General features: G+C 35.2%; 4 protein-coding genes across 4 annotated transcripts; 2 read left to right on the top strand and 2 right to left on the bottom strand.

The window, feature by feature from the left end:
- Positions 1-1051: 1051 nt before the first annotated feature.
- Positions 1052-7165, top strand: LOC100167291. Its single transcript, XM_001950167.5, has 3 exons — positions 1052-1702; positions 4075-4736; positions 5201-7165. The coding sequence occupies exons 1-3, from the start codon at positions 1582-1584 to the stop codon at positions 5342-5344; spliced, it is 927 nt and encodes a 308-aa protein (XP_001950202.1). The 5' UTR covers positions 1052-1581; the 3' UTR covers positions 5345-7165.
- An 18844-nt stretch (positions 7166-26009) lies between these two features.
- LOC100169350 lies at positions 26010-31709 on the bottom strand. The gene is made up of 3 exons (XM_001952110.4): positions 31395-31709; positions 27011-27245; positions 26010-26573 (listed from the first exon to the last, which is right to left on the bottom strand). Exons 1-3 carry the CDS (start codon positions 31603-31605, stop codon positions 26432-26434), a joined length of 588 nt encoding a protein of 195 aa, XP_001952145.1. The 5' UTR covers positions 31606-31709; the 3' UTR covers positions 26010-26431.
- Positions 31710-40063: 8354 nt separating this feature from the next.
- On the top strand, positions 40064-48185 carry LOC100165262 (protein pygopus). The gene is made up of 3 exons (XM_001950201.4): positions 40064-40874; positions 41643-42194; positions 46752-48185. The coding sequence occupies exons 1-3, from the start codon at positions 40768-40770 to the stop codon at positions 47626-47628; spliced, it is 1536 nt and encodes a 511-aa protein (XP_001950236.1). The 5' UTR covers positions 40064-40767; the 3' UTR covers positions 47629-48185.
- LOC100163191 lies at positions 48175-55878 on the bottom strand. The gene is made up of 3 exons (XM_001950236.5): positions 55265-55878; positions 54249-54387; positions 48175-49142 (listed from the first exon to the last, which is right to left on the bottom strand). The coding sequence occupies exons 1-3, from the start codon at positions 55548-55550 to the stop codon at positions 48971-48973; spliced, it is 597 nt and encodes a 198-aa protein (XP_001950271.1). The 5' UTR covers positions 55551-55878; the 3' UTR covers positions 48175-48970.
- Positions 55879-61097: the final 5219 nt, after the last annotated feature.

The raw sequence follows: 61097 nt of genomic DNA, 5'->3' as shown, positions 1-61097 counted from the left end.
AACAGAACACAGATAATGTTTTTTCCATCAAGTTTCATAATAGATAGATTCACTCTAATTTTTAAGCTAACGACATAAAACGTGAATTTCTGATCGTAAATTTTGTATGTTACGCGTATGTAAGACGGAGACAACACAATATGCGGTTGTCACATGCGGACATCCTCTTAAATATTATTTGGTTTATTTAGATATTATAATAACATAAATAAATATAATAACTGTACATATTTAATTTTCTTTTAGTGCATTCAATTCAGCAGCAGCATTTATGTATAAGCTTATATTGTCATAATTTTGTAGTTCCTAATAAAATACAATTACACACATGTGAAAAAACGTAGGTATACATTTTTGATAAACAAAAAAAAATTGTTATTTGGTCAAGTGGTACATGATATTCTCAAACAGTGTGGCTGGAACTCGATATAAAAAGAACGAGAACCGCTGCCCTATGAAACGTACCTTTATACATTATAGTTATCTATCTAAACCGAATATACTTATAATAATTTGTATACAATATGATGCGAAATAACCAAAACCAATTTAAGTACTGAGTATACCGCATTACCGTCGGCTGGAAAGATACAAATAATATGACGACATATAGGTTACCGATTGTTGGCACGCGTTTTCTCTTTTACCATGATACTTACACCTATTATACAAACTCACGCGTTTAGAATGATTTGATAGTTAACATTATAACACTAAAAAAATAGATGACGAAGGATGCATCATAATAATAATAATATTATATTGTACGTTATTATATTATTTCACTAGAAGGAAAATGACGTCGCCGCCGCCACAGGTACGACGACCGTTCTGTGGGTCGGTGTGGTGGCGGGGTGCAGGGTCTTTCGGGGCGGGGGCGGCCCTCTCACCACCGCCGCCGCCCAACCAGACGGCGATTGGCCCGAAAAAAGCGCGGGATCTCAGTCCCGCCGAAAAACGCGCGCCGTCGCCGTACGGGTCGTCGCACGCACGGCTTGGTGGCGGCGGCGGCGGCCGATCAGTATCGCTACCTACACCGCCGCCGCCGCATGTGCAGCGCCAGCGAGCACGACAGATAATTATTACTATTATCGCCGCCGCCGCCGCCGTAGTCCGGACAATCGCCGCCGCACGCGCGCGCCTACTTGCCGGCCGGTACCCGTCGTGCCCCGTCGACAGCCGTCGCCCGGACGCGCGCACGCGCATACACCGCCGCCGCCGCAAAACGGACCCGAGCGAAAGGGTCTGTCCGACCGGCGAACGCTCTTCAGTCGTTGGACTACGCGCAACTCTTCCGGGTGTCGAGTGAATCGGAACCGCTCTCCGAGCACTCTTCTTCGCCGCCGCCACCGCCGCGGACTTAACTGATTTTTTTGACTCTTGCGTTCACATGACTATTTTTCGCACAGTGCGTTTTCCGCGATTTGTTTTGTTTATACTTAAATTATTTTGCGTTCGTATTTTGATTTTGTGAAAAACTTTTCCGAAACGATAAGAATATTAAAAAAAAAAAAAAAAATCACTCGTAAGATTGCGATTTGTCGCCAGAAAAAAAAGAAGAAAAAACGAAAAACTTCAACCATGGCTGTACCGTTCAGAATGGAACCCGATCCTGAAGTTATGAGGCGTCATTATTTGCGAATCCAAGATCTGCTCATACAACTGATGGTACAGCTCAGGCAATTGCCCTCTGTAATGATCGGTGAGTGTTTATATTATAATATTTATCATATAGTACCAGTAGTGTCCTTTACCCTAGGTATAGTTGTAAATTGTACGTGTTCATATTTTTATATGTCTCAAAGTATAAATTATATAAGTTGTGCAAGTTTTTAAAAAAAAAAAATTAAAATGCCGCGAAAAAAAAAATTATCGTATTATAAAAATTTTTTTTTGTTATAAATAATTGTGCTAATTTCGTAAAAAAATTTACCGCAACGTGTTTCGTGATGAAAAACTTTATTGCACAAAAAAATATCCACGTGTTAATAAAATAAAAAGTTACGCAAACCGTCGCGGCTGTCACATGATTTTACGAAATGAGGAAAAATAATATATTTGAGATTTGACAATAATAATATAATAATAGGATAGCGGTACGTTGTTCCGCGCGGTATTCTGGTACAGTGGTACATAATTTTTATTCGAAAACGCCGTATAAAATTAAATAATAATATAATATAATATTTCTATATAACATAATAATATTAGCTATGTAAATACGTATATTATAATATTAATATATGTATGCGTATATTAACGGTATAAAACAATATTGTACAAGTCCTTTTAAAAAAAAATTCATAATAATAAATTGCAAATTAAATAGAAATTAATAAAATAATAATGATAATATAAAAAAATATCATCTTATATTATTTTGTCGGCCGGTCAGAAACACGGGGTGACGTACGACTTGTGCGGACCTGTCGCGTAGCCGTCGCATGTACCACGGTAACATATATAAGGTCACCCACCCGACGTCTCTGCCTACAACAGGTACGCGTCCGATACTCCGATAAACCACGATACAACCAACTCTACGGTATCCACTCGCTTATACCGGAGTAATATCTCGTACGAATATAATAGAGTCTACTACGATAATAATATATAGATACAGCGCGTGTGAACGACCCAATAATACCTATATAATATACCTACGTATAATATAATAATATACAAGTCTTATATTATTTTTTTTTTCGCATTATATAAATATTTTTTTTTCCACGCATGGATCGTACCGACTTGTACATTAATATAATATTATAATACTATGTAGTGACCAGTTTTTCACGAGAGAGGCGAAAAATACGCCGTCAAATAACTTAAAGCGACAATATATTTTGTTTTTCCGCCAACTTAATATTATATTATTTTAAATAAATACGCGCGCGATACCGTACCGGTCATTGGTTAAAAAAAAAAAACTTACAATATATTATTACAAGATTTTTATATTTATATAAGATATTATTACCTATATTGTCGGTTTTATCGAAACGTTTTTCGCTAATCGGATAAAAAATAAATTTGACATGTATTTGGGTATTGGTTATAGACTGTAATAAATTATTTATTTTTACGTCAAACTGTTAGCGCGCGATTTTCGTGTGAATAAGTATAACATTATAAAATAATTAATAACAATTACAATATTATTGTTTGTATAATACTTGCACACACATACATATTATTTTATTTGCTATACGATTGCGCGACACCTTAAAACCGAACCGTTGTTCTTTTGTCTGCGTGCGCGTGCCCGTACAATACATCTGTGCACGTATTATCTAATTGATTTGAATTGGGAAATGTAAAAAAAAAAAATCGAAAAACCTCTTTCGATATTCAACTAGATACCTGTGTACGGTGCACGCGACTATTTTATTATGGGTTGGTATATTAGGTACGTAGGTATACCTATAGGTTATAACCTATAGCTTCGATCGTTGTGATTTTTTTCCTAATAGGTAAAAATAGTAAAATATTATACGAGATAGATACCTATATACCGTGTGTGGCGTCTATTATATTCTTTGCGAAATTCGGAGGCCCCTATTGTTTGCTCGCGCGACAAAAGACACGATAATTTGCCAACAAGTGCCTCCAAGGCCGAAACCGCGCCGCTCGCCCACGCGCCGCTTATCACGCTCGGTCCTTTATTGTTTTTTTTTCCCCAAAGTCTTACGATTTATTATTGTTATAATTATTGCCGCCACCGTTGTCGTCGTGGCATTTTTACCTATTGAACATAAGATATATAAATTAAATTATTGGCTTGTGATTGCGGACATGAGTCCATTGCATTTTGATTGTACATATTAAGTTATACAAAATATTACAATATTATCGAATTATACGGATTATTTTATTTATTGATGTGCAAACAACGCGAAATTTTGCTTTTAAAAATTGTGTGACGAACGGTAATTTGAATTTATTCGTTAAAATATATAATATTATTATGACCATCACGCACGTTATGTTCTAAAAATTTATTTGGATATTATGTCAATGTAATTTTTGTCTTTAATATTTATTATTATTTTTTTTTTGTGTCTCTCGTAGGTAATTCGGCAAGACCTTCTGTCATAAACTACCATGATCTGAGCCCACAGCCGGATCCGTTGGAAGAGCGCCGCCGTCCTTGGATACAGCAACGACAAAGTTCGGAGCACCGCCGACGTATGCGCGAGGAACAGCAACGGAGCGAGGAACAGCCACCGTTGCTGCCCGACTTGGTCGCGTCGTGCTCGCAGTCGGCTGGTCCATCGCATTCGGCTGGTCCATCGCATTCGGTTGGTCCATCGCATTCGGCTGGTCCATCGCATTTGGCTGGTCCATCACATTCGGCTGGTCCATCGCATTCGGCTGGTCCATCGCATTCGGCTGGTCCATCGCATTTGGCTGGTCCATCGCATTCGGCTGGTCCATCGCAGTCGGCTGGTCCATTGCAGTCGGCTGGTCCATCGCAGTCGGCTAGTCCACCGCAGTCGGATAGTTCCCTGCAGTCGGATAGTCCACCGCAGTCGGATAATCCACCGCCGCAGCAGCAATTGCAGGCGCAGCAACAAACCGCGGTCGAAGGCGAGGACAAGATTGCCGGGGCCGTCAAGCTGCAGGTGGCCGTGTGCCCGACCTGCTATTATGGCAAAGAGCGCAAGCTGAAGGTGATCGCAATCGCCAAGCTGGACGAGAACGGCAATCCGATCCGCTGGACCAACCGCGACGTGAGTACCATATCTACCGAAATATACCACAATATTATCTAACCCGCTGCGAAGTTGGCCGTATCAATTTTTTTTCGTCGATATATTATAATAATAGATAGTACGATGAATTTTTTTTACTCGCGGCCGTCGAAAATAATATTAATTTATAAAATCGACTTATTATATTTTATAATATATAATTTAACCTATCTGTTATATTACATTTTAATTTATTGATATTAAACCGTCGGAGGAGGCGTGAGAAAAAGAAATATCGCTTTATCTATTCATGCGCGCACGCGCTTCCGTTGATTTAAATACCAAACAACCATTGAAAAACAAAACATTTGCCGTCTACATGTATATATATTTAAATCACGCATCAGATACATATTATAGGTGTATATTTTGTTTTTCAATCACAGCTATATTATTATACGACCGGTTAATCTATAACAGTTTGCGATTCTATGTGTTTGCAGGACGAAGAACCGGTGGTTTTCGAGAATAAGAGTTCAAAAGTAAAACGGCGAATCATGTCGCTGCTTCAGCCATCGCACATCGAATCGTCCGTACTCACAGCCATGTTCGTAATCATCGGCTGGAAAATGTTCATCAAACAATAATGTAATTTTGTTTTAAGAATTAGAGAGAGAGAGAGATAGAGAAAAAAAACAATTTTTTTCCACGCCTATATAAAAAGACTCCAAAACATGGTTCCAGTCACGGTTTTTAGTGACTAAAACAAATTTTAATTTTAATGCTAATCAAATCGACCGTTGATCTCAATTTACAAAAATGTGAGATGATCGTAACCGTAGCCAAATGTAGTATTAATTTATACTATATTATAATAATATAACCTATATCTTTACTTTAGTTCATTATGATTATTATTATTATTATTATTATTATTATTATTTGATATTGTCATCGACTTGAACGCGCGTGTTGGCTTACTCTGCAGCGGCTGCTGCTTTCGGGCGTACCAGCTTCTTGTCGGTTATTATTATTAAATATTTTTTTTTTAACATCAACATTATCTTATTATAAGTATATATCTATTTTTTTTATTTTTTTTTTTTTTTTGTAATTAATTTCTATTTCTATCCTTCATCTGTTGTATTTTTATGTCGTTTCACATGGAATTCTGCGGTTTCAGTCCCAGACCAGTTCACGTTTTGATCTCGTTTTTTTAAAACTATAGCTTCAGAACGGCATTACCACCGCGGCGGGGTCTTCCCTGCCGCGGCGGTTTTGAATTAGTACGAAATGCTATATTGTATTAATTTTTTTTTATATTTTTGCTCACTGTAAATATGCGTTTATATCTTTTTATTTATATACCCACACACTCGCGCCGCGTCATTATTATTAATAATTTATGTTTTTGAATTCCGTCCGTTCACCGTCGTGGACGCCGTAAATTTGGTTATCATCATCAAACAGCTAAAGAAAAAAAATTGAATTCTCTGTGGACGTTTTTTCTCTTGTTTCTATTCGTTCTACTAATATAATTATGGTATAGGTCATAATATGAGGTGGTATAGTATACCAGCTGGTATATTATATTATATTTTGGCGAACGTCGAGATCCAGTTCTGACATAATAATATATTATGTATACATCACTATACAAAAACGACGACTATATAATATTAAAATATAATTCATACACTTTGACACTTTGTGCGTCGAGGAATCATAAAAAAAAATATCGATATTATGATCGCTTTGTAAATAAATTAATCTTAATATATTAGAATACGCTTGTTGCGCGCGCATCAGGTTATTATAACTACCTATATATAATATAATATTTATAGCATGTATTTATTTATTTTTTGGGTTTTCTTATTTTTTACATTTTTTATTATTTTGAAAAGCATTTCTGTGGTGTTAAATAAAACTTGGACGCCGTCGGGGCCTTTCATATGCTTCGAGCTTAAACCATTCTTTGCGAATTTCCTCCCGGCGACGATCCTCGTTTCGCCCATCAAAGCAATTTCTGTGATAATGCCATTATTTTTTTTTTATCTATTGAATTATATATTTATCTAATAAATCTATGGCATTTCTTGTGTTTTCTACGGTTCCTTATAACGAATCGTAATATATATAACATATTATGTAATTTGTAAATTATTGTAGGTATTGATAAGGTTTTGTTTTTTAAAAATTATTATTATTATTAGTAGGCTGATCTCTTTTTGTAGTATTTAAGTAGATAGTGTTCTTAGCGATTAGTTTAATTTTAGTATTAATTATTAGATAATATTATTACACTTTAGATTTAATGATGTTGATGTTAAATATTGTTAAAATGGTCATCTCTCTCTTCGATTCACAAAATAAAAACAAAAATAATTATTATGATAATATGTACCTACTTGGCGCGCAAGAGTGTTTAAATCATAATGATTAAAAAAAAAAAAAAATTGTAAAAACTTAAAACCTAAGTATATAAGGTAAATTATTGGAAGACTATTGATGATAAGCGTTTTGTGATCCAAAATTTTTATTACTGTAGAAATTAGATTTTTTAAATATTTATTTTATCATAATTATTATAACATAATAATATTATATTATATGTAAATACACAAACATTTTTATTCAAACATTTGGAGATATTTATTTTAAATTTAAAAGAAAAAAAAACAGAAAGTCGTTGAACAATCGTTGCAAAATTATATGTGTGTATGTCAATTCATTATACGTTATATATTATAATTTGTTTTCGTATTTACAATAATACAATAATATACTTAATTTTAAAAAAACAAAACAAAACAAGAACACTGCCCAAATAGATACTTATGATGCCATGTCTTCAGTATAGTATTAATATTATTGTAAGTATATACGCAAACGCGTTTTACCTTTATGATGCCAACTCCATATTGTTATAATAATATTATACCTATTAATATACCTAATAATAATTGTATTATATATTATATTATACTCCTCTCCCCGCGGTCTCTGATACCTACCTATATTTTATCCCCACCTTGTATTATTGTATATTATTAACACATTTTAATCCCTTAACGATGTATAGTTTTAGAGCTATTTTTTTTTTTTTAAATATTATATATTACTATCAATCGTACTTTATATACCTATATGACATAATTTACTTCGCGGCATATAAATGTGCACCAAATGTGCACTCCGCGTCTCGCTCCCGCCGTCTTTCATTTGTATCATAATATAGGTACTATAATATACCATGCTCCGGCCCACGAGAGAAGTAATCCGTTTCCCGCATGCTGACTGGCGGAATTCTCCCACTTAGTGCCTTTCACTGTATGTCAAATACGTGGAGATGCGCGGATTCGGATGCGATTTGGTCGGGACACGGGTTACTTCTCTCGTGGGCCGACCAAAATAAAATTATAATATGATAAATGCTGTTCGTTAAGCATAAATAAAAGAGTATACATTAGTCTTATAATAATAAGAATATTACTGTGTACACATATAAAAATATGTAACTATCGTTGTTCGAACGGATCCTATATTATAACATGTACCCATTATATGTATGCATTGTATTATTATTATTATTGAAGAAAAATAAACAAAAATCGTATACTATAAAATATCATATTATTATTATTGTTATTTCGCCGGAAACGGTTTATCGTTTGGTTTTCGCCGTCCTGATGGTCGAGTTCCTTGTAGTCTACGAATACTAAATTGGTACATAACGGTGGGTACCTGATAATATATTATATATGTATGCGCCGAACAGTTTAGGCGTATAGCGAAGAAACCGTCATAATATCACGACTCGTGATTTCTTCTCAGGTTTTGTTTGGAAAAAAAAAGCGCTGGAGACGGCACTGAAAAAAAATCGACTTTGATTGGACTGTGGTGAGCGTAAATGACGTGGTAAATATAAAAATTAACCGAGTTGAAAACGAATGATATGGCTACTATTATACCGCTGTTCTATGCAGTGATATATTATTATACTTGGGTACATGCAGCCACGAGTATCTGTCTATTATATAATTTTAAAATATTATTTTCTATACTCGTAGTGCACGTTATTACACTTCATAATTTATCAATACGCGTGAAGAAACTCGTAAATCACAAGCCTACAATAATATTTGTGCAAGGCCGCAAAAAGTCGCAATGATTTGCCGTGTTTGAGAACGAACCGCAACAACAGTGTCAAAAGGCGCCATCTATCGGTTCACGTCGTCGATTTTCGGTAGGAAGTGAAAATGACGTCGTCGTATAGGTACTCACTTACGGAGTCTTAATACGAAAAATAATATGCAGTGAGAGTTGTCTGGATAAGTATATATAACCGTACGGATTATAATATAATGTTGGTTGTCTCATGACGATAGTCTGTACTCTGTAGTAAGTACAAGAATACAATTTAAATTGCCATCGAGTAAGGTATGGGTCAGAATAAAAATTAAAAAACTTACCATTTACTTAAACCGATAAGAAATTAACATAAAATCGTGACGTTCCGATACATTTGTGCCAAGCCACGTGCTAATGGCACGGTTCGTATGTCACTTAGGTTAAACGTTATGGCTTGCAGGCTAGCTGTTATAGCTAGTAAATAAATCAAAACGTCGACGTTCATCAATCAGAGATAGGTATAAAATTGGTACCATACGGAATAAATGATTTAGAGTCGTGTCAAAAAATGTTTCAATATTTCAGCACACTTAAACTAAAAATTTGAATTCATTAATCATAAAATATTTTTTAAACATTTATTAAGATCTAATTTATTTAAAAAAAATTTACTTAAAAAAAAATAACAATTTGGAATAATTATAATTGAAAATAAAAGAAGCGTTGTAGATAAGTAAAATAAGTCATTCAGCAGTAGTGACACTTTTTGGAACAACATCGTTTTTTCTGTTTGTATGGATATGCATTCATTTTTTATTATGTTTTGCCGATGAAATTTAAGTTCTCCGCATTTACAACAGTGGCGGTTAAGACGCCTGGGAGAAATTCCGTGGACAATATTGTTGATTACAGATTTTTAACATGTGCTGGATTTCGATGGAAACTACTGCAGAGGCGGTTAAGACATTTTTGGTTGGATAAGGAAGCATAATATTCGGAAGTAAAGTTTATGTCTGAATGAAATATGAGATTTGAAACGTAAGTAGGGCGATGATCACGTTATATTATTCGAATTGGTGACGGATTGAAAAGTTTGGATTTCATGAATGTATTTGATGTCATAGCGGCACACCAAACGGGTATCCTCCAAGACGAGATCGGCATGAATTGAGGTTTGAACGGAATTAGTTTGTACTTGGTGCATACCTTACAATTTGTATTTGGTAAAAATAATAGATGTCCTTTCTTTTGGATAAGTTGTTTGTTTTTTAACGTAATATTGCTGTCTACATCTCATTTAAAATTTAAATAACTTTAGATAACATATAATTATTATTAATTGTTATCTACTACTCTCGACACTGAATATATAACGGGTAATTACACAGATAAAAATATTTAATTTAATGACGTCAAGATAGTGTATACTCTTGGGCATACTCGAATTGCTTCCAGATTCAAAAAATATCGTTCTTTTCATTTACCTTCCATTTTTGGTAAGTAGTTGACCCTCTTGTACTGAAATCGCTCCCGATGGTTAAATTAATCGGTTTGTACTTATAATTTGGTTGAATCTCTGCCATTAGTTTTTTATACAAAAATTAAAACATTTATGAAAGCACACAACATGGGTTAATCCAAAAGCATATAAGTTCACATTTACATTAAAGGAATAATTAATAAATTAAATAATAAGACAATATAAATGTGTGACGGTATAATCATCCAACAGGTCTGGCTATAATAATACGCAATTCATGTTTATAAATTATAGTGGATGTAAAGGTTGCAGTCACAATATATACCACTGTAAAATATAATCAGTAGGTATAAGAAAGTAATATTATTTAACGATTTTAATGAAAACTGTGGTTATGTATTTTTGATATTTTTTTTGAAAGTGGAGAGAAAAACTTCCGAGCAATCTTGCATTTAATTTTCAAGTTATTTTTATCAAATCAACATTGTTACATCATAATCGAATAAAAACTATTATTTCGAAAATTATTTCTTATATATCTATTAAATGCTAAAACGAATATTTGGTGAAAACGTCAAGTTTCAACGGTAATTTTAAAGAGTGAACTCTCGGTCATCCTCTCGTACTTATATGATTATCCGGGGTCTTCCGCAGAACTGTATGTTCTTACTACGGGACTAAAAATACTGTTTATTTACAATACCTATAAAAGTATTTGTCAAAAAATAAATGCAAAATATGTTGTATAATACCGTGTGTCCACAAAAACGGGGTACACATAAAATCTAAGTTGTTGCGCGCATGCGCAAAATGCAAGAATTAAACAATTATTGTAAGTTATAGAAATTAATTAATTTATGATCCGACAGACGTTAGTCTACATATACTGCAAACAGAATTTAAATAATATAGAGCAGGCCGCTGAATAATATATTAAGTAACTATAAGTTATAGAGTGGACCCTGTTTTTGCAGACACACATGGTTTATTATATATATTTTATTTATTTATGTATGTATCAACGCCTTAAGTGTATAAGACGTACAGTACAGATTATGGTATAGGATAATGCATTAAGAATGCAAGGTAAAATATAACAAAGCAACAAAGTTTTTATTCTTTTTAGGAATAAGTTAAGATAAATATTAACTAATACAATTTTTGTATTGTAAATGACAAATATTATCGTTTAATGATTTCTTGAATAAAAAGAAGGAACTGCTCAACGATAATTATATACGAATGTTTGAATAAAAATTCGTGCGTTTATTTAATTTTATTTGAACACAATTTAATACCTATTACATAATACCTTTTTTAAAAATAATATATTAATACAATTTTTGTTTTCGAAATTTGTATTTTACGGTTTCACCGCTGAATTCACATATTTGGCGGTTGCCATGCCACCCTAATCCGTGCGAACAATCGAGATTTTACCGTATGATCCCGGTTAGACACAATATATAATTTTCACAGTTAATCGTTTTCTTTCAATTCGTTACCACGAGAACAAACAAGTCGTGTATTTAAATACTACAGAAAATAGCTAAAACACTTGTACGTCTGATGGCGTCGTCGATATAGAATGCGTTGAAACTAAATAAACTCTCCGAAAGCTGAACCCTCCGAAGCCAACTGTAGTAGGAGGTGTAAGTGCCGCTGGAGAGTTAGATTAGGGGCCCACATCTCTTTTTCACATTTCTTGTTCAGTAAATTTTCGAAAAAAAATTGCTACTTAATCTGTTTTACGCGAAACTATTGGATTTTAATCAACAGGTAATAAACGTCCATGGTTCGATCCCCGCAGCCGATGACAACATTTTTGCAATATTTTTCAAATTTATTTTTATTCTTTGTCTACCGCGATAAACGTTGTATACTATATTACTGTTACGTGGTATATGGTAACTATTAAAACGGTGTATATCTCTGCAGATGCCTACGAGCTACGGTGTATCAGTGACAGACGTATTACAGTAGGTACCAAACAGGGTATTATGCTTGGAAGGATTTTGATGTCAATAATATTGGACAGTTACACTGACAATATGTTTAACTGATATTGAAATAAAATGTAAATAATATAAATATATATTTTACTTTACCGGTGACCTACAGGCGTATATAGCAATACGATAAACGAAACTATATAGTTCGTCATCAGTGTTGGATATAGGAAGTATAAGTACCGGTGTAACAGGCAAATCTTACCCCCAAGATATTCTTACGGGGGGAAAAAACTCTAGTAAGTCTGTTAGTTACTAGTCGTGTAGGTATGTCTGATTTTATTTGTACTTAATAGGTATAGAAGACATAGTTCTAAGATTAAATTGTGGGACATAAAATATTATTCAGTATTGATTTTTTATAAGTATATTTTGTCTTAAAAAAAAATCCATACACATTACACATACTTATTAAGGATAGTTACTTAAAAAAATTGTTTGGTGATTGATAAGCCCCGGTAAGCCACCCTCAGCCAGCGATCACGAATAATTACTTATCGTATACTTAAACAGTTATTATGGTGTGAGAGGGAGGGGGTATAGGTCGAATTTGATCGTTTTCACTATATAGTTGTCCAAGAAGAGTATTCAGGTTAATTGGTCACTTACAACTCATAAACAACTAATTATATAATATGTACTATACTGTACTATTAAAGTTTAGATAAGCGGAGTGGAGTGATGGTTCAGTGGTGACCCGAAAAATTGTGGAGCACTACTCGGCTTACATAAACTTTAAATACTTCTTACAACTATAATTAACTAGGTACTGTACTCTATCGATTTTGTACACATCACAATCTTAATAAAATTGTTCTGATTATGAATATGAAATTAATAGCGTGTTATATAGTTGTATTAAACTCAAGGAGTGATTACGATAAAAATAATAGCGTAAAATCCATATTTTTATTCTTTTGCCGTCGTTATGCGTAATGTATTAAAATTCTATAAAAAAAAACATTTTCAAAGACCCTTGTACTTTTCGGGATAACAAATTCTTAGGTTGGTATAGGTAGTGTTAACAAAAATCATAGGGCATTATTATACATAAGGATTACTGATGTATAATATTCGCATATTATATAATATAATCACTTGCCTAGTTCTATAAGTACGCAACTACAAACGTATCGAAACACATGTAATTTTTTTATCTATAACTGCTTTTTAAAGTTTGGACGTGCCGTGTGAAGTGTTTTCCACCCTCGTGCGGTCATTAGCACCCCATGGAACTCACGTAGTTTCCACTATACACACATATATATATATAATATACATTCACGATACGTTGCTGATATAAACTTTAGCTTATTGATGAAATACTTTTTTTTGTAGGTCAGTGCAGTCTAACCGTGGCACCACCCAATTGAAATTTCGAGCTTTCAAACCTGTAGAGCTTTCGTTCGTGCTCCATTTGTGACGGTTTGTGCTGAAAATCACTTCGTTTGTACTCAATAATTTCTTGGAATTTACTCTAAGCGGTGCTGGGGACATGGACCTTTATTTTGTTCAATACTCTATGATGTTTACCATAGCCTAGGACCTAGTAGATATATATTATATATGTATACACCATGGACATTTTTATAAGCTTAACCGATTTCAAGTTTTTCGATTCTCATATGAAATTAAAAACACCCTTCACCGTCTTCAAAATTAATAAATCAAAATTACAAATAATAATAAACAGTTTGATAAAAACATTGGTACAGATGAACGATTTATTGGAGGAACTATGTAGTGCACACATTTAGAGAAATTCTTGTTTTCCAGCTGTCATTAAATCTGCTCTTAGTTCATCTGATGATTTGTTATTGTTTTTTTTTTTTAAATTTTGATTATACGTCGACGCAATAGTTTAAACTTTTCGCCGTATAAAAATATACTCCCGTCTTCAAAGTCAAATCGATTCGAGGAGGAAAAGGGTGAGTGGTGGAGGAGAAGGTGACTGAAGGAGGGGAACACTTAACGTAAACCTTGGGTTCCTCTCGCCTGACACCGCGATGAACACACGTCATAGTACAAGACCAGACGGCTAAATATTTATTATTATTTTTTACTCCAAACCGTTTTTCAATATATATGTATTTACCTAATAATAATAATATTATAATAACAATAATTATTAATATTTTCGTCGCAATTATAAACCAACAAGTATATAGGTATGTGCCTAAATATATATATAAAATATAATCATCGTCATAATAATATACGAATCGTGTTCTACGAACCGATAAGCCATGTACAGTATTATGTATGTACATACGAGTACTCGCGGTCCTTAAACGGTTTTAAAATTGTTTTTCGGTTGTGTTATAACCAAAATTATGCAAATTTAATAATAATCGTTCGTCGCAGGTATTATAATATTATTATGTACCTACACCGGAAGCGGTGTAATCGTCTCGGGTGCCGATGATGGTCGTCTGCAATTTTCCAAAGCTATATATACGTAAACGTCTATAGGTAACCTATGTAACCACCCATCTATACCTACCGACTGTTATAATCGTCTGCTGCACGCTTGACGTAATACGCGTCTGTGTACACGTACATCGTATTATAATAATTATGATGTATTGACACAACAAGATACCTACCTCTGTACAGTGTTTATGATATTTTTTATTATTATATATGGGTACACGAAAACGTTTTGGCAATTATTTCGAATTTGGAGGTACTTACCTGTTTGGTTGTAATACAATATAGGTATATGATTTGCCCTTGAATGTTGTAATTACCTATAATATTTTAATAACCGACGGCGCCTAAAATGTATGTTCATAATATTGTATAATATTATGTACAAACGGACTTGTAGGTACCTACAGTATAATAAGTCAGAAAAGTCGCAGATATAATTATTTCTAGAGATGTAAGCTCGGTAAATTTACCAATTATTTTTTTACAGGTAAATAGTTTTTTACCAAAAAAATTACCATGTGGCACCTCAAATTAAACGTCTTAATAATGAGGCAAATATTCATCAGTCAAAACACTGTCGGAACAGTTGATATTATAAAATGCAAAACGTTCAAACTATTTAAATTCCAACAAAAGTACTTTTGAATTTCAGAATTTTTAAAAATTCTGTACGTGTAGTTGACATTTTTGAACTTTCTAAATTACCATTTATTAGTAGGTATTATTATTTCTATACAATTAAAACATAAAATAAATTTAGTAGGTATTTTAATTTAAGAAAAAGCCACCAACTAGGTTAAGTTTTTTACATGATCTTCACAATGAGGCTAATAATATTATACAATATAATACATGGAAACTTATCTAAAACAAACCCTTCTAGGTCACTAAAATTTTGTCTGATTTTCGGAGGTATCCACTACTTAGAGGTGTCCGTTAGGGAATGTTTCACTGTTTAATATACCAGGTAGCAATAAATAACGAGGTAAATAAATATATAATATGCGTTAAACAAAATAATATATTTTATTAGGTACTATAAAATGTAAAGAAGAACTAATATTTTTGAATTTTAGATAAAAACGAATTGATTTTAAAGTGCATGGTAGAACTAAAGAATAATTATTACGAATCTATTATTAGGAATTGTCATACATTTTTTGTCATTATGCAATCGATATAATATTACACTATTGCAGATGAGTTGGTATAATATGTGATCGGTTATGGCAGGCAGAGACATGGTTAGGGCGGGGATTATCCCCTGAATCATTTTTTTTTTTTTAATTGTTTGTAAAAATAATAAATATCTTAAAAATAGTCATTTAAAAAATTTGAGACAGTAATTATCACATAGACTAATTTACTATTATAATGAATATGATATTATATTGATAATAGTCTAATATTGATAACGTTTGTTTATCAAGTTGTCTTCTTTGCATATGGCGTCGTTTCAGCTTATTTTGTGGTGGTGTATTCGAAGACGGCTATCTAGTATTAGTATATATCTGTGGGAAATTCATATAACGGTTTGAGTGTATGCTTCTAAGTTCCAAAAATCAATTACCTATCGAATTAAATTAGTCGTAATTAAAGGTGGAAATGAGCGTGTTCAATTATAATCACCCTACATACATAATACATATTATATAGGTACACAGGTGTACGATAATGATGGTCACGGAACGTCTCTTTATAAACATGTTAAGTCGTTTGTATGTAAAGCATATCATGTCCGACACGACTTGGCAACGATTAAATAATTCCGTTTATTTCCTTCTCGCCGGATCTCACGTTTTGGCACGTTTCGTCATTATAGGTTTTTTTTTACGGTTCCCAAACACTAGCATAAACAATGAACGGTAACGTAATTACGCCCTCAACTATTATCTGCAACATAATATTAGCGGGCGACATATGAATTGCGTTTTAAAAACCGAATATTTATAATTAGTCACGCGGATATCATTATACACCAAATTATATTATAACAGAAACGGTGTAGACCTATGCGAAATAATAATATAGAAACCACTAACCAGTCGTTACTGGACAATTGAGAATTGTTTAAAATTCGCATGAAACGTTCTCTGGCTTAAAACGTGTAAAATTTCGATTTTTTTGTATTTTTATTTTACCAAAAATTAGTGCTTAATTAGGTATTTAGATAGTGTGAATTTTTCGCGACCGAAATGGACATTTATTTTTTGCGCCGTAATTTAACCTTTCTTACAATTTCCCCACTCTCCATTCCTCATCATTATAGGTGTAATAAATCGAACGTTTAATAATTAATAGCTAGGATATCATTAGCTACAAAATAATATTATAATAACAGGAACGGTGTAGTAAATCTATGTGAAATAATAAGACCGGTCGTTACTGCACAATTGAGATTTTTTTTAAATTCTCATGAAGTGTTCCCCGGCCTTCAATTTATTAAGGCGTGTAAAATATTGAATTTGTTTAGCGTTTTTATGTTATCAATAATTAGTGCGAATAAATCGTCTGCAAACAGAACGTTGAAAAAGACAATTGAACTGAAACTACACCTTAAAATATTTTATAACAATTCACACAATAATAATTATCGTGTCTTCTATAATATCCACCGGCATAATATATTTCAGTATAATGTATAAATAAGAATGTGTATTTTATTTTAATAACACCCCCCCCCCCCCCACACACACACACCACACACACACATTCGTACCGTGGTTTGTAGAGTTCTACGCCACGTCACGTATAAAATGTTGTGAAAGAGAGTGAAGTCAAATGTAGTTGAATCGTTCGAAAAGAAAACTTTGAAATAGAAAATTTGACTACAAACAATATATTATGGTTTAAACTAAAGATCAATGATTATTGTGTATGCTATCTGCTGCATGTATATTTGTAAGCTAATGTGTATTTTTATTTATTTATTTTTTTATTTGGCCACAACTGCTAAGGTTATTGGCGTTTCAGAAAGAGGCAAATTACATTTTATAATTTATAAAAAAAATGTTAAGCACGATACATGAAAGGTTTATAATATGTTAATTTAATTATATGTGAATATGTGATATAATTCATGTGTTGTATATGTCATATTTTCTGGATCAGGTTCGTCTCTTGAGGAGTTGAAGAAGAATCGATACCGTCTCTGTGTTGGGTGCTATAGTATTTCACATAGTTGTAGGGGAGAATCAATCTATCCCTCCAGTCTTTTGTCAAGAGACATTTGGTTAACAGGTGTTTAACTATAGTTGTGGTGTTGCATTTGGTGCATTTTCGTTGTTCCTTTCTGTTCATTAGATGTTCGTGAGTGTATAAGGTGTGACCATATTTTTATTATTATTATTATTATTATTATTATGTATTGTTTATTCATTTATTTGTCAATAACAACAAAATGCATAGGTTTATATTACAAAATACAACCAATGACACCTCCCCAATACGCCGTGGCTTATTTTAATATAATAATAACCCCCCTTCCCACAGTTATACTTGTACCAGTGTATCCTTTGCAGTTCGCAAAGACAGAGATCTGGGGAAAAACTAGGTGGAAGTATAACTGGTTTTATAGAGAGAAACACGAAATAAATTTGAGTTTTTTGTTATACAGTGTTGTACATATTATATACAATAACTTGCATCATGATATTATATATTTCATATAATAGTAATAATAATAAACCTACCCCCACAGACTTGGTGCCAGAGTTACTTCTATAATGATACACCACCGCGGCGACGTGTACAAATGAAGCGGAAAACTTACTATTGTACAAAGTCTCTGTCGACGTGCTCGCGCGTACAAACGATAATGTGTAAGTATGTAAGTCGTAAATCATCGGCGGCGCTGTGTACCCGCGACAGTCGCGCACAGTTCGTTTCGTATAATAATAATAATAATGTTATGTATATGTTTGATATTATATTATTTAAGTATAACGAAAACGGCTTTAAAAATAAACTCCGACAAACGGATTTCGCGCCACTCGTTCACAGCAGTATAATATGTATACGGGGCGATTCACCAAGCATATACTCATCCCCTATTTTCCCTCAATAGTGCTGTTGCGGTTAGTTGTTAAGCCATAAGGATAATAGGTCCATGCCGGTGGATTCAGAAGACAAAGTTACGGAGGTTAAGGTGAGAGGAAAATTGCAATGTAGTAATTAATAATTTCTAAAAGTGGTTCAAGTACAATGATAAACACTATAGATCCCATACCAGATATATTTGATAATTTTATAAGATGATTTTTAATGATAATTATTGTTGGTATAAACAATTTAATAATTTATTGAGAAACTACTCATTCAAATTTTAAATTAGTAGGTAGGTATCATAATTAAAAAAAAAAAATATCCACTGAATAATTTACAGTAAAAAAGGAGGGTTTAAAAACAGAAAACCCCTAACCACCAGAGGAAACTGCGAGTATAATTGGAGCGTATATATTTAAAAATTCCAAAAATCAGAATTCAATGATTTCACTATTAAAATATGGAAAAATGGTGGCGCGCGTGCTTCGCGAATCATTCTGTATAATATAATACAATGTCTCGGGCTCGATGCCGAGAGCATTATAATATTATTATTATCTCCGACGGAGTCGATATGAAAAATGAAGTTTTCGGTTTCTCAACTCTTCTTTCTGTCGCGTTCGTCAAAAGCCCATTATATTATTATTTTATACTTTTATACATTTTATCGCGTCGTCATTGTTGTGAGCATCAGCGCAAACGTTTGCGTCGACGCCTGCTCTTTATTCTCACCCGAACTTTCAGCCACCCATCAAACGGTGTTTGAGACGCGCGTCCACCCCCGAGATCAAAAAAACCACCCCACAGATCTCGATGATATAATATATTATACGCCACGGTTATCACGCACATAGGTCGTCGTCGGTTCGACTCGTAAAAATATAAATGCATTTAGTTTGTTTAAATAATATGGTTTATCGTTAATTAATATTAATTTTAAAATTGCACAACTGTGCAATATTACGCTTCCATCAAACTTACAACGCAATTAAGCACTTACTAATACTTACTTGTAAAGCGATTTTTTTATACATAAGGACAATTTGTGTGCGTATATTCTGCAGTAGTAGACTAATTTGACTTTTCTGTTAACTAAACATTTTAATTTTAGTTTATATATAACATAATATATAAGTATATATATATATGTATGTATGTATTCTAAATTGCATTATATTACTTATGTTTTCCTAATATTTTTTAATATTTCATGTATGGAATTCACTCAAAAGTCAACAGTCCCATTTCAAGCCAATGCTTAGGTACAGGTGTACTGGGAATGTGTAACCATGTATATTATGTAATTTTAAACATTTTTGTATTTATAATTGTTTATGTTTAGTCGTTTAATAAATAAACAATACAATATTATATTATTTATATTAATTTATAAACGCGATTGTCCATGACATAGAAATGCACCATGTAGTTAGATGCGAAGAAGGAAAAAAACTCCCGACAAATCACAAATAAATAGCAGAGCGAATTAAAACAGGTACTTACTATTATACAGTTTTGCGTTACGGAAAAGAAAATTTTAAATTTTATTCTCCTCGTCGTGCAATTTAACAACGTTTATTTTTAGATCTTTGACATGATAAGTACATATCGTTTTGTTTGTATTTTTTTTATCGCTGAACTTTGTTTTTTTAGTTTACGATATTATATTTTGTTTTTCTGTCGCATAAAAATAAAACTCATATTTCGCAGAATTTTTTAATCTATTTTTAAATACGTTTAATACGTTACGTTTTTCGGTTGATGATATCATATGCACATTTTTTTCTTGTTTTTATTATTCGTCACTATAATAATATAGTCACAACAAATATTTTTTACGGGCACCTTTTCACCTTCCATCATTGACTAAAAATGTACCTAGTGAATTATTTATTTTCCGTTTTTCCGGTTTTGGGCACCCTCATCAGTCTAATTATAACGCTCGTCAGTCGATCGTTTTTTGTCATAAAATATTATTTCGTCTATTTTTTTATCCCTCTCCGACGACTAATGTTTTGCGCGTTTACCTACTATGTCCACATAGTATCGTATAAAAAGTAAACGAGTAAACAAGTGTGAAGTCACGCCAGTCCATCGAAGGTTTAAAAACATATTCTTGATCACTGCGTACAAATTCGTACAGATAGCATATAGATACTAATATTGATGGAAAAGTAAAATTTCAATAATTTGAAAATTGGGAGGGGGCTGGTATGACGTATGCCATATTTAACAGTGTATACTACAATAATAAATACGCATCTCAGAAAAAGGTTTTCCGATAGCAAAGTTTCTATTATTGATTTTTTAATTTAACTAAAATGCATAGTATTAATATGACAAACGAACATTTTACTTTGCATAATATATGAAACTTACCGTAGTCGTTCATTATTCCTATAATCTAGTTTTGAAATTTACTCGAAATTCTTCCATCATAAAATCTAAAAATAAGTAAAATATGTATTGAAATGGCATAACAGGTCTTCGTAGCTCTTGAGGTGGATAAAAATTTAACGTTTTCAAAATATTTTTTTTTTGTCAATATCTATAGATCGCCGTTTACACGAATTGTTAAGCGCAGTTTGGAAGGTTACAAGACGCTTCTTCTCCTTTATACTCTTAGTTACATTAACAGGCAAACGGCGCTTGAAAACGATTTTCACCTCTTTCCTATTTAAAACTTATATATTGGAATTTTTTTTTTGTAAAAATGTAACTTACCGGTGCCGTAAACTTTCTAGCATATTTTAGAAATGTTCACGGAAACCCTTCAACCGAAAATTTCAAAACCAAGTAAAATATGTATTGAAATTGCCAGCAACAATAAGGGCTCGCCAAGACGTTCTATATACCTACTTATAATATGTAAATAAGAACAAAAAATAATATTTATTATAGGTACATAATAATATATATTATTCTCATTGTAAATACATCGAAACAGTGCTTGTTCGTTCACATTGACGTACTTTTGACGATCAGTTGTTACGCAACAATAATTATCGTGAAGTAGATATGAATAATGTGTGCACTGCACTAAAAAAACATTCGCCAAACACGCCTCCAATCAATGTGTGTAGAGTTACGCGGGCGTCGAAATGGTATAACAATTTACGGTCGGTTCTCTCTGCCAAGTCGACGGGGTCGCATGCGCGTGTCGCAATATATTAAAATTAAAATAAATAATAATAATAATAATGTGTAAACGCGTATTTTACACACCGCATTTAAGACTCAATATTCGGGGCGTTTAGTGTCCGTTGTATAGTGGAAATCGTCAAGTAGTTTAAACGAGTTTTTAATTCGTAAAAGGGTTTTCGGTACAATATAATATTATATTTTATACTATTATGCGTGTACACGATAGTAATAATAATAATAATAATGTATAATGATGAACAATGATCGCGTAATGATATTATACACATGACCGCCGCCGTACGGTATTGTAACATGTTTCGTACAAGCGTAATAATATTTTAATTATTGCACTAAGACTAAGTGCAAACAAAATTAAAAACGAATTGGAAACGTTCAAGCACGCGTGTGTATAATGTTCAGTAATACGATCGCAAAGTTATTTTATCTCACGCATAAACCATATTGTATAAGATAATATTGTGTGGTCGTCGGCTTAAAAACCAATTTGTTTCAATGATTATAATATTATGATATATACTTACGTTAAAATATGGCATGTCAAAGTCTGATGTATATTAAACTGCGTCTGATTGAGTTGTTCCGACACGATAGTCTGCGGTCCTTCCTCCTTAGTCCTAAAAATCGTCGTTTTAGGGCGATTTTATATAGGCCTGTAGTACTATAGAGCTCCATATACATTGTTATAGTATATCTATTAAAGGCGGCCCGGCTCTCTCAACTCGAACGCCAGATTCCCAAATCTCATGGTAAAACGTGCGAGGTCCTTGGGTCACGCTTTAGGTCTGAAGAGACTGCAGCGTACTGTACATCGTCAAAACTTAAGTCGCGTAATCGTTTTGCACGAGCCCGCGTATATTATAATATAATGTTATAGCGGCGCGTGTGCGGGTTCCTATATATACATGCGAAGAGGAGGAAGAGCCAAGTGAGGAGAGAGAAAAAAAGAAAAAAGTTACAACGACGACGCTTGACTGCAGCAGTAGAGCTTGTCCCCCCCCCCTCGAGGGTTGGAGACGCGCGAAAGCTAATTGCTAAATATTCGAAATATCGTCGGGAGACCTATACGCACGCACACTTTCGTAACGCGTTCGTCAACCGAAATTAACTGTCAAGAGGTTATATTATATTATTATACGTACGTACGTGTGCTCCCCCACCAGTGTGTGTGTGTGTGTGTGTGTGTGTGTGTGTGTGCTCACTGCTCATTGTCAAACGAGCGGGTAAACGCATTAATCATCGGTCGACGGCGGAGAGAAAATTATCCACCGGCGATGGCGGTGGGGTTGTGCGGTTTGTGTGGAGGTGCAGGTCTCTGGCGGCGGCGGCGGATCGTACGCGGTGTATTTTTTGGACAGACAAAGACTTAATTAATTTCCCATCCCCCGCCCCTCCGTATGCGATTGTACTCGTCCCTGCTGCACGTCTTACGTCAGTGTGCTCGCAAGTTTATATACTTGCCGCACCGCTCGCTTCCGGTTTTCCGGTTTACCTATGCACACAACCGCAGACACCGCGATTAATCATTCGCGCGAATATAACGGCTTTCCTCCTGCAGCCGTTCCGCATAACATTTCTCCTATCTCCGAGCACCGCGGCGACAATTCCTTAATGGGATTTGCCGAGTATATCCCGCTGGCGGCACGAAAAGGTCATGCGAATTACATTATAAATATAATTATATAATTAGAAGAACAGTGGTGCGACGACGGGTCCCGCGGCGGCGAGGTTCGTTTTTTGATTTTAAAATAGTATGCAGTGCGCCTATATAATATGATGATAAAGCTACGACGGTATAAATTAATAAGATAAATACTCGAGAAATCGCTTTTAGAAGCGGTTTAAAAATTCGACTGTTATGTATAGGTTACCTATAGCATACCCGCGGCGTTGTCCGGGGATACAACTTTTCCACTTTCATTTTTTTCGACGGAAAGTGCATTGTTTTTTGGGTGCCCCCGGACAGTATTCATTCCAAGTACATAATTCGTTTCACGCAACAGTTATACTTCAAAGGTGATCCTTTTATTTTTAGTGCATTTAAATTCAGACATTATCCTCATCTTTGATAGTGCTCATAATATCTAATAAATAAATAATAATATCGTTTAGATGAATAATTATTTTAAGAAATCGTATTTCCTAGCGCTCGCAGTGATTCGGATGTCTCGATAATAAACTAATCTTTCTACTCATATCGTAGGTACCTACTCGATACAATGTGATATTATCATTTTATTATATATTTTATGATATAGTGAACCGTTTTTACCAGTTGACCATAATTTTATTTATGAATCGTAAGGATGCTGCATCGTGCGGTCGTCGAGTGATCTCGAATATCATATACCAGCACCGGTCATAAAACGTTCAGTTGAGAGGTCGGCTCGGAACTGTTCCGACGTGTCGGGTCATAACCGTATGATGTATAGGTCTATATATAATATGTGTAATAACGTATATTGTGTCATTATTATGCTCGCTCGTACGACGTTTTTTGGGCGGTTTTGATTATTATATTATTATTGTTTTCTTACAGTTTTTTTTTCACTGTTAATCGTTAGTAACGTCTTTTAAGTATATTATTCTAATATATATATATATAATTGATTTATTTTGACGAATGGAGTCTTTGATCTCATAATGTATACATATAGTATGTACAATAATAATAAAACGTATATTTTGTATTGTTTCTATAATGTTATAGCATATAAATCCCGCGGCCCCCGCCACTCTGCAGTGCCAGTCGGACGTCGGCGCCATACACTGTCTTTGGTATCATAATATTATAAATAACAATAATAGCATTATCGATACAGTGTATAGCAATATGATAATGATGATTAACGATAATACGATATGATATTATTATATTATTGTTATGATTTTTTTGTTCGAGTTTGTTCCGGTAAACCATGGCGTCACACGAAGAGAGCAGCAAAGAGCATCACACGTGTGGCGTCGATATTTTTTTTATATTTTATATAGATAACAAAAGCGAATTTGTAAAATATGGTTTTAAGAAAAAAAAATCGGTTGTTGGTCTTTTAGTAAAGTAGACGGACCCAAAAACATATAATCATGGTGACAAAATTTTTGTCCATACATTGGTACGAATATTAGGTGTACACAATTGTACAGTATAATATGCACTGAACTATTACCTATATACAGCACTATATTATTATCATTGTGAAAAATTATACTTGAGTAAATAAAAATTTGTTTCTATTTGTGTAATTTTTTTATATTTTTAAGTGAATATAAATGGTGGTGTGGGGAAAATGCCTTCGTGGGTTACTTTTCTTATGTAATATCATGTGGCGGCTACAGCCCCCCTTAACATTTTAGCCCTAGTTGCGTCCTCTAGTCCCACAGGGATAAACCGAATAAATCACAATAGTCTGCAAGCTGGTAAGTAAATAAGTATAATATATAGTTATACAGTATCAGACGGAAATCTCCTTACAACGAGAAATTACAACAGGTCCGTATAACCTATATATTATTATTATTATATCTAATATCTCGTCTATTTTAGAATCTCCGTAGTTAACGGAATAACATAATTTTTATCGAAAAATTCAGTTTGTACCTGGTGATTCCGTTACAAGAAATTTTACTGTGGCCTGTGGGCAAGTGTACCTAAGTTTTCTTGTATAGTAAACGACTTGGCAAACTTCAGCGTTATCGTAATATAAATACGCATAGCTCATTCAAAACGACACTTTCGATCGGCTCATATCTTATTTGTATCTTATACACACGTCGAAATTGTTCATTCGAAGCAGCGTACGGAAAAAAATAACAGGTCAGTTATTTTTCGAGTTTTTATGTATCTGACGTCGTCAGTTGCCTATCTATTTCGATTGTGAAGATAATATAATGCGTATATTATATAATATTGCAATACGTGTCGCAATTTTTGTCAATCTTTTGTCTTGTTCGTATTTGCAATGTACCTAAATAATTAATTACATTGAATTCTACAATTTTGAGCTCCAATGAAGCTCAATCCATAAAGTACATATAGATACATTTATAATAATTATCAATTATAATATTATATTTGTAAACACCAAACATCATAATTATGTCGGTTCACATTTCATTAAAAAATATATATATATTTAATTAATATTCTATCTACATAAATCTATAAAACATTTTGATTATTTACACATTAGGACAATGGTGTTATAGTACGATATTATATAATAATATTACATTTCAGATTTGGTTGTAAAAAAATTAAGAGAACATTTAAAACGATGACATTACACGACGATAGTAATAGGTAATGACAATAGCAATGATACGACGGCATCGTGATGAGCATGCACTTAGTCTCATAATATTATTATTACATTATTATTATTATATTTTTTTAAGACTATTATTTATAATTACAAATTATTTTGTTCAATAAATATAGTTTTTGAAATATTTAACACATATTATGTGCAGTGTCAGTGGTATATGTGTTTGGCGTCACACCGTTTGATTTTCCTTACGATCCTCGAACAGAACTCGGGCGAACCCAGCACATCGCCCAGGAACACGCTCAACATGTAATACTTCTTTTTGGCCTGTCCGGTTTCCATGTATCCGCTGCGAAAACATAATAATTTAAGAACGAGAAGTAGCTTAAAAAATATTATTTTAGATACATTTCCCGATGACAATTAGTGAGCGGTCAGATTGAAAACTCTACAGATATACAACATAATATTATATTATAGCTCAGTCTATCGTAAGGGGAAGAGGTCAACCGGGGAAGAGGCGAGAAGAACGTTGTCGTGGAGTCTTAAAAAGGCATATATTATATAGGCTGAGCTTAAACCCTATAATATCAAAAGCTCATCCATTATCAATTTTAGGGCGTCTTGCTGCATATTATATACATATATCCACCTATATACCTACAAACATGTCCATCTAGGAATCATTTTGTTTTTACGATATTTTAATCGTTTAATTCATAGGGGTGATTTATGGGTTTTTTGTTATTGTGGGGCTGGGAGGATCAAAAAACCAAAATCAATTACCTGATGATCTTTTCCCAGTCCATTCGGTCCACCCTGGCCTTACCACTGCGGCGATCTTTTTTGGCAAGCGTGGCCGCCTCGGCGTACGCAGAGCACACCTTCTCGTAGACGCAAGCGTCAGGACCCATTTCCTTCAGTATCATCTCCTGAGCCTTGAGCACGTCCAAGGACGACAAAGTCCCAGCGGCTGATGTCGCAGCTTCCAAGTCCCTCTTAGCCTTTCTCCTGTAGGTGCCTGTGGCCGTGCGAAACAAAATACTTATATGAGGACGGTACAATAAAATTGGCAAATCGGTACAATATGACTGTATATTATAAATGTGTAGATGTAAGTTAGCCTACACAGTGTATAGATCCCGACAACTTAGTCGTCGATACTTAAGCATAACGTGGGGCCTGCCATGTTTCATTTGAATTGTTGAAATATCATTGTATTTCAATGGCTTAAATTCGACACGAAGTCTTTATATTTTATAAAAATTTAAATAATGACGTATGCTTTTGTTTTTTTTTCTTTAATTATTGATATTATATTATATATTATCACAAACAGATTACACGACGGCAGGTGGGTAAGCCGGAGGGTAAACAATAAGAATCGTCCCTCATGCCCACGACAATAACGAGCAGAAATAACAACGGTTAAACTGTTTCCATCATATATTATACATATCAGGTAAGGTGAATTTTGTATTTAAAATACAATTTATTAAACACGGTTTCTGAAAAGCCGTTGAAATTTTGAATGCATAATATAACTATACGCAGTGCGATCTGCCGCACGAGTACTTTCACCCCATTTTATCCTTTAATAGGTATTAGAATGCATTTATTCATAATATTCTGATTTTTGAAACTTTTATGTACCTTTTCCTACTTAACACTATGATTTATTACATGTTTCTAAAATAACAATAATTCACTCTAATATTAAAATATGCGTCAAGACCAAATTGGTTTTTCCGAATGCAAAGTTGGTACTTATATGTTGCAGTACACATATGCACAAATCATCTTAATAATGTACAGACAAGCGTGTTTTTCCTGAGAACCACTTAATGCTCAGATTTGAAAAAAAGAAGTCTGCAGAGTGGACACCGTCATAGGACATTCTTTAAATTCCATAAATAAATGCAAGTGATTTAAATAATACGGTCTTTATACTGATATATTGCAAAAATCTGAAGTTGAGTAAACTCATTATTAAAGGGAAGGGGGACGGTGATGATTCTCGCGGTGAATCTTTGATGTACAGGTCATATTTTATTCGACCCTTTCTCTGACGGCCTTAGCAGTATTTAAAACGCGTTCCGCTTAATTATTTGATCACTGCAGGTTAATAATTACAGAACTCGGGTCTTTTGGAATCAAAAGAGGAAAACCAAAACGTAATCATATTATATACCATAGGTACCTATTATGATTTCAGTGTAAAATTGACATGTGCCGTCGATACGGTAACGTGACAATGAACGAGACTCGCTGCTGTATCACGAATATTATAATACAACAATACACCTATATAATGGTGGACCGCGCAGAGACGCCATGTGCCCATGTCGTTACTTATTTTTATTTTTAAACGATTTTTTTTTTTATCACACACTCGTTTACGATTTTAGTTTTTTACGCAACGTCATTGTCGCGTGTACACGGGTGGACACACGCGTGCGTCATGTCAAATAACGGCCGAGTTGTGGTAATAAATATATATGTACATACGCGATACGAAACAGTTTGCGTAACTTTTCGACGACGACGACGTGCAGCGCATTATTATATTTTTTTTATCATTAAAATAGTATGCGATCCGAGCACTCGGTCCATCAGTGATGTGACTCGTCTTCTACTCTCGCGAACGTACACATACACACACACACACACACACACACACACGTAAGTTGACGACACCTAATTAAACGTTAAAGCTCGTGCGTACCAATTGAGTCCATTCACAGGTGCACACATAATATTATTATGTAAATAAATTATCTAATGATTGCCGGTAGATTGTTATCCGAAAAATAGGACAATTGTCACCCGGTGGAATGACGTTTTAAATTTAAATAATACACTTGAAGGGATTCTAAACAAACGGTTTTTCGTGCTAAAAGCGAACCATTTTCATCACAGCCTAGGTATATACGCTGTATACTGATCGATCTATGATTACGTGACGTGGACTATGAAATAAGTTTGGGTTCTTTTTTATGTCTAATATTAAATTCAGTTGTTTAGATCCTACCAACAAGTTCTAAACAAATTTGGAAATTCACTCGTCAACCTTTTACTTTAAAAATGTAAAAATGTTGCATATATTTTTGCAGTTTATTCGACAAACAATATCGTGAGTTACAAATTGTCTGATAAATCAATATAACAACCATTAATTGTTCGGTTTTAATATCCAAGACTTGAAAACAATAAAAAAAAAACAAAGATTTTTTTATATTGGTCTTATACACACTGGAATTAAAAGAACATCACATGATTATCGTAAAAAATTATCGGTAGGAATTATTGGCCTCATACAGGTGGCAATTGTTTACTATCTTTATAAGCCATTGTGTGACAATTAACTTGGAGTCAATCTCATATAATATTAAACATTTTACTGTATTAGAAGAAAAAAATTTGTTTTCCGTTATAGAGCGTTGTGCGCAGTCGTCAGGTCGTGTTCGGTTAAACCGACGCTGTATTGTACCGTACAAGCATAAGTGCATAACATTATACCTTTATGATTTATTACCGTAGTAGTTCTCGGTGCAAATGGATTCTTACGGTATTAAAATAACATAATCGTAATGCATTCCATACCCGAGTATCGCGAAAACCCTACGAAATCGCGTCGTTTGGTGACTTACACTCGCGTATGTGTCAAAATATGAGTTAAAATACAATAAGCGCCTGTAATAGGTGTACGACCTGCAATGCGCACCTATATATTATTGTCTATATTTTATTATATTATTATTCATAATTGACCAACGTCGTTTTAAACTCTCTATACATTAACCGTATGCGATTAGCGTACACTTGTGTAGCGTGTACTGTGTACACAAAAACAACCTCGGCAACAACAACTATAGTTGTATAGTATAACGACGATCCGTACAAGACCATTAGCGATTGTGTAATAAATTCGCGTATTTGGATTAGGTCATCGCATCGTCGCAGTAGCCGAAAGCGTACGGTTCGCGAGTGATCGAATCGATCCGGCCTGCAAAATAAATACCTGAAAACAAGACGAAAATAACCCAACGGTCATCGGGTTGAGTGTAAGTTTATGTAATAATAAGTATATGTAATAATAAGGTTATGACTGTGAGGGTGATATTATAATGACGTCGTGTTGGGTGAGTAATGAGTATTCCTAAATATTCTACGTCGGAGCAGCGTGGCTTATAGTTAGAGGTATTATGAGGGGTCGAGAGGGTTGTGGCCCAACCCGAAATTTTAGGAAAAATCCAAAAAATGCTTTCTAGATGTTATTATACATAAGACGTAAACGTGTATTAAAATTGTAATTTTTACACAAAGTTTTATGCAAAAGTCTAAAATGTTATATAATAATATTTAGGTACTCGCGCACGGCATCAGTGCGCATTGGTACCAGTAACTTTTATGAAGCCATATAATACCCTAGATAAGCCTCTGTCCAAACTAAAATCCTGGCCACGCCACTGAAACGGTGAAAACTACGACGACGACGAAATGAAATCGTCCGCAAAATATATTATTAGAAAATTGTTATACGAAGAACAAAATACCCCGGACGTCCCTGCACGTGCCACTTGGTGAAGTATTTCGTATAATATAAAGTTAACGTTGCAATAACGGTTAATTCCGGTCTGACTCGAGAATTATTATGTAATGTAGGTGCATACATTACATATTATTATTATTATCGTCTTCCTGCACTATCGACTTACGCATATTATTATTATTATTATTACGAACTGCGATGTTACGTGTTGGCATACAAGTGGTCTTCTTTCCGCGTTACGACTTCATCAACAGGCTGCCCATGTAATAACGCATATGTACGTCCTAATGTAATAATATCGCTACACGCAATATAATATTATTATGTTATACATTGTATAACGCCGCGCGAAATACCAGTTTGGACTGCCGCCTCGGTTACGCGTGAAAGTGTGCGGACCGCCGGGCGATTAGAAAATTGGCGGGCGGGAAGACGTCAAAATTGTTGACAACATTTTCGGGGCTCGCGGCTCACGGGCGCAGTGGGTCAAATCACAATACATACATATTATATTATTATATCGCGAAGACGATAATTTATGATAAAAAATTGTCGACGGCCTTCCGGAGACGAGCCGCGCGAGCTCCGGCGGGATATAGCTTGTTTAGGTGTACTCACTCGGGCTCAGGGCGTAGGCGAGTTTCTTGACGAAATTGGACATCTTGACGGCGACGATGATGACGGGGAAACCGATGAGCTGGACGGGCAACTCGAAGGGGCTCTCCTGGGCCCGGACCTCGGACCCGTTCAAGTCCAGGACGCCGAGCACGAGCAGGGTTTGGACGGCCAGCAGACCGGCGAGGGCGGCGGACGGCACGAGCTGTTTCATGGCGGAGATTCACGGTGCACTAAAGCCAGCTGTGTACGAAACGACGAGAATAACCCGTGGGAGACCGCGACGGCGTGCGGCAAGAGTGAAAGTGAACGCGATTGGCGGCGGCTTTTCGGACGAAAAACGAAAGTGCCCATTATTACCGCGTTGTTGTGTTACAGCAGTGTGCGCTCGTGTATCATGGTGTAGGTACCAGTCGTACCGCGGTAGTGGTCGTCGGCGTCTCGTCGCGGATTGCGCAACAGAGCGAACCTTGAAAAAAAACCGGACGGCGGTCGCGGCGGCGCCGGAAGTGGAAGCCCCTACCGCCGGGGCGTGTCTATACATATTATATAATAATATGATAACGCTGCAGCAATACATTGTTGCGGTGTACGTGACCAGCTCCACACAACTTGTTACGAGTCCTCCGCGTAAGAGTCGTCCGGAAGTAAAGTGTCTAGATCGCAAGTCGTATACCTATCTGTGGTCTCCTACGGTATCCGTCAGGCGGGGGGGGGGGGGGGGTTGGGTTGGACACGAGATTCTTCGCATATTATTATTGTTGTCGTCCGAGCGCAGCGATCGTAACGAAACATTTCTGACCGACTCACGACTGCTGCAGTCGTGCGATACAGAGTGATTCACCAATGTCTCGTCCATATTATTTCCTTCGATAAAGAATTTATTCTGATTACGGTTTTCTGATGATCTTTAATGGATAATCTGCTGCGTATATAAGATCTGTATTTTAAAATATTTTGAGTCCTAGCTGGTGCTATTTGAGTGGGTGTGTCTTGTGGTAATACCAACTTATTCGTCTCAAATTAAAATCACAATTTTTTTCTATAAACTATTAATTTAGATGATTTTTTATTGACAATAATTATGGTACATTTAAATACAAACTGGTGGTTTTTGCATTTTTTCGGTTTTTAATTAGAATACTATAGCTTATAAAGGTGAGTGATAATGGGTTTGAGCTATATGATACGTTTTAAAATTTTAGTTATTTTAACTAAACTACTTCTTTCTTACTATAAGTACTACTTTAGATTCGACATTACAAATCTATAGTTTATATTTTTGTAAAACAATTTATTAATCTAAGACCCAAGTATATACATTTTACTAAGTTATAACTAAAAAACAACTCGTTTGGATTTTGATATCGATGCCTATATATTACAACGTAATAAATAAATAAGCCAATCGCTTAATCGTTTTCAGTGAAATCGGTTAATTCAAGTTTTCATAAAATAATCTATCGTATCGCCACAGGACAAAATCTAAACAAAAATTGAACGAAAGTCCTCCTCGATAGTGCACTTTGAAAATTTCAAAAATTAGAATTCGAATAAATTCATTGTCAAAGAAATAAAATTATCGGGTTTTAAGTGTGATTGGTGGAATCAATCTGTGCAACATCGGATCGCGGTCACATTCCGGACAGCAATCTTTATAGTATAAATTCTCTATATATAGACGGCGAGCGCTATGCCTATATAATATTATAGTGTTGCGTGTGACGATTTCGAAACGACACTCGCAACCTCAACGGTGCGTCGATTATATGTGTTTTTTAGCAGAAAATTCGGCTACGAGAAATTCTCGCCGACTAGCGGGATTCCGCAATACCTACAACGTGCTACAACGTTCTACATAGGTAATAATAATATACACTTAATGAGTTATTAAACCTTATAATACGTGCTAAAGATAATGATAGTATTAATGATGGTTTTACATAAAACATAAAACAGATGCAATATATCAAGTAAATTGATTGCCTATTATAATTTTTAAATTATCATCGTCCCAATTTTATTATTTACTCATATTGAAATAAATTATCCTTCGTAAATTAGGTTTATTACCTAATTCAGAAACTACTTGTTACTTTCGACTTACATACCTAGGTATATATACGAATCTACATTTAAAAAAAGGGTTGTGTCGACACAGAATGTATCTACAACGCATATAATTATCAAAGCTAAGTAATTGAAAATATGGTCTTCAGGACATATTACACTTAAACCACTCTATATATGAGTAATAGTCGGTGGAATTGTGAGGATACGCTACCAAACGGGTCAATGTAGTGTATTTTTTCATTTCAGAGCTGGACGCCTGTACATTTTAAATGGGGGAAAACACGTAGATTTTTATAATTTTCTTATTGTTTTTCGCTGGAGGTAAAAATAATATAGGTAAAGTAAAACGCAGTAAAACGTAAAAACAAAAACAAGTTATTCAAAATAAGAGAAATAATATTTTGTGTATAATTTGTTTATTTATTGATGACTAGAAAACAAAAGTTTAACCGATCTCGAGCGTTTGGTGAGCTGTTTTTCTAAATTGTTCAGAATAGCTAATCGGTCTTAAAATATCAGATAGCCTATAGCTTGCAGACATCAAATTAATCTACTTACTTCACCGACATACGAACATTTGCGTGTGAAAGAATCTTTAGTACAGTAATCCCTCGTTATCTGCGTTTTTTTTATCCGCGGTTGGGTTCACGATAACAAATTATTAATGCGATTGTGATTACGTTTTACCGTTATTACACGAACACTGTAGAAATTTATTTTTCACAATTGTTCATAATTGTTGTTATATCGCTATAGGTATAACACATATACATTATACATACATATATGTACTTATGGGTCTATGATAACTACTGGTATCGTTATCCACGGTTTCGTTATCCGCGCAGGTTTGCTGGAACGTAACCTTCGCGGATAACGAGGGATTACTGTGCATGGAAGCTATAAAATGTTTTACAATATTACTATATACCACCAGCACAATATTATGTGGAATGAAAGAATCAAAAAAATAGTGATGAAACGAAGAGTGTTTAGGCATTATAGGTCGAGTACCTACGGTTCGCGCTCCTCGCCTCGTCCAATATGGCTGCTGGCGCATACATACATATTGTTCTTTTGACAGATCGCAATTTTAGTGTATATATTATTATTATTATACCACCACGAGGTTTCATAATCGAATGCCAACCGGCACTCATTAATAATTGAATAATGAATAATAATCGTCAGTTTATTACCGCACTCGTGTTATATAATATTATACAGACCACACTTATCATATTATCAGTTATCATTTTTCACAGTGTGAGCCACAGTTAGAGTCAGAGTTTTACGTTTTTTTTTGTTTTTAATGTATACGTTATCTAAAACATTGTTTTAGAAACCAAAGGGGGAGGGGTAAAGCAGGTAACCACTGTGCTATTGTAGGTATACAGCAGTATAAGTTGAGTGGTACATCGTCATTGAGTAATGAGTAGGTCACTGGTGTAATTGTATGTGTTAAATTTGAATTCAACGATAAATCATTCTGTACGCGATTCTGTATGGAGACGGCCTGCTGCTCATATATTACTAAGTGGGTACATAATACACATTATATTTTCATGTTGCTATATTAATTATTTTATTAATTTTATTAATATTACTATTAATATGGTATAAGCTATAAATAGGTATAATAGCTTAAAATTAATCTGAATATTATAAAAATGTCTTTTGCAGTAAAATATAATAATATACGTACCTAAACGTTTCAAGTCCCCGTGAATATTTTTGAATTACACAGATTTCTAGATTCTATTTGACCCCAAGAGGGTTATTCGTTTTGGAAATACAACAACAAAAGAAAGTCGATTTTATCGTTTTTTCGTTTTATATGAAGGTAATTAGTTTTCGTTTCCCAAATTATTAAGAAAAGTACCAAGAGCGTCCAAAAGGGGAGGGGGGGAGGGTGAAAGTAGGAGTAGTTGCACCCCCTTGAATTTTTCTGAGTTGATTATCATAATTATTATTGATGATTTTAATGTTCTAAAAAAACTTTAAAATGCCCTAACAATTCTACACAGTGCTCTACATTATTTTTATTTTTAATATTTTTAATATTAAATAAATTTGGTATAAATTATAATACACATTTAAACTTTTAAATGATTGTATTAAAGTTTTACAGTCAGAACTTTATCATTTGGACTACTTATTTAATCTGAAAATTGACTATTTTTATAAAATTTAAATTTAGAAAAAACTTCAAAATGCTCCGAAAATCTTTAATGAAAAAAATGACCTTAAAATTTTAAACCGTCAAAAAATTCAATGCAGGCATGTTATAAAACGAGTATTGCGTAGCTAGATTTGGAAAATAATGCAAAGTGCATCGTAATCCCAACCTCAATCATTACCGTTGTAATATAAAATATCGCAAAATAAACTTTTTTTAAATTAAAAATGAAAACATTTTTTTTTTTTTACAGAGTGATTTTTATTACACTCAAATATGAACGTCAGAACTAAGAACGTTGTTTTTATAGATTATGAGATGTAGTGGTGGGACCAAGTGCCATACTGCAGTGTGAACAAAGTTTTTACTTTTTTGATAACAATAAAATTAAATATTCATAACATGTCGCAATTAATGTTATACTTTATAACTAATAAGATAGCGAGACAAAAAATGTAAAAAGGAAAACATTTTGCCCTCCCCTTGACAAATTCCTACGGACGCCCTTGAAAAGTATTGCGATGTTTTTAATTTCGGTACTCAAAGTATCAACCAATCACTTTATTATCAGTAAAAATATTGAAGTTGAAAACACAGACATATACCTACAGACACATCATAATTATTGTAAACGTAAAACTAATACAATCATCGCTCCGCTCAGAATCTGGTATACCTACTATGTTTGGTTGTATGAGCAATATTATAAAATTAATTACATTAAACGTATCATATTTCAGTACGGTACAAGTTAAAAAGTTTGAGATACTTATATTACTTATATATTTGATTAACTTCAACCCCTTTCTATCTGGAAAACTATTACGGTATTCGTGACTTTTGTGTGTTTCACCCTGAGTTGTACGCCACAGGTGTTGCAGGCGGAGAGATCCTCACTTAAGTATATTATAGGTGTGCGAGTGTTGTGCGTCCAACTTCGAGTTTGTTAATTTTTGTCTTCAGCAGAGAAGTCATTGTAGGGGGATGATTGACCTGTTGACTAAGTTTAGTCTCGTGCTTTACGATTATATCACACGCAAAAACAATTTGTCGAGATACACTCCGTACACGCACTAATCGCAAGGAGTCGTCATCATGGCCTAAAATTGGGTTACCTCGAGCGCGTTTTCGCAACTCGTCTCGACATCAGTCCGGCCGAACGTCACTGGCGCAGACGCGTTGCCGCCGTGGGTAGTACAACACATAATGGATATAACAATATTTTACTTACGCCTTTTGGAGACTTCAACGCGAGCACAACCCACTCGCCGCCCGACGATAACATATATATACAGGGTGGCTCATATATGCAAGCATGCCCACCCGCATTTTATTCTTTAGAAAAGCTGCAGTTATTCAAAACATCATTTTTGGAATTATTAAATATACTTAAGAGGACGTTACACAGATATATTAATTGTCGTCTCCTCACGGGAGTGCGTAACATAACAAACTAACGCCCAGTAGATCACAATTACCTTTGTTACTTTAAAAATTAGATTGAATCGACCTATTATGAAATTTAATGGTAAGAATATATTATCATAGTGTTTGTACGAGTATTTTTTACGATAGTTCAGGTTTGAAGTGATTTATGGGCATTTTTTTTATATTATGTACTCAAAACTTAATTCATTCTAATTTTTAAACTAACGTATCTAAGCTGAGCGTAAATTTTTTATATTACGCACTTGTAAGACGTAGACAACAAATATTTGTGTAGCGTTCTCTAAAACTATAAAGGCTATATTTTCGAGTACTTGAGATTTGTTTGTATTGTTCATATGAAGTGTTCTGTGGTGTTATTACATATTTATGATTTTCAAATGAGAATCCTCTTATTTAGTTTGAATTAGATAATTTTATTGAAAATTTATTTGTACAATATGTATTTACCTATAAGTATTCTTATGAAAATTTGAACAAGTACTTTATGGGTAATTAAAATATATACAATAATATTATATGTATAATAGTTCTTAAAAATAATTTTACAAAAATATATTTATATAGGTAGTATATTGGATCTAGTGTTTATCATACACGGATCATTTTTACAGATTATAAATGTTGATAGATTAATATTATAAAATTATTGCTCAAATTTGTTTAATAATCATAGCCCCCACATCTTCAAAACTTTTAATCTATTATCCTTAGTACACAAAGTTAAGCATCCAACTTGGAAACCACTGGTTCAAATTTTGATTTGAGTAGGTACATAAAAAATTAAAATATTTAAAAAAATGATTTGCTGAAAAATTTTAAGTCAAACACTGAGTGGGCATGTTTGGTGAATCACCCTGTATCGCTGTATACATATGGGTGTAGGGAATTCCGATTTGTTACGCAAACGCATCCGCCGAAAGTGACAACGATCGAGTATTCGATTTACGATTTGAACGTCCGACCACTACCTAAATATTTCAGAGACATAATTTTAATATTTTAATTGACAAAATGTTTTCAGGCAGTTATCAAAATGATATTTAGGTATCAGCTGGCACACCATTCAGTCGATATAATTTTAGTATATCTTATAGGCTCTACGTCTTATAATTTATTATATTATAATCAATATGGTAAATAGTAATTAAATTATACTATTATATACCTTTATAGTATATATAGTATGTAGACGATGTGATTTAAAACGCAAACGTCCATAATGCATATTAGGAATATAATTTTCAGACTGTATTTTATTTTTGATATTTTGATTGTAAGTTATTGTTGATTGTTGTGATTTGCTACAAATTGATAACAATATACAAACGTAATACAACTACAACACTGCACCATGTATAAATTAATTTATCTTTTACTGTTATGTATTATTCTTTATAGTAATGTAATCATAGACATCATATTATGTAATAACGATAATTTTTATTATGTCTATGAATATAATATAGGTAATATCAATTTAGTTGGTAATTTAATAATTATTATTAAATTATATTTTGCTATTAGTTATATCTTGTTCAACTGTCGTACTTGCATAACCAAACTGTATTTGAAAAGTAAAAATTAAAAATAAACATTCAATATCAGATTTAAAATCTATCTCTCAATGCTTTTATTTTATTGCATGCAAAAATAAAAGGAATTTATCAAAAAAAAAAAGCTATGAATGCACACGCTGAACGAGAGGCGCTGCAACTCAGCTATACCCGTTTTGGCCTTTTCATGAAATATAACTGTTATCCTTGACACAATTATCTCGGGATATATTAACGGGATGCCAGGTTAGGTTAGCTCTTCCCTCCACCCACAAAGGTGGGACTGCCACAAACTATATAAAGTGAAACCTCCCCTAACGGACACCTACAATTGTGGAACTATTCCCAACAGTGAACGTTTTTTTATGGGAACCAACTACAACATTTCTAAATAGTAGACACAATTTCAGTGATCAAGAGTGTCAGGAGGTATTTAGTGGTTTCAGTGTATTATAACTCTATTATAGTAACACGATACACTTAATTGCAGTTCTATACAAGTATTTTATGTAATATTATTATTATAGTCCAAGAACTTTAATGAAACAAAAAAATGTGTACCTATACATAATGGGTAGACTATAATACCGCATGCCACCGATTGTTATTATAATTTTTGTGTACTGGCACACGTTTTTCAGTTAATCGGTGTGACCTATTTAAGGGCATGCAACAAGTGTCTCATATACAAAACGATGGTTGGTTAGTGCATTTTTTGTTCAAATGTTAGGCCTTTAGGGTCACCGCCGAATACCATTATTATTATACTTGTATTATACACGCAAGTGCAGCAGCGCGACGCTCATGTACAGAGTGCTTTAGGTTGTTCAGTTTAAACTTTGTGAATGAATAACACTCGCCGTATCAGTCACGACTAAAATCGAAATTATTTATACCTTTTTTTAATATTTCGTGAATTATACCGGACACCACAAGTACAATATTATAATACTATGAAATTCCCCCCAAAAAAACGGAAAATTGCCATATTCGATTCCTTCGTGGACGTGTGATTATCGTTCTGAAAGTTTACACGGAACTACCTGAAACGCTCTGTATAAAAACGCGTTTTTAGAAAAACTTTTTACCATACACCTAATATACCTAAATATATAGCTAATATGTAGCCGTGTCGTGTCGCGTTCTAATTGAATTATTGCGCCGAAACGTTTGCGTTTCGTTACACCTATATGATATATATTATATATATAATACATAGAAACATTTATCTATGTTTATATAGTGCAATTAAAATTATACGCCACTGTCGTTGTCCGGGAAACGCTAAGACTCGACGAGCTATGGTTTTCCAAGGGGGGGGGACCCACGGAAAAATGTAAAACGCGATCGACGATAAACGATTGGAAACGGTGCGAAAACGCATATAACTATACAATACATCACAGACGTGGCGTACGTTTTCCCCGCGCGTGTTAAATGTTTCGACTATCGCATGCGATTTGTAAGCAGCGGCGTATGCGTACTCGATCGCAATAAATCGTTATTATTATTATTTATCGTCAGCCGTAGGTACCGATCGAGTGGTGTTTCGCTCGCGCAGTTTGACGGCGAATTCGTCGTCGCCGAGTCGTTGTACGCGTATCCGTTATTATAAATCGTAATAACAAACAATCGCGTGGGTTTATGCGATAATAATTATATTATACATATTTAATTACCTACTACGTTATTATAATTCAGTCGTCGTGTTCGTGCTTGTCATAATATCGTTGTTATTATTATCAGTTCACACTGTCGTTTACTCGTCGGCCCGCGTATAATGTGATGTCATTTTTATTGTTGTGAAAGTTCACTCTACGCGAAATCCGCCACCGCCACTGTGCCGATCGCGGGTTACCGGCATCGCGAGCAGGCGGTGGTCGGGTGGGCGACGTCGGACCGTAGGCGTGCGCTTTTTTTCTAATTTTTTCGCGGCACCGGACCGACCTCCGTCGCCTCCGTCGACCACACCGGTTTTGGCACTCTGCGGCGTCCGACCACCGGACGATTTCTCGTTAAAGTTACCAGCTGTCTGCAAACGTCTTTTACGAGTTACAACTATCGTTTCAACCAGCGAAAACAAACGAAAATCCTTCGAAAAAAAACTCCAGGACCATCAGCGATGTCGGTCTCGAGGTGTGTCGTCGTCCTGCTGTGGTGTTGCTGCGGGTTCGCGGCGGCTTTGTCGAACGAAAAAAACGCCACCAGAGGAGTGGACGAGTTCTTGACGTGAGTGACCATTCGAATTAACAAAATACAATGTACTATAATATAATATCGATATCGTATATTCGTATCAAAATAACTATTCACTTGATAACTCTCCTTGATTTACCAAGGAAAAAGAAATGATTCGTAATTTCGTATAGGTACCTATATTTCTTAAAGAGATCTGAATATGTTTTTGGTTACTTATTTGCGACTATCTGGGTTCAGATTTTCGGTAGCTGAAATTCAATTTGTTCTCAGAATATAAGTTTACCGATGGTATAGGATAAATATTTTAAGAACGGATTCAAAACATCAAATTATTCGTAATATACGGTTTCGAATATTTTCAGCGATATCGATATTTATTTGTACCTGTTTAACCACTACCGTCGATTATGCAATTTAAGAATCAATTTATTTTCACCGCGATAGCTATGGTCTGTTTCTTTTGATTTGCAGAGTAAAATAGCAGTTCTGCTATAAAAATCTTAATTAAAAACAATAATTTTTACAAGCATTTGTATGCACGCATGACCGGTTGATAATTTATCCTTAAATCATAAAAACTGCCAAGAATAATTTATGCATTTGCTACCACAAGTCCTACCTGTTGATCGCGGGGAACAGAATGTAATTCGATTTAAGACTTAATTCATATATTATTAGTACAGTTTCCTATTTTCTCGTACGATCTCTAGTTCAATAATAAATATATAATCATCTTATGTTTTTACTTATATAATATTATACGATGATTGGATTATTGTCTTACGTTTTCCACGGCAGGTCCTTGACGCAAATGATCGGAACGGTTTTGAACACCGATGCCAGATATTCGAGTGTGCTCGGGGATGGATCTCAGTCTGTTTTGGGTCGGCCCAATCGTCCACCCGTCGCCGATTACTTTGACACCGGTCGACCACCCTTTCTGGAGAGGCCCCAAGGTGGCAGACCATACCCTCCACCGTACCCGGAAAACGGCAGACCGTACCCTCCACCATACCCGGAAAACGGTGGACCATACCCTTCACCGTACCCAGAAAACGGCGGACCGTATCCTCCACCATACCCTGGAAACGGTGGACCGTACCCTCCACCGCCATTCCGCCCAAATGGGCTCCGTCCCGGTGGTCTAGGTGGCGGCTACCTACAGCAGAACTCCGTCGTGCAGGCGCTGAGTTCCATATCGGAACACGACGACCTGAGGTGCGTGCCCAGACTGCTGTGCGAAGTGTCGTCCGGCACCAGACCCGGTTATTACCAGCAATCGGGTTACTACCAGCAACAACAACAACAACAGTCCTCCATACCGTTCCTCACCAAAGACGCTCTGATCACGTAAGTACGGTGTGCGCACAAACACACACACATACAATTTATACAGTACGTTATACATAGAGGTATTAGGTGTACTCTGAGTTATTATTTATAGTCACTCGAGGTGTCGTTATATTATATCAAATATAATATATCATGGTTTCGCGTACACGATAATTGCGTACAATATAAATATAATATATCACAGAGAGTTATAGTCGTATATCAGTCGTCACCTCGCTCGTTTTTTTCCGTCGATAAATCTACGCGGCTCGCGATCGGTGGCCCGTCCAGATAAGAAATGAAAAAGTGTCTTTGACGCGCGGAGACGTGCCTTTTACGCCTTTCTGCGGGTACACAAACACTCGGCGGCGGGGCCAAGAGACGATGGGTCGGGGGTGGGCAACGTAAACATTTCGCTTTGCGGGGCTTAAATCGAAATTAACTTGTTTTTTCCTACAACCCACCCGCCGAACGCTTATTTATTGCGACGTGATTTACTGCCGAGTAACGGAAAAAAAACCTCGTACCACCGCCGCCGCCGCCAAACGGCGTGTGCGTCATAAACATTTTTTCGCCGACAGATTAACGACGTCTCCGCCGCTTCCGCGATATGATTCCCCTCGGGAACCCTTTTACCGCGCAGATCACTTCCGGAAAATATATTACACTAACTGTATATTGTGTACACAGCAGTCGACTCGGGCGGACGGCGACGAGCGCAGGTTATAACCTGTATACCGGTATACCGCGACTGTGTCTGTATAGCTGCTCTGCAGTCGTATACCTATATAATAATATGATGCGGTCGGTAAACGATGTGTTATTGCTTTGATAACGGCGCGTACGCGTAAAGTTCAAATGCAGTGATTATGTCATATTTGTAGTTATTATACTTAATGTACACACCGGAAGTATAGTTTCCGGTAACGTGCGCACGGGTAATCGCTACACGGACGGATAGGTACCTACAAACTCCAGCACTCGTCTCAATCACATCATAAGCAGTATAATAATAATAATGATAATGTAATATATACCGTTCCTTATTAGGGTCGAGCAAACGACAGAGCGGCCACCGAGACTTTTGGACGCCGTGAGCTGTAAGTCTCCAGCGAGTTTTTTCATTGAAACTTCTGACGGGCCTGTTTAACCTTGTATTTCGTATCAAGCTTAAACATAATATAGACACCAAATCCCGAATTTTTGGACGATTTCCGGTATTTTATTCGCTATTCAAAGAGTTCAGTTTGTAGTTTAATTCCAAAAAATAAAACGTTCATTATTTAAAGGAGGTTTAACTATATATTATATAGAACTGTAACGGTATTGGTCTATATTGAGTAACAATTCTTACATCATAAGTTAAGCCGTAAGGTCGACATAGCGAGTACATTTTTTATCTATTGAGTAAGAGGATGCTATTCACACATGGCTCTATAGTCTTTGAGTTCAGCGGAACTAATTTTGTGTTGTTAGCTTACATTATATTAGAGCGAATTCACCAATTATCAAACATAAAAGTTAAAAAATTTCACCTGCACTTAAGTGTCCGCTTTTTACAATATTTTAATTTTTAAGTGAGATATAAGTTTTTTTTAATTTTACATACTCATATAGTCATATCTTCCTTAAACACTAAAATATCGGTTCTGCTGAACTCAAATTTGACATGTCTTACGTGTTTGAAAGGCGGAGACAACACATGTATAGCGTCGTTTTTTTAAGATCATTCACAATGGTTAGACATGCTTAAAGTTGAATCTTAGGTAACTCATTCGTTTGTGCTGACGCCCTTGACAAATTCTGTCACCCAAACATATAAATCATTCCGCAGTCTGCGGATTAGGAAAAAATCAATTAAACACTCGCGACTCATCGTATATAAACTTTTCGACATTACCGAACTCCATTCAACTGTATAGGCCAGGTAGATGATCTATGGCTAAATTATCTATACAAGAACCCCTGATGATCGGGGTGACAATTGTCTGCAGCGGCGTTCGGTCATAAATAGTAGGACACGTAATATTCTTATATTATTATTATTTTTATTATCACTATTATGATACACGCTAGGAATACGCCATTATAATAATATTATATTATTACACTGCTCTATTGTCGAGCACGACGATTGTGCGTGACAAAATAATAATATTTGTAATTATTGCGTTACGCGCCACATCGTTTTGTTAACACCAAAAGTGGGTCTACGATGTTATAATGACAACAAAAACAACAACAACAACAACAACACTGCAGCAGTGATATTATTATAATATATTACAATATTATATTTTTATATTGTAACGAACGTTTTCCTCACCCGAGGCCACCTCTGCCGCCGTCGTGTATTCCTACGCGCGCCAACAATTATTATTATTATTATAATATTATAATATAATATATTTATAGTTTAGATGAATTCGGCCGGGTGAAATGAGATGCGTGGGCCGCCCGCGAAATCGCTCGATGTCGATATTATGCGTTCGGTATAGTGCATATTGTTGTAAAGTTATTATTATTATTATATTACATAGGCGAGAGTCGTCGAACTCGATCGGATTTGCATATAATATGCATTAAATAAGGCGAAACGCCGTCGCCCCCACCCACCACCCCACGGTCAATGGTATAGTTTTTGTCTTTCGCTAGACGACTTTTACCCGACGCATATATTACAGTGTATAGTTGATATAATATGACTGTATCGTAATAATCACATCGCACCCCACACACACAGGTGGTCGACGACTCTCGTCATTCATACTTTCCAAACGAGCTTACACCGATACATTATCGCGCGTCGTCCCACAGACAGTCAAAATCGATGGTATATACTATAAAATCGTAAAATATCACGTCATGACCATTTCATTGGTTTTCTTATAACGATCATAATGCTCTAGTACCAATATAATAGCCATACCAGTTCGAGGCACGTAACCATGAATTTTTTTAGGGGGTGTTAAAATTTTATTTTAGAACAATATATATGGGGTATACTCTCATTTAAAACCTTAAACACTCCCCCCACACCCCCTCCAAGCTACACCAATGAACCGTTTAATATGATGATTCTACAGGATCTATCCGAGGGTGTGTACGACGACTACTTTTGGCGAGCGGAAGTAATTTACTGATTATTCTGTCACCTCGCTGTACTGTATTTTGAGTAAAATTTCATCGAAACTCACTAACTACAGTATCTTTAGATCGATAACTCTTTATTGGCTAACTGTCACTTTTTACTAGGTGTTTGAATAGAAATCACGACTAGTATAAAAATTAGATTTTGATTCAATTTCCTATTATTTCAGTTTTTGCAGTTAGGTATTGTGCTTCTAGCAGACGCATTTATTATACTGCTGCTCCAAAAAAACGCTTACCTATATTATAATTTACCTCAATCGAAATTTCAATATTTAATTGAATTGTGTAGAATGTGGTGAGATGTATGACATCTTTTCAAAATACCCTAAATATATCTCCACTGGTATACTCAAAATAATTTAAATGTATGGTATTCAACAGTAAAATCAATTTCCAATTCAATGACATACATTAAAAAAATTTCAAAATTTTTTCATCTACAATTTAACATATTATTATGTTGTTGAAGCAATTTTGAAATATGATTACAATTAAGTTATAATTTACCTATAAGTAAAGCATAGGTTAACTTTTTAATATTTGTGGAAATAATAGTATTAATACTATTATTTCCACAAATATGCGACTTATGAGTGAGCAATAATAATATTTATTATTAATATTAACTCATGATTTTCAAATTATGGTTTTCAAAAAGTAACTAATTATTAATTGCACAAAAATGTCTACTATTATAGGGTTTAACGGACTATTACCAAAATCTGATTGAATTTGATCCAGTTTAGTATATTTCTAACAACATTATTGTTTTAAATTATCAATAACTAGACGTATACCTGCTCTAATTTGGTAAACTCGTACTTACCTTTTTATTTATTAAATGTATGGAAAATGAAATCAGTATTTTATAGAAAAAAAGTGGTGAAAAATTACTGTTTTATATTGAATACGACAAAAATACTATCTTAGAAATCAATGAGCCATCGTTGCACGTTGGTTTATAATAGTCCATGTATAGGACAATTTGCTAGAACAATTTTCACAAAAAGTAACAAATAACCACCCCCAACAAATATAATAAACACAAATATGTGGATGGGTTTTGTACCCCCCTATAATATACAGGTGAGAGGTCACTCAATTTTTTTCTGGGAGTATTCGATAAAACAATCAAAAAATTTAAACTAAAAATCATTGTTCTTTATGATCGTATAAAAATAATCATTAGTATTAAGTTAATTCACATGCGTGCAAATGACACGAACACACTAAAATAGATTAAGGTCACGAGTTCTACAGTTATTTCTATGAATATTGGGCATTGGTAATTAATCAACAATTTATAATAGATGAGTTATACCTATATCTACGTGTTGTATATTGTTACTACAGCACTGCACGACAATAGATACTGTGTAAACAGTGATATATACATATTTTATATTATAATATCGCTTTCAGATTGCTGACCGTGTTGAACTTCGTAGACGACTCACCGCTGCTCATGTTCGGCCGGGCCGCGTTGTTGGGGTACAACGCCCGAGGAGATTCCAAATATTGCACTACCGCGTATCCAACCTGTCCCAGGGACCCCGACCAGCTGATCAACTACCTGAACAACCACAACGGCGGTTTCTTCCGGTTCTTCAACCAACAACTACCGCAGTACGCTCCCCAGTATGCCCCCTACCAACGTCCACCGTACCCACAACAGCCTCCGTACCCGGAGCAACCTCCATATCCGCAAAGACCTCCGTACTCGCAACGGCCTCCGTACCCGGATCAGCAACAGAACTACGCTCCCCAATACCCGAGGCCGCAACAGAACTTTGGCTACGGCTACAAGTCCCGAGTAGATGACCAACAGAACCCGAGAATACTTAGCGGGTCACCGGGCCAGTACTACGACGTGCCTTCGGTTAACGACTTGCAACTGGACGGTCCTAGGCCGGCGCCGATGAAGTTTCCGTCTGCGATCGATCACGGCGGCGCCTCGAATACGGTCTCACAGTTCACTTTCCCGTCCGACCACAACAGCGGTGGTGGAGGTGGCAGCGTTGGGGGTGGCAACCGGCAGGCGAAAAGAGTGAAAATGATTTTCCCCGACAGGACTGGCACTGGCGGACTCAGGGCCGACGTGGACAAGTACGGAAACTATAAGGGCGTGTACTACGCCGACGGTGCGATCAAGTTCGTTGATGACGCCACCGCGAGCGGCGGTCGGCCGTCGACCATCAGACTTCCGCAGCGGCGACCGGCCGAAGACTTCGACGTGCTCGGCAACAGGTTGCCCTACCAGAGGCGGCCCAAGTTTCAATTCCCCAGGACTTCGGAATAATGCGGTGGTATAAATGCGGTTCAATATAGGGGCACCTCCCCGTTGCCAACAGTGTTTAACCCCTATTTAATATTTATACGAAAAACAATTATTTATTTAAGTACATTATTAATTACCTAATGTATTGTACAATTTTATAAGGACAATAAATTATTATTAGGTATAATATATAATACACAAAAATCGGATAACACGATAGTGCATTTCAGACCCATAATATTGGTAATGTATATGCCTATATGGACGTAACTTCCGTCTCGTTCGTCAAATATCCAGATGGTAGACCCTCATTTTCAGAACGCTTTTCATCCAAATATCCCACAATAACAATTCGTTATTGTAAATATTATTAATATTACATTATGATAGTTCATTACACTTACCTATCTTTATTTTCAGAGAAATCTACACTCCCTGTAGGTACCCACACACGTCTGCTGTAATAATTTATTCAAGTATTGTGGTATTATAATAGCCTTGTATCCATGTTACCAACCCTTTAAATTATTATGTTACCACTCGCCACACGTATAATATACGACAATGTTTGTTGCTAATTTTTCTTTGTACATTTTATTATCATTATTGTTATTATTATTATTATTATTATTATTTACATCATCGCAAGTACCACGACACTGGTGTACATATAAATATATTAACTTAAATTAAAATTATTGATGATACGCATATACAATAATAATACCTGTGTAGGTACTTATGGACAATTTTTTGTAATTTTTTTTATTTATACATAATATTAAGTTAAATACATAAATAGATGTGTATAGGTAACTGCAGTTATACTGCCTATACATTGTGTATAATATACTATAATATCATACTTATATATAGGCTTGATTGAGGTAATACTTGTTAATATACCTTATACGATGCACATAATAATAATAATGATATTTATTGTAGTGTCTTAATACTTTTATATTATTATAATAATTATCGGCTGTAATTGATAAAAAAAAAATAACATATTGTTATTAATTTTTACGCGTGACCTGTCGGCGTTGATATCATAAAAAAGGAAGACGATGGCGTGGACGTGACTTATGACTCAAGCCGGAATCGCGAGGGCGGAAAACTTGTTTGATTTTTTTAAATTTTTCACCAGCGGCAGGTGGCGCTAAAGTCGAAACAAGACGTTAAAGGTCATGCGAGCTCAGCAGCTGCAGGTCTACCTACGTTTCGAGAAGCGGTTATAGGTATAGCCGTACATGTATCTTGGAATAAATATTATTATATTATTATTAAGATGCATCGGTTTAAGGACTAGACTGTGGTCGCAGCGTCGGCGTCACACACGTAGGTAAATTATATTATTATTTTACAAGATCTTCACTTTCTTCATCATTTGCATCACCTGCAGCCCGGGAAACGGACATCCGGGATAAAAGTTGTGACATCCCGTGTTGTCAATGCCGTTGATGAGTTGGCCCATGTGCGCTGCGAAATGATATTTGGACGTCACTTCGGCTGTAGTGGAAATGGTCGTTTCTCTGTAAATACAGATCGTTATAATATAATATAATATATAATATATAATAAAACAATATGTTATTGATGTAGTTTATAATATTTTAATAGTCCTAGCAAAAATCTACACATAAACACTTTAACGATAACAAATATTTATATTTTCAATTTTGTCGTATGGACGCAGACTGTCGAACTGCGCAAACCTTGCCTAAACCAAAATGCCTGAATTCACTGTGGTACAAAAAGGTAACGTTCGAATTGCACTCGGACCGATCAATGAAGTTATTACAAAAAGTTACTGGTTTGTAAATAAACGAAAATAATGTATTTAAATTGGAACTACCTATTTGTCAATTTTTAAACAAGAACCCATTTTTATGCACTTTATCGTTTATTAGTTTTTAAATGTGAACATATTAGATTCTGAGAGAAATGATAAATGTATTGATTTTACAATATTGTGTTTTTTTTTTTTTTAATTTTTATTTTTGTCTGTCATCACCGTTTAGGAATCTTTTTGAGCTGTTTACGGACATTGTCAGTTTTCAATTTTTTTAGTTTTTTTCCCTATAAATACATATCAATAAAAATTTATTTGTTGGGTAAAAAAGCATGAAAATGTAATGCAACGCTCCTGATATATTGTTACAATAGCAGTTGAAAAACATTGAAAATACATAGGCACAATTTTTTTTATAAGCATTTAAGGTTCGAATTTTGACAAAATATTACAAATTTAAAATTTAACAATTATTTTTAGTTAAAAATGTATAAAATGTTCAACTTTTATAGCTAAAGATTAAAAATTTAAAACATGGTTCCACGTAAATAGGTTATATATAAATTACTTTATTCACAATAATATTATCAAAATATATACTTAGTAATATAATAGACTGACTGACCGTTTTCGCTCAGAATCGTTTTTCTAATACAATGATATTATATCATTAAATTCAAATGTAACACCATCCATTACAGTGACCCACTTGTATCCTACTGTACATCAGAGTAACATCCACTTATCCATCTTTTTTAAATTTAAAATATAAATTGAAGTTTTTTTTAAATAAATTGAAGCCGTATTATAGATATTATAATATGGTCATTAAACTTAGACATTAAATACAAATTATTATTCTGATCGTCTGCTGGTATTCACTAATAACAAAAATGGTTATATATTTGTATACCATTGTAGTATTATATGTTAGCTATACCAGCTATATATAATGATCGGAATGAGTACAATTTGACCTTAGCCGTATTGACTACCTATTAATAATATTTTAATTGGCGTCAACATCGAAAAAAGATCAATCCGTCACGACCCGGTCATATTCTGTTGGAATCTTAAGTATATAGGTCAAGTTTTGGATGTGATGTTCAAATTACGGACAACGCCTAGCTAGTTGGACGAGAATATCGAGGCAAACGCGTCAGTTGTTGCGCAACCCGTGTATACGATAATAATGACAACAATACGAACCGGAGAAGAGACATAACTAGAAACGCAATATTTGTATTTTTCCATATTAATATTATCGATGATGAAAATCTTTATCGCGTGCATAGCTGCGTAATAAATATAATATATGAAAAAAAAACCGATAAAAAAGTCAAATCACTAGAAATCGTCGGCGTTCGTGAAAAGAAGATAATAATAATACGAAATGCGAATTTAAAAACTTGATTTTATTTGTCCCGACGAGGGAAAAATATAATAATAATAATATGTAATATTATATATATATGAAAACGTGACGTTTAATTTTTCCGAGCGAAAAATTACGATTCCAATCTCCCTCCCACCCACTCTCTCACCCATTCCCTCTCACCCTCTCTCACTCTGTATCTCTCTCGCACACACACACACACACACACACTGTGTTCCTTTCTTCGCTGTCAAATCCCCAAAGAATTCTCCGGGCCCGCGCCGTTATGAGGGTCTCCCGCCCTGGCGCGGATGAAAAATAATAATAATAATAATCATCTTTTGAATATTCACAAAAGGAGGAAGCGGGCAACGACGATTTTCCCCGTATTATTATTATTGGCCCGTCGGAGATCGGCGCGCGCGATCGGTGACACGAGTTATTATTAGTATTTTTTTCCCGTGGCGCCAAACCCCGAGTAAGAAAAAAAAAAAAAACTTTTTTTTAAGTCCAAACCAGAGGTCTCGGGGACCGAGCTAGGGGAACAGCGTGTAAATCACGTCGACGCCGGGGAACAAAACAAAATAAGTAATATTATCAACGCATGAATATTTGGCGAAATCGGTCTTACGATTATAATATTTGTATTTAATTATATTATTAAATACGGTCAGAGTCCAACAGTACAGAATAAAACAAACAGAAAATAAAACATATACTAATGAACGAGTGTGTTGTGGTCGGTGCCCGGTGGTAGTGGTGATCGTGTGTTATGGCTGGGTGTTGGAATCAATAAAGATGTATTAGGTACAAGGCACATTAAACCGACTTCGATTGCACGATTGTGGCAATAATTCGCAGCAAGTACAACATAAGGGTTGGAGGATCGAGTGGAAAGTCGGTGAACTAGGAAGTTAACACGGTACTATGGTATAGGTATTATTATGTTATAATTTTTCGGCGCTGAAAATTGATTCCAAAGTGAATTTCTTAAATTTTTTCGAGAAGCCACGTAGATTATTTTATATTGTACCATCATAGTAAGTATATAATATGGTTGGTACTATTATAATTGTTGTTGTCGTCATTGCAAACTACTTTTTAATGCGTCTATAGTATATATTGCGTGCGATGTATCTACGGCGTGACTTAGGATCTGTGATTTATGTATTGAAAAGATGGATACGCCACGAGGAGAACAACTACTACTGTCTATATCCAGTTATTTCGTCACAGGTCTTCTCTATGAGCTCGCGAAAGACTGGCGGCGAGGTCGACTGATGGCACCTACCTATTACTTCGTCGACAAAACGGATTCACAGTGTATACTATGCAGGTACCCACGGGGTGATTAACCACGAATGTGGTTCAAATTTTGATTTTTAGAACTTTTAAAATAGGCATTAAGGACTATTTGGTACCTGTAGGACAATATTTTACTACATTTGATAGGACTGTCTGTTGGCGGTATACAAACATTTTTTTTTCGTTTGAGTACCATTTTTGTGTATCGTAAATTATTTAGCAGATGATATTTTTTGAAAACAAATATCTAAATGGAAATTAGAACGAGTGGTTTATAGTAGATAGGTATATTAAAAAAAAAAAATTAAGAGAACACAATTTGAACAAAATGCGTTATTATTAATGATGAGCACAAACGATGCTTGGTAAACCAATCTGTGACAGCTGTACATATGGCGAGGATAGCCGGTAAAACGTTTACCAGCGTATCTACAATATACAATTTTATTAAATTGTCGATTTGAACATTACATTTATATTATTATATTTTTATGACATCAGATGATACCCCGTAACCCTTAGAGTGTTTTAATACGCATAGCTATATAATTATAATATTATTATCTGCAGATGATATCATTCAATCGACGGCTGTCTGACACGATACTATTATTATCGTCGATCCTTATGTTATTTTTCGATGCGTTTTAAAGTGTTAGGTTAGGCATATCTATTAGAATGAAGTAGAACATAATATACAAACGACACGTTTTAACGCGCACGCGCTCGTCACGCTTCGCACACAAAAATATTAACATAATAAAAAAATAAATACTTTTTAACGTCGTCGTCGTCGGGAGAGGTGCCGCGCTGCAGTACAAAATATTATATTATACTATACATATTTTATATTATCACATTATGCACTCGGAATTTACATATAGGAGAAAACGCGCAGCAAATCATTATTCTCATACACATATAATATATAAGAATGCGAACAATTATTGTTGTTGTTGTTATTATGATATATATAATAATATATAATATATATATGGCGTGCGTATACGCCGAGCGCATATTATATTGTGTGCTTTTCCGCGAGAGATTTATCACTTAATTTTTTTCACTATTTTATTCCTCCCTCCCCGGGTCGTAAATAACGCACTCGCATATTATATCCGCGCACTACAGTTTTCTCAGCGAAGCGATTTACGATTGCTCCGATCGTCTACCAGTGTTTTTTTTATTTTTTTCTAACAATTTCCGGTACACGGTTTCCCTCGACGAAATCAGTTTTCCGCAGACTGCACCGGCGACACGTCATCCGGTCCACGTTTTCTTTCTCGCCGGTTTCGTCCACTGTGAGCAACGAGCATAACATATTTTGAGGATCATTCGAAAATCTCGCGAAAAAGAATTCAAACCGCCCGCGGATGATATATTAATATCATAATGTCGTGATCGGGTACCCATATATACGCGAAGTCGATATTAAAGTATATTTTAAGTACGTACACAATATTCTATAAGTACTTGAAACTTTCCGAAAATCTTCTAACGCGATTCTTACTAGGACTTTTTTAAATGGCCATACCTATATTATATTAAAACTTTGCTATTTTTGAACGCCGCCAAGCGTGGGTGCATGCAACCAACGCACTATACAACATATTGAAACCAAAGCTCAAGACAATTGTACGACAATTATACGAATACAGTTGCAGTGTCTTTGGACTTTGTTGGTTACGCAACGAAATAACCACCGACTCGCAGTTGAATGATATTCGTATTATACTGCCCGAAGACATACCATTATTATAATACAGCAATTCACGTGCAGTCGACGTCTCCGTTTTTTATTGTGTGTCGCTTGTGCGGTGTGACTCGAGTTATATTATAGTGAAATCGAAAGTGCATAAACAAACAATTTTGATATTATTATAGTCATTACCAATCGTGCTTATGCATATATAATAATATTATACCTGCTGCAGTATACTAGGTACACGGTTAGAATATACGCTGCAGCAGAGGGTTTTCCGAGTGGTAAGCTCGATGAAAACCTCATCAGCATCACGCGGTTACGGAGCGCACGCGCGCGCGCATTGTCATTGAACACCACAGTCGTATACCGCGGTATATTGTGCGGCCGGTTTAATATAACGTGGTATAATGTAGCTGATAGCATATAATAATAATAATAATGATAACAATAATAGGTACCTAATGAGCGACAACAGGTATCTTTCGGATTCGGTAAGCGAGTCGCGGTTTGTGGACGCAGTCAGCTCGCAAATAAGTTTCGGCAAACACGATTCCTTGATGGTGTTGACCAGTTTCATTCGGGCCGAATACGATTTGGCTGTGAATAAAATATATAAAACAAAAAACGTTATAATTAGTTGGTATGTCCGATTATCACTCCGCGTGCTGTTTCTCGTTGCAAAATAGACACGCGCGTTCGCACAATCGTCGTAACAACCGGTGCACACGAATGAAAGTAAAACTAACCGGTATTTATAAATTTTTTTTTTAATACAGAGATAAAAAACGCGAGCCGTAATACCTACAAGTTATTATTATTATAATGTCGTGTTTGCAGTGTGCAGTAATATAATATAATATCAATAAATTATGTATACAGAGTACAGATAATGGGCATTATAACATCGCGTAGTTTATAATATATTATATAATATTTTATAATAACAATAAAACACTGTATACATATTGAACAGGGAAGATATTTGGTCGGAAATGTATAATATTCTCTGCTGGTATTTTGCAGCCTCCCGATGTAAATTAAAATATGATTTTATCAATAATTGACATTGAACGTTATTGTACCTATTATTAATGTATATGCGTCGCGAATCGCGAAACGTGTGCCGGTGAGGTGTTGGTCGCGGGGGGGGGAGGGGCTAATATAAAAGGTATCGACGGGTAATCGCCTTTCGTCGAGCCGAAGAGATATTATTATAAATGTACGGAAGAATAAGAAGAAGCTTAGAACCACGGTAACCCGCGGATGTGTTTCCTCCAAGGCCTAAGATATCATATCATGACGAATATAATAAAAGTCGAACGAGGCCGTCGATTATAGCCAATAGGTACTACTGCACACCGAAACACCTCGCGGTGGTGACCTTGAATACGTCTGATACGTCGCCAGCGTATTATCATCGTCTTTTCGTTTGGTATTTATTTATTTTTTACTTCCACTACCCACGATTGCTCACCGAACGCTTCCATGTCGGGATCTTCGTCCGCCGTCGGGCCATCGGCGCCGATGTCGTCAGGGCCCGCCGCAGCAACCGGTGGTTTTGGCGACCGCGCGATTCCTTCGCCCGCCGACTTTTCCGGAGACTGCTGCCGGCTCCGCTGCTGCTGATGGCGGTGATGTTGGTTGTTGTGCTGCTTTCCGCCGTATTCCTCGAATACGTGTTTGACCATGCCGGCCAGGTCGCCGGTCAACAGGAAGAACAACACTATGAGCACGGCGAACCGTGCCAGTCCCGAGTCCATGGCGGCCTAAACGTCCGTGTCGGTATGGCGTCCAGTTAGAATAATAATAATATGTGTGAGTTATATCGCGTCTAGTAGTCGGTGCGATGTCAGTGTCGGCGTTTCCGGTGGGCGGCTGGACCGGAGTGCATGGCGAGCCTCGGTGACGGATCGCGGGAGATAAGTCGCGGCGATTGTGCAGCTGCAGCAGTGTGAGATGATAGCTGGGAAACTGAGTGAAATCGAGAGCGAAAAGAAACCGAAATCGGACGACTCGACGACTGTGTGATAATGATATTGTTATGTTATATGGACGCGAACGAGACTGCGGCGAGCCGGTGCGCGTCGGATATTACGTTCGGCGGCGGCGGCGGCGGCACGAGCGGCGTCCTTCGGATCCCCTCCACCGCCGCCCGAACCTCTCACCCATCCTGCCCGCCGCGGCGTTTGGCCTACATATTATTATTATTATTATTATTATAACTATTATGTTGTTATCGCGCGTCGAGTTTGCGACTCCCCACCCGCGACCGCCCCCACATAGTCACCCGAGGAAGTGCCCCGACCATAATAGTTGGAACAAGTGAAAGTGTCGAGTTTGAGAATAAAAGAAAAAAACGTAACCAAGACCGAAATCACAGCTGCTGCTGCGTCGTCGGCTCTTACCACATCCGACTACAACAGCCGCACTGTTTGTATACGGCTTGGCAACGCTGTAATCGGTCGTTGGTATAATAATAATAATAATAATTGGCCATGTAATACAATAATATTATTATATCAAACAACGATCGTACTAGAGCAAATAAGGTATTATGTTATAGAAAGTGAAACCGTCGCTATAATAATGATGATAGATAGCTATATAGCGACTTTTATGTTATGTATTGAGGACTTCCGATGACGCTCGAATTTTCCTTTTGTCACGCACCTATTGCAGCGCTCGCGAATCGAAGAAGTCACACGGGAAGTCGTTATTCCGGATAAAGTGATAAAAAGGAAGTAGTATACCGAAATCCCGTTTTAGGCTCAACTGGTGCATTATGAATAACTGAAGTTTTTCAGGTTTGCAAGTAATCCTCTCCATACCCCTCGCACACTACACACCTGCCATGAGTATCACTATATTTATCTTTGCTGGACCCATCTTCTTTTACCAAACGTACTGGCGTGCTGCAGGTAATCAGTGTCTCGGTTACTATTAAAGGGTAATGGGTATCATCGATTCACCTAGCACATTCTATCTTTATTATGTGCTTTAAGGTACCTAACCTCAGCGTGGAACATTTTATATTTTTCATAGGACCACTGTAATACACAATTTTAGCCAATGAACCGCTTGGGCGAATCATGCATTGAACGCCAATGCTGGACTGATCATTCTTTCACCGTTTAATTTAAAAGTATATATTGTACATTTTGTTTGTAATCAAGTGCCACTTATATTACGAGACTTTAACTCGTATTTTTGTAGCTCTCAATCTTCAAGCCAATATCGTAACTTGGTCCATCAATTGTTTTGCACAATGTACACTTTTTTTTATTAAGGGTCTCACCTTTATTTTAAATTAATAAAACAAAATATTGTTATATAGTTTTAGATATTTTAGACATACTTTGTACTTTTGGAGCTAATTTGGAGGGTGCGCTCCGAGGAAAAAACGAAACAAAAACGACCGATTTGAGGGTGCGCCAATATGGCGAAATCGATTCATCCGTTGTTTCGACGTATCGAATTTGAAAACATCGACAATGCGCAGTGATGTTGTATAATAATAATAATAATGAACGTCAAAGTGTACCTACGTACTATAATGTTACGCGTTATTATTATAGTTTCGACTTTCGAGTGTTTGTACGAAAACTCTTCGCTTTTGCAATACGCGAACCGATTCAATTGTGGCCCCACAAAAAGCCACAACGTGCTGCATAACCATATATATGGGGTCGCGAGTGACTTTTGATATTTTTTTTCCCCTTACTCGTTTAATATTGTATCGAATATATTCATTACAATGCGCATAATATACGCATATTACGAGGAGGTACACGACAATAATAGTCATAATACAGATTACGGACATGATTTTTCTACCGGCGGCATTGTTCGCGATGGCGCTCGTTTCTCAAGACCTCCTCGTTCAATGACGATCGCGGTTGAGTGCGATTGTCCGTTAATATTTAACATTCGCTACTCGTGGTATATACCATTCAATTAAATTATTATAAATACGCATTATACACCGAGGACTAACCCCTTTTTATTTTCAGATTTTCGCATCGACTCGGCGTCGTCCAAACGCAATGTTTTCCGGTCAACAGGTTCTCTAGACGTTCGATTGCACTCGACCGATCGCCGGTATTACATGATGTATAAAATATTATACATCACTTCAACGGAGAACGAACACACACACACACACACACACACACACACGCTAATATTATGTTAAATTATATAGCGTAACAGTTGGTTTCTTTTGTTTACTGAAGTCGTTAAACATATTATTATTACATGTGTCTCGTAAACATTAGAATCGCTAGTTATATGGGTAGTTGCTCGCTAATTATTGTAATGATGATCGACGGTAGTAAATCAATAATTAGCAATCGTGAAATCGGCGTGACTAGTTGCTGATGAGATAATATGTAACGCTTGTATAGGCTTATACGCGAGTGTATGGAAAAATAATTTAAATTACAATATTATATAGTAAGGTGAAATAATAATTATTCAAATGTTATATTTAGCCTAGTTTTGATGACAAAACGCGTTACCTTGAAAGATGAAGAAAGAAACACTCTCAAATCGACGTATTATGTTAGTAGTCTCGACCTTGGAACGCAGTCAATAAATCGTTAACACACACACTCTGACACTCGCCAATATGTGTAGATTCCACGCGTCGTTACCACTTACCATAGTTAATATACTTTAATATTGTTGAATATTATTATTATTTAATATCTGGGCTACACGAGTTTGCCATGATTGATAGGACTATTATTTTTATAATAAATACTTTTTCTTCTATGGGGGCGTTATGATAAAGTAATACGGGACCTGTTTTTTTTTATCAAAAACATACTTACAGGAAAAACACTCGCGCTTCGTAGACCACATATTCATGTGATACGATTATAAGATAAAATTTTTTTTTTTTGAAAGAGAAACCCTGCTTACAGGGTACATTGGACTTTGATTTTCTAAATTCTATTTCTAAACCATACAATACGATTTTGAATATTATGAACAATTTTCATGAGTTTTTGTTTTTGTCGAAAATATAATTTCAAAGCGCATTGTAAAAAATTATCCTCTTTCTAATAACAACAAATCAAATTAGACCATTTTAAGAGTTATAATCGAGTTTTTCCTGTATAGTGTTCTGATAAAAAAATTACGCTTTTCATTTTCGGTTGGCGGTGCCGTTGACATATTGTTTGCGCGTGCATAGATAGCTCTAAACCCGTATACAAGCACACTCACACTAATCATAATTTACGATTACAACTAACACAAAATATGCCATGGGTGTCGGCGACTCAATTGCATATTGCTGAAGTAATTGCCCTTTATTAAAAACACACGAGCAGAGACTTTAAATAATTTGAATAATGTACTCGGTAAAACTACTAAGTGTCTTGTCCAATATTATTGACATAAAAATCCTGTCATATTCCGCAGTTTAATATTCATCTGTCACTGATGCACTGCACCAGAGATAGACAGCGTTTTAATAATTACCACGTAACAGTATAATATACGATTATATTATGTCAATCGATGAACAAATAATAAAATAATAAAAAAAAATAGTGCAAAATATTATCATCACCCGGGGATCGACCCACAGACATATTAATTCATATTAATTATATCTACCTGTCGGTTAAAAGCGACTAATTTTACATAGAATGGATTAAATAGCAGAAATATTTCAAAAACGTACTGACGAGAAATGTGAAAAAGAGATGAGTTGTTCTACATGCGTATATACCTACACGTAATTTACACAGGTCGGTCGGTGTGTGAAGAGTGCATGATGAAGTATTTTGGTGACCGGTAATGTTTCCAGCCCGTTCACCTTGCTTATAATTTGTTACAACTTATAAAACAAGTAAACAGTTAAATAATTTTAATTTTAATTTATTGTGCTGTTAAAAAAAATATTATTGTTTTTTTTTTATGAAAATTTAATATTTCCACTTTTATGTTTACTATCAATACCTATTCTATTATAATTAATTATATTAAACAAATAATAAGATCCATTGAACCTAATACTACTTATATTATATAAAAAACATAAACAAAAAAATATTTATAAAAAAATGAACGATATGTCGAGGTCTTTAGGTTTCAAACTGTTCTACTTTTAGTTCAAATTAGCCAGAGCTCAAAAGTCCTTAACTAACAGTAATTTAAATAAATATAATTTACTGTACAGACAAATTAATTATATTAAAATATAGGGGTGTTAATTTTATTTTCTTAATCTGTTTCTGTTTCACTTACATTAAAATATAGTACATAAATGTACACTTTAAATTATTGTTAATAAGTGTTTAAAGGGCCAGGGGGTCAATTTGTGAGCTTCCGAAAATAATGGTCTAGTTGCGACTATGATTTCGGAGTGCGTATTTCTACAACATATCTCTTTAAATCGACAAAGCCATCGGACGTAAAAGTGTTTCAACTATTTTTTTGAGAATTTAAACACACGGTTTGTTTGTTTTTGTAGTAGCAAATTTAAAAAAAAATGATTCACCTATTATAATATTTATCTATCCAGGATTATTTAAATACTATTTTGTAAGCATTATTTTTCCAATTCGAACCGTGGTTCTCCGTCATCGAGAGCAACATACAATTTATTCACTGAAAACATAAAATAATACAGTAATAATATTATATAGGCATAATATCGTCCATGCCTTTGTCCACGAGATGACAACTCTAAAAAGCTTTTAAGTCGCTGCGAGAGGATTTCGAACAATTTACCCTCCGCTTAAACGGCTAATACAGCGCAAGCATCGAGTGGCGCTCCACAGCGAATGTCCTCTACCCCGTGTCATATCCCCCCCCCTCCACCTATTAGGAAGACGTTAGTGCTGTTTTCGTCGTAGTCGACGTCATCGTCCTCGTCTGTCGTCGAGAGCTGAATCAACACTCGTTCGGAATTAGCGGCAAAAAACGTATCGGGAATTTCTGATTACATACATATAATAATAATAATTATTATTATTCGGAACACAAATAATAATATTATATAATATTATGCTGTCAGTCGTGCATACGAAAAAACAAAAAGGACGAGAGAAGCAGCCCACTCGAGAAGCATTAAAAAACGTCCCTACTTCCCCACCACGAACCGTCGAATTCGATGCTGCTCGCAGTTGTCCCGCCGAACGTCGTACAACCCGCCGTCGCATTAAATCCCTCGGCGTGCACGAGACGTCGAGTTTTGGCAAGAGAGCACTACAAAAACAATATAAGTATATATTTTATTATTGTAAGTACGTCGACGTACTTACAATAAATATGTATGTATGGCATTATATAAT

The sequence above is a fragment of the Acyrthosiphon pisum genome, chromosome A2 (genome assembly GCF_005508785.2).
Source record: "Acyrthosiphon pisum isolate AL4f chromosome A2, pea_aphid_22Mar2018_4r6ur, whole genome shotgun sequence".
NCBI lineage: Eukaryota > Metazoa > Arthropoda > Insecta > Hemiptera > Aphididae > Acyrthosiphon > Acyrthosiphon pisum.
The sequence above is the reverse complement of the archived record's forward strand: the minus strand, read 5'-3'. Positions and strand labels throughout refer to the sequence as shown.

Excerpts from the sequence above, each read along its gene's own strand:
- LOC100167291 (XM_001950167.5), top strand. The coding sequence starts at position 1,582 with ATGGCTGTACCGTTCAGAATGGAACCCGATCCTGAAGTTATGAGGCGT. Across the intron at positions 1,703-4,074 it reads ATTGCCCTCTGTAATGATCG|GTAATTCGGCAAGACCTTCT; the intron begins GTGAGTGTTTAT and ends TGTCTCTCGTAG. Across the intron at positions 4,737-5,200 it reads TCCGCTGGACCAACCGCGAC|GACGAAGAACCGGTGGTTTT; the intron begins GTGAGTACCATA and ends ATGTGTTTGCAG.
- LOC100169350 (XM_001952110.4), bottom strand. The coding sequence starts at position 31,605 with ATGAAACAGCTCGTGCCGTCCGCCGCCCTCGCCGGTCTGCTGGCCGTC. Across the intron at positions 27,246-31,394 it reads CGCCTACGCCCTGAGCCCGA|GCACCTACAGGAGAAAGGCT; the intron begins GTGAGTACACCT and ends GCACGGCCACAG. Across the intron at positions 26,574-27,010 it reads GACTGGGAAAAGATCATCAG|CGGATACATGGAAACCGGAC; the intron begins GTAATTGATTTT and ends ATGTTTTCGCAG.
- LOC100165262 (XM_001950201.4), top strand. The coding sequence starts at position 40,768 with ATGTCGGTCTCGAGGTGTGTCGTCGTCCTGCTGTGGTGTTGCTGCGGG. Across the intron at positions 40,875-41,642 it reads GGAGTGGACGAGTTCTTGAC|GTCCTTGACGCAAATGATCG; the intron begins GTGAGTGACCAT and ends TTTCCACGGCAG. Across the intron at positions 42,195-46,751 it reads ACCAAAGACGCTCTGATCAC|ATTGCTGACCGTGTTGAACT; the intron begins GTAAGTACGGTG and ends TATCGCTTTCAG.
- LOC100163191 (XM_001950236.5), bottom strand. The coding sequence starts at position 55,550 with ATGGACTCGGGACTGGCACGGTTCGCCGTGCTCATAGTGTTGTTCTTC. Across the intron at positions 54,388-55,264 it reads TCCCGACATGGAAGCGTTCG|CCAAATCGTATTCGGCCCGA; the intron begins GTGAGCAATCGT and ends TTTTATTCACAG. Across the intron at positions 49,143-54,248 it reads TACCTGTTGTCGCTCATTAG|AGAAACGACCATTTCCACTA; the intron begins GTACCTATTATT and ends CTGTATTTACAG.